This window comes from Elephas maximus, chromosome 1, assembly GCF_024166365.1.
Source record: "Elephas maximus indicus isolate mEleMax1 chromosome 1, mEleMax1 primary haplotype, whole genome shotgun sequence".
Taxonomy (NCBI): domain Eukaryota; kingdom Metazoa; phylum Chordata; class Mammalia; order Proboscidea; family Elephantidae; genus Elephas; species Elephas maximus.
The window spans coordinates 125,884,483-125,956,571 of NC_064819.1; the positions used below are offsets into that span (position 1 = coordinate 125,884,483).

At 38.4% G+C, this 72,089-nt stretch overlaps 1 protein-coding gene across 1 annotated transcript; it reads right to left on the reverse strand.

The window, feature by feature from the left end:
* Nucleotides 1-30,168: 30,168 nt before the first annotated feature.
* LGSN (lengsin, lens protein with glutamine synthetase domain) lies at nt 30,169-49,617 on the reverse strand. Its single transcript, XM_049873704.1, has 5 exons — nt 49,612-49,617; nt 49,016-49,148; nt 47,652-47,849; nt 39,772-39,938; nt 30,169-31,368 (listed from the first exon to the last, which is right to left on the reverse strand). Exons 1-5 carry the CDS (start codon nt 49,615-49,617, stop codon nt 30,169-30,171), a joined length of 1,704 nt encoding a protein of 567 aa, XP_049729661.1.
* Between the last annotated feature and the right edge of the window lie 22,472 nt (nt 49,618-72,089).

Sequence of the window (72,089 nt, forward strand, 5' to 3'; positions counted from 1 at the left end):
AGATGGCAATTAAGCTTTATGACTGTTCCAGGCTTGATAGGCTTCTGCTTAATTATTCTTCTCTCCTTGTCATCTTCTCTGCATGTATTATTGCTCAGAAAAAAAAAAAAATTATGTGTATGTTATAAGAATAACCCGATGGTGTAGTGGTTCAGTGCTACAGCTGCTAACCAAGAGGTCAGCAGTTCAAATCCACCAGGCGCTCCTTGGAAACTCTGTGGGGCAGCTCTACTCTGTCCTGTAGGGTCCCTATGAGTTGGAATCGACTCCACGGCAGTGGGTTTGGTTTTTTTTTTTATAAGAATAATGGCTGCCCTTCCTGAATTTCTGCCACATGGAGACTGTACTAAGCATGACGATCCCACAAGAGAAGTGTTTTCATATCTGTTTCATAGTTGAAAACACTGATCTTTCAAGTTTACACAATGGAAAGTGGCAGCTCGGGGACACAAATCCATTCTTTCCACATCATCAGAAAGTCACTTGACTGCTTTCTACTTAAGTCAGAGGATAAGTTTGTTAATGAATACTATTAAATTTGCACAAAAATTTTCTCCTCCTTTTCTACCTTTCCTCCTATTCTTCATCCCCACTTGGAAGGTGTTTTCCAGCATAACTTTCAGTTCCAGGCACACACCCCCACCCCCAGTAGTAACTGTCAGCAGAAGTTCCTGTGATGCACTAAGGACATAAGCTAGTAGGAGCTACTTAGTAATTGTCAGGCCAGGTAAATAATTCTTTTTCTCCTATAGCTGGCTGCATAAAATATCACTGAAAAAAAAATTTTTTTTTTTCCATAAAATATCACTGAGGAGGTATTTTTTCAATGCAGATTTCTGGAGTCTCATCTTCAAGTAAGTCTGTTTAGTTGAGCTGAGGTGGGACCTAGGAATCTGTATTTTAACAGTCTTGCAACAGGCAGGTTTTAGAAACCACTGGTTGAATCAAAAGCAGAATTGATAGTAATTCCTTAAGGCCAAGATTAAGAAGCACTCAGCTGCACATTAGAATCAGCCTGTTTATAAGCCTTACTCACTATCAGTTTAAAATCCTGCTGCTCAGGCCCCATGCCCAGCCAATTACATCAGGATGTCTGAGGGTGGCACCTGACATCAGTATTTTTTAAGTTCCCTTAGGTAACTACAGGTAACCCTGGTGGCACCGTGGTTAAGAGTTATGGCTGCTAACCCAAAGGTCGGCAGTTTGAATCCATTAGGTGCTCCTTGGAAACTCTATGCAGCAGTTCGACTCTGTCCTGTAGGGTTGCCATGAGTCAGAATCAACTCAATGGCAACGGGTTTGGTTTTTTGAGGTAACTACAATATGCAGTCATGGTGGAGAACTACTGCTTTAAAGGGTGGAAGTAATCAGTCTGCATTGTTTTGTTTTGTTTTTTCCCCTCGTTTTACCTGTCTGGGTTCCTTCATCCACTCTCCGAGCTGCAACTGTGGAGTAGTCACTCTGAGTATGATGATGTGGGAACATCTGTTTGCAACATGAATGCAGCTCCAACAGGGGCCAGTGAACTGGGCCTGCAGCTTCTAGTTGTCCTATTTCTACTGGATCAAAGTATTTAAGTGTCAAAGGCTGAAATTTGAAAGAAACACATATCCTAATTTCATTCATTCACCCAACAGTACATTTCTTAAGCCAAATATAAACATTACCTTTTACTCAGAGAAATATAGATGACTTGCTGACATACATCCACCCATAAATTCTCTCACTTTCAGTTTCTCTGTGTCTCTCTTTTCTCTCTCTCACACACACACATATAATATACATTATAAACTCTTGCTTAAAACTTTGTTCCTTGTATATTTCAGAGCTGTGTTGGGGAGAGCGGAAGGCAGGATGAAGGAGCTCTGGGCTCCTGGTAAATTTGCCTGTAATATCTGTGTAAGACTGGACATGTAGTAGATAAAATTAAAATCTCAATGATTATTGAGTATTAGTGTTAAAGGTGCTAAAATAACAGAACCAATATATTTACATAGTATTTTTCTGCTACTCCATTTCCTAAAGGGCATTGTCAATAAAAGCATTAAGTTGAATGGAGGGATATTTTAGATTCCTGGGAGAAAATAGGAAGCAGGGCAGCAGACACTGACATAGCAGTGTGCATCCAGGGTCAAGCAATCAAAAGCTAATGAGGTGATAAAGGACTAGAGGACAAAGAGTCATTCACACCTGCTGGCATTTTTTCCAGAACAGATTTGAATACACTTTTTGTGTAAAACTCACTCAATTTTTTCCCTAAATTTTTATTCAATTTTAATCTAAAATTCAATTTTTTATACCCTTAGTGCATTTAAATCTGGTCCAAGATGCTCTAAATTCACCTCAGGGGTTGGGATTTATACCTCAGTTTCTGTCAGTAAGAACATAAAACAGGATCACCATAGTCTGACTGGTAGTTGAAAAGTAGAAAGAAATCGAAAAGTATCTACAGTTTATGTCTAAGTCAGTCTAAAGCTGGGGTTGGTCTCAAACTCAAGCAGGACAATCACACAGTTTTATGAGCCACTTAAAATGAGTTTTAAAACAAATTTAGAACCCAAAAGGCAATTTAATTCAAAATTTCTTTAGGCAGAAAACCAATGGGGCTTTAAAACATGGCAAAATGCAAATAAAAGGGCAAATTCAAGGGTAAAACTATTTTACAAGCTCTAGGGACAGCATAAAAAATCCTATTTAAAAATGGGATAACAGTAAGCTGACAGTGTAACATATTAAAAAAAAAAAAGCACTAGACTAGGAATTAGCATATCCTGATATAATTTTCAGCTCTGCCAGTAACTAATAGCCCTGGGGAAGTAATATAAAAATTTCTGGGTCTTGGATTCCTCATGTTTAAAAGAATAGTGAGTGATAATTGGTATCTCTCCATACCCAAAATATTATGGTTCTGTATCTACTTGGAAAACTTATACTTTGGATTATCTGAAAAGTCTACATCATTTGATTATCTCATAAGTAAAATTATTTTAAAATCAAATTTGATATTTGTAATTCCTTCCCCCTTTGATAGACTAACACCCAATCTGAACTCACTGTACTTAAATTTAGTCTATACAAAATTAGTAGTAGTATACTGAAAAGGCAAAAATTTTCCTGAACTGAGAAAACATTTCAAGGTTGATAAAATATTTCCTCTAGACATTGTTTCTCTTTAATGCTAAATCCCAAAAATGTTTCAGTAAAGGAGAACATAGAATCTAGGAACTATTTCTCTCTGCCAAGAAAGAATAAACTTTTTACTAATTAATGGATGGGATTTTACAATCAATGCTTAACCGGTAGACCATCCCATTCCCTCCTACAACTTCCTCATTCTCTCTGAATCCTTTTGCCTACCATGATATTGCCTCCCACCAATAGAAGGACTTCTCCTAGCCTTCAGTTCTGTCATGACTTTAGAGTTCATGAGGTTGTTTTGTCCCTTCCAGTAAGTTTTGCTCCTTTTCTCTATGCGACTGCAATTGTTGATGTCATAGAAACTACTACCTTTATTCTTGAGAAACTCATGAGCTATCTTGAAACAAGTCTTAGTGATAGGACTTCATTCTTATCAGAAATGGCATGTCTGAGGCTTTATTGCCTAACAGGATGGCAACTACCCAGTTTAAAATAAATAAAGACACTTGATTTACCATGCAGTTCGTAGAAGCTAAAAGGTGAATCCTATTGTGAATCTCCATTGATTTAGAGTAAAGCACTGGGAAGCTTACCATGTAATTCTGTTGTAAAATGCTATTGATTTACTGTACAATGTATAGAAGTTCATGGTGTAGCTTTATAGTGAGACTCTCATTCACCATGCAGTAGCATGAAACCAGCTGAATCATTTTATGGTGAAACTTTCTGTTTTAATACAGATCTCAGAGGATTTTATTATGTTACTCTGCAGTAACAAAGCTTGAAAATTTATTAATTCACTTTGAATTTCTCAGTAGAAGCCCTTCTGTAGCCCGAAATGGAACTTTAAAAAAAAAAAAACAAAAAAAAAACCATAGGCCATGGCAAATACATTCTTACTAATAAAAATCACAAAAAAAGCAGCCTTAGGAAAGCATCTTCCAAAATAAGATATGTGTGTTACTGATCTTGTTTATGAATATCTTAATTTGCCCAAATTTTGTTTTCTATTTAGAAAGATCCATTAATCATTATTTGAACTTTATAGTACTAAACCAAGGTCTCTAGGTGGCACAAACAGTTTGTGCTCAACTACTAACCTAAACATTGGCAGTTCAAACCTACCCACTGGTACCAAGGAAGAAAAGGCCTAGTGATCTGCTTCTGTTAAGATTACAGCCAAGTCTGGGGTCTTAAACACTACCAAGCAGCCATCTCAGATGCATCAATTGGTCTCAATCTACCTGGAGCAAAGGAGAATGAAGAACACCAAAGACATATGGTAAAGAGCCCAAAAGACAGAAAGGGCCACATAAACCACAGACTCCATCAGCCTGAGACCAGAAGAACTAGATGATGTCCAGCTACCACCTATCACTACCCTGATAGGGAACACAACAGAGAATCCCTGATGGAGCAGGGGAACAGTGGAATGCAGATCTCAAATTCTCGTAAAAAGACCAGGCTTAATGATCTGACTGAGACTGGAGGGGCCCTGACAGTCATGGTCCCCGGACCCTTTGTTATCTCAAAATTGGAACCGTTCCTGAAGTCAACTCTATAGACAGGGATTGGACTGGACTATAAGATAGACAATGATACTGGTGAGTAGTGAGCTTCTTAGCTTAAGTCGACACTTGAGACTGTGTGGGTAACTCCCGTCTGGTGGTGAGACGAGAAGGAAGAGGGGGACAGGAGCTAGTTGAATGGACACGAGGAATACAGGGTGGAGAGGAGGAATGTGAGGTCTCATCAGGAGGAGAGCAGCTAGGAGTACACAGCAAGGTATGTATAACTTTTTGTATGAGAGACTGACTTGATTTGTAAATTTCACCTAAAGAAGGATAATTAATTAATTTTAAAAAAGATTACAGCCAAAAAACACTGTGAAATATTTTAATCTGTAATACACGGGGTTGCCATGATTCAGAATGAACAGCAACTAACAGCAACCACAGAATTAAACCAGAGAGCACATAATAAAATAATTATCCTGGAAGTGATTTTTTCTAGATTCCTGATTAAAAGGGGGGAAATGCAGAACCAAAATTCAAATTCTCGTGGAATTCAGACTTTCTGGAGCAATGGAGGCTGGATGAACCCCTGAAACTATTGTCCTGAGATAAATCTTTAAACCTTAAACCAAAAATATCATCTGAAGTCTTCTTAAAACCAAACAATAGTTTAGCTTAACTAGTAAAGAATAACTACCTTGAGCATTATGCTCTTTTAACATCTATCTATATGGGATCAAACTGATCATCTAAAGATTAGATAGGAAACTTAGGAGGCAGTGAGTTTATGTTACTGGTGGCGAAACAACCCAGAAAAGGAGGATGAGAATGGTTGCGCAACTCAAAGAATGTAATCAGTGTCACGGAATCATACTTGTAGAAACTTGAATTGGGTTATGTTTTTTCTGTGATGTTCTCAACAACAACAAAAAATAAAATAAATTATAAAACAATACATATGTAATATTTGGCAAGATTTTCAAATTCGAAAATGGTATAGAAGCCATCAAACTTATAAAAAATATTTTTTTATAATTTTTATTGTGCTTTAAGTCAAAGTTTACAATCAAGTCAGTCTCTCACACAAAAAACCTTGCTACACACTCCTAATTACTCCCCCCGCAATGACACAGCCCGCTCTCTCCCTCCACTCTCTCTTTTCGTATCTATTTCACCGGCTTCTAACCCCCTCCACCGTCTCATCTCCCCTACAAGCAGGAGATGCCAACATAGCTAGCCTCAAATGTCCACCTGATCCAAGAAGTTCACTCCTCACCAGCATCCCTCTCCAACCCATTGTCCAGTCCAATCCAAGTCTGAAGAGTTGGCTTTGGGAATGGTTCCTGTCCTGGGCCAACAGAAGGTCTGGGGGCCATGACCACCGGGGTCCCTCTAGTCTTAGTCAGACCATTAAGTCTGGTCTTATGAGAATTTGGGGTCTGCATCCCACTGATCTCCTGCTCCCTCAGGGGTTCTCTGTTGTGCTCCCTGTCAGGACAGTCATCGGTTGTAGCCAGGCACCATCTAGTTCTTCTGGTCTCAGGATGATGTAGTCTCTGGTTCATGTGGCCCTTTCTGTCTCTTGGGCTCATAATTGCTTTGTGTCCTTGATGTTCTTCATTCTTCTTTGATCCAGGTGGGTTGAGACCAATTGATGCATCTTAGATGGCTGCTTGCTGGCGTTTAAGACTCCAGACGCCACTCTTCAAACTGGGATACAGAATGTTTTTAATAGATTTTATTATGCCAATTGGCTTAGATGTCCCCTGAAACCACGATCCCCAGAACCCTGCCCCTGCTATGCCGGCCTTTGAAGCATTCAGTTTATTCAGGAAACTTCTTTGCTTTTGGTTTAGTCCAATTGTGCTGACCTCCCCTGTACTGTGTGCTGTCTTTCCCTTCACCTAAAGTAGTTCTTATCTACTATCTAATTAGTGAATGCCACTCTCCTACCCTCCCTCCCCCCTCACATAGCCACAAAAGAATGTTTTCTTCTCATTTTAAACTATTTCTCAAGTTCTTATAGTAGTGGTCTTATACAATATTTGTCCTTTTGCAACTGACTAATTTCACACATAATGCCTTCCAGGTTCCTCCATGTTATGAAATGTTTTACAGATTCCTCACTGTGTTTATCGATGCGTAGTATTCCATTGTGTGAATATACCATAATTTATTTATCCATTCATCTGTTGATGGGCACCTTGGTTCCTTCCTTCTTTTTGCTATTGTAAACAGTGCTGCAATAAACATGGATGTGCAATATCTGTTCGTGTAAAGGGTCTTATTTCTCTAGGATATATTCCAAGGAGTGGGATTCCTGGATCTCATGGTAGTTCTATTTCTAGCTTTTTAAGGAAGCACCAAATCGATTTCCAAAGTGGTTGTACCGTTTGACATACCCAACAGCAGTGTAGAAGTGTTCTAATCTCTCCACAGCCTCTCCAACATTTATTATTTCGTGTTTTTTGGATTAACACTAGCCTCGTTGGAGTGAGATGAAATATCATTGTAGTTTTGAACTGCATTTCTCTAAAGGCTAATGATTGTGAACATTTCCTCATACCTGAAAGTCTTCTTTAGTGAACTGTCTATTCATATCTTTTGCCCATTTTTTAATTGGGTTATTTGTCTTTTTGCAGTTGAGTTTTTGCAGTATCATATAGATTTTAGAGATCGGGTGCTGATCAGAAATGTCATAGCTAAAAACTTTTTCCCGTCTGTGGGTAATCTTTTTACTCTTTTGGTGAAGTCTTTGGATGAGCATAGGTGTTTGATTTTTAGGAACTCCCAGTTATCTAGTTTTTCTCCTACGTTCTCCATAATGTTTTGTATATTGTTTATGCCATGTATTAGGTCTCCTAACGTTGTCCCTATTTTTTCTTCCATGATCTTTATCATTTTAGTTTTATATTTAGGTCTTTGATCCATTTTGAGTTAGTTTTTGTGCATGGAGTGAGGTATGGTTCTTGTTTCATTTTTTTGCAGTTGGATATCCAGTTATGCCAGCACCATTTGTTAAAAAGACAGTATTTTCCCCCATTTAACTGTTTTGGGGCCTTTGTCAAATATCAACTGCTTATATGTGGATAAATTTATATCTGGATTCTCAATTCTGTTCCATTGGTCTATGTATCTGTTGTACAAGTACCAGGCTATTTTGACTACTGTGGCGGTGTAATAGGTTCGAAAATCAGATAAAGTAAGGCCTCCCACTTTGTTCTTCTTCTTCAGTAATGCCTTATTTTTCCGGGGCCTCTTTCCCTTCCATATGAACTTGGTGATTTGTTTCTCCATCTCATTAAAGAATGTCACTGGAATTTGGATCGGAATTTCATTAAATGTATAGATCGCTTTTGGTAGAATAGACATTTTTATAATGTTAAGTCTTCCTATCCAAGAGCAAGGTATGTTCTTCCACTTATGTAAGTCTCTTTTGGTTTCTTGCAGAAATGCACTATAGTTTTCTTTGTATAAGTTTTTTACACCTCTGGTAAGACTTATTCCTAAATATTTTATCTTCTTGGGGGTTACTGTAAATGGCATTGATTTGGTGATTTCCTCCTGAAGTTCTTTATGTTGGTGTAGAGGAATCCAAATGAATTTTTTTTTTTTTTTACACTAGGAACTTCTCTTTACTAAAAACCAAACAATAAAACACTTTCAAAAAGCGAAAAAGCAAGCCCCAAGTTGTTAGAAAATGTTAATGCTCATATATGACAAAGTATAATGTTATGAATAACTCCTATAGGTCAATTAAAAAGATGACCTAGTTGGAAAATAAAGGCTTTATACACATGTTCATAAAAGTGCATAAACAAATGGCTAATATTGTTAGGTGCATCAAGTAAGTTCCAAAGCATAGTGACCCTACGTACAACAGAATGAAACATTGCTATGTTTCAGCGCATTGTTGCAGCCATTGCGTCAATCCATCTCATTGATGGTCTTTCTCTTTTTCACTGACCCTCTACTTTTGATGTCCTTCTCTAGGGACTGGTTCCTCCTGATAACATGTCCAAAGTGTGTGAGAAGAAGTCTTGCCATCCTTGCTTCTAAGAAGCATTCTGGCTGTACTTCTAGGACAGATTTTTTTCTTTCTTCTGGCAGTCCGTGGTATATTCAAAATTCTTCACCAAAACCACAATTCATATGCATCAGTTCTTCTTCAGTCTCTTTTATTCACTGTCCAGCTTTCGCATGCATATGAGGCAACTGAAAATACCATGGCATGGGTCAGGCGCACTTTAGTCCTTAAAATGACATCTTTGCTTTTAAACACTTTAAAGAGGTCTTTTGCAGCAGATTTGCCAAATGCAATGCGTCCTTTAATTTCCTGATTGCTACTTCCATGGGCAGTGATTGTGGATCCAAGTTAAACAAAACCCCTGACAACTTCAGTGTTTTCTCCATTTATCATGATGTTGTTCATTGGTCCAATTGTAAGGATTCGGGTTTTTTTTTTTTATATTGATTTTTATTGAGCTTCAAGTGAATGTCTACAAATCAAGTCAGACTGTCACACATAAGTTTATATACACCTTGCTCCGTACTCCCACTTGCTCTCCCCCCAATGAGTCATTCCTTCCAGTCTCTCCTTTCATGACAATTTTGCCAGCTTCCAACATTCTCTATCCTCCCAACCCCCCTCCAGACAGGAGATGCCAACACAGTCTCAAGTGACCACTCGATATAATTAGCTCACCCTTCATGAGCATCTCTCACCTACCTACTGTGCAGTCCCTTTCACGTCTGATGAGTTGTCTTCGGCGATGGTTCCTGTCCTGTGCCAGCAGAAGGTTTGGGACCATGACCGCCGGGATTCCTCTAGTCTCAGTCAGACCATTAAGTATGGTCTTTTTATGAGAATTTGGGGTCTGCATCCCACTGATCTCCTGCTCCCTCAGGGGTTCTCTGTTGTGCTCCCTGTCAGGGCAGTCATCGATTGTGGCCGGGCACCAACTAGTTCTTCTGGTCTCAGGATGATGTAAGTCTCTGGTTCATGTGGCCCTTTCTGTCTCTTGGGCTCTTAGTTGTCGTGTGACCTTGGTGTTCTTCATTCTCCTTTGCTCCAGGTGGGTTGAGACCAATTGATGCATCTTAGATGGTTGCTTGTTAGCATTTAAGACCCCAGACGCCACATTTCAAAGTGGGATGCAGAATGTTTTCTTAATAGAATTATTTTGCCAATTAACTTAGAAGTCCCCTTAAACCGCGGTCCCCAAATCCCCGCCCTTGCTCCGCTGACCTTTGAAGCATTCATTTTATCCCAGAAACTTCTTTGCTTTTGGTCCAGTCCAGTTGAGCTGACCTTCCATGTATTGAGTATTGTCCTTCCCTTCACCTAAAGCAGTTCTTATCTACTAATTGATCTGTAAAAAAACCCTCTCCCACACTCCCTCCCCCCTCGTAACCACAAAAGTATGTGTTCTTCTCAGTTTATACTATTTCTCAAGATCTTATAATAGTGGTCTTATACAATATTTGTCCTTTTGCCTCTGACTAATTTCGCTCAGCATAATGCTTTCCAGGTTCCTCCATGTTATGAAATGTTTCACAGATTCGTCACTGTTCTTTATCAATGCGTAGTATTCCATTGTGTGAATATACCACAATTTATTTAGCCATTCATCCGTTGATGGACACCTTGGTTGCTTCCAGCTTTTTGCTATTGTAAACAGAGCTGCAATAAACATGGGTGTGCATATATCTGTTTGTGTGAAGGCTCTTGTTTCTCTAGGGTATATTCCGAGGAGTGGGATTTCTGGGTGGTATGGTAGTTCTATTTCTAACTGTTTAAGATAACGCCAGATAGATTTCCAAAGTGGTTGTACCATTTTACATTCCCACCAGCAGTGTATAAGAGTTCCAATCTCTCCGCAGCCTCTCCAACATTTATTCTTTTGTGTTATTTGGATTAATGCCAGCCTTGTTGGAGTGAGATGGAATCTCATCGTAGTTTTAATTTGCATTTCTCTAATGGCTAATGATCGAGAGCATTTTCTCATGTATCTGTTAGCTGCCTGAATATCCTCTTTAGTGAAGAGTGTGCTCATATCCTTTGCCCACTTCTTGATTGGGTTGTTTGTCTTTTTGTGGTTGAGTTTTGGCAGAATCATATAGATTTTAGAGATCAGGCGTTGGTCGGAGATGTCATAGCTGAAAATTCTTTCCCAGTCTGTAGGTGGTCTTTTTACTCTTTTGGTGAAGTCTTTAGATGAGCATAGGTGTTTGATTTTTAGGAGCTCCCAGTTATCTGGTTTCTCTTTGTCATTTTCGGTAATGTTTTGTATTCTGTTTATGCCTTGTATTAGGGCTCCTAGGGTTGTCCCTATTTTTTCTTCCATGATCTTTATCTTTTCGTCCCTATGTTTAGGTCTTTGATCCACTTGGAGTTAGTTTTTGTGCTTGGTGTGAGGTATGGGTCCTGTTTAATTTTTTTGCAAATGGATATCCAGTTATGCCAGCACCATTTGTTAAAAAGACTATCTTTTCCCCAATTAACTGACTCTGAGCCTTTGTCAAATATCAGCTGCTCATATGTGGATGGATTTATATCTGGGTTCTCAATTCTGTTCCACTGGTCTATGTGCCTGTTCTTGTACCAATGCCAGGCTGTTTTGACTACTGTGGCTGTATAATAGGTTCTAAAATCAGGTAGAGTGAGGCCTCCCACTTTCTTCTTCTTTTTCAGTAATGCTTTGCTTTTCCTAGGCTTCTTTCCCTTCCATATGAAGTTGGTGATTTGTTTTTCCATCACATTAAAAAATATCATTGGAATTTGGATTGGAATTGCATTGTATGTATAGATGGCTTTTGGTAGAATAGACATTTTTACTATGTTAAGTCTTCCTATTCATGAGCAAGGTATGTTTTTCTACTTAATGATGTCCTTTTTAATTTCTTGGAGTAGAGCTTTGTAGTTTTCTTTGTATAGGTCTTTTACACCCTTGGTAAGATTTATTCCTAAGTATTTTATCTTCTTGGGGGCTACTGTGAATGGTATTGATTTGGTTATTTCCTCTTCGATGTTCTTTTTGTTGATGTAGAGGAATCCAAGTGATTTTTGTATGTTTATCTTATAACCGAAGACTCTGCCAAACTCTTCGATTAGTTTCAGTAGTTTTCTGGAGGAGTCCTTAGAGTTTTCTGTGTATAAGATCATGTCATCTGCAAATAGAGATAATTTTACTTCCTCTTTGCCAATCCGGATGCCCTTTATTTCTTTGTCTAGCCTAATTGCTCTGGCTAGGACTTCTAGCACAATGTTGAATAAGAGCGGTGATAAAGGGCATCCTTGTCTGGTTCCCGTTCTCAAGGCAAATGCTTTCAGGTTCTCTCCATTTAGAGTGATGTTGGCTGTTGGCTTTGCATAGATGCCCTTTATTATGTTGAGGAATTTTCCTTCAATTCCTATTTTGGTGAGAGTTTTTATCATAAATGGGTGTTGGACTTTGTCAAATGCCTTTTCTGCATCAATTGATAGGATCATGTGGTTTTTGTCTTTTGTTTTATTTATATGGTGGATTACATTAACGGTTTTTCTAATATTATACCAGCCTTGCATACCTGGTATAAATCCCACTTGGTCGTGGTGAATTATTTTTTTGATATGTTGTTGAATTCTATTGGCTAGAATTTTGTTGAGGATTTTTGCATCTATGTTCATGAGGGATATAGGTCTGTAATTTTCTTTTTTTGTGATGTCTTTACCTGGTTTTGGTATCAGGGAGATGGTGGCTTCATAGAATGAGTTGGGTCGTATTCCGTCATTTTCTATGCTTTGAAGTCCCTTTAGTAGTAGTGGTGTTAACGCTTCTCTGAAAGTTTGGTAGAACTCTGCAGTGAAGCCGTCCGGGCCAGGGCTTTTTTTTGTTGGGAGTTTTTTGATTACCGTTTCAATCTCTTTTTTTGTTATGGGTTTATTTAGTTGTTCTACTTCTGAATGTGTTAGTTTAGGTAGGTAGTGTTTTTCCAGGAATTCATCCATTTCTTCTAGGTTTGCAAATTTGTTAGAGTACAATTTTTTGTAATAATCTGATATGATTCTTTTAATTTCAGTTGGGTCTGTTGTGATGTGGTCCTTCTCGTTTCTTATTCGGGTTATTTGTTTCCTTTCCTGCATTTCTTTAGTCAGTCTAGCCAATGGTTTATCAATTTTGTTAATTTTTTCAAAGAATCAGCTTTTGGCTTTGTTAATTCTTTCAATTGTTTTTCTGTTCTCTAGTTCATTTAGTTCAGCTCTAATTTTTATCATTTGTTTTCTTCTGGTGCCTGATGGAATCTTTTGTTGCTCACTTTCTATTTGTTCAAGTTGTAGGGACAGTTCTCTGATTTTGGCTCTTTCTTCTTTTTGTATGTGTGCATTTATTGATATAAATTGGCCTCTGAGCACTGCTTCAGCTGTGTCCCAGAGGTTTTGATAGGAGGTATTTTCATTCTCGTTGCATTCTATGAATTTCCTTATTCCCTCCTTGATGTCTTCTATAACCCAGTCTTTTTTCAGGAGGGTATTATTCAGTTTCCAAGTATTTGATTTCTTTTCCCTAATTTTTCTGTTATTGATTTCCACTTTTCTGGTCTTGTGGTCCGAGAAGATGCTTTGTAATATTTTGATGTTTTGGATTCTGCAAAGGTTTGTTTTATAACCTAATATGTGGTCTATTCTAGAGAATGTTCCATGTGCGCTAGAAAAAAAAGTATATTTTGCAGCAGTTGGGTGGAGAGTTCTGTATAAGTTAATGAGGTCAAGTTGGTTGATTGTTGTAATTAGGTCTTCCGTGTCTCTATTGAGCTTCTTACTGGATGTCCTGTCCTTCTCCGAAAGTGGTGTGTTGAAGTCTCCTGCTATAATTGTGGAGGTGTCTATCTCACTTTTCAGTTCTGTTAAAATTTGATTTATATATCTTGCAGCCCTGTCGTTGGGTACATAAATATTTAATATGGTTATATCTTCCTGATCAATTGTCCCTTTTATCATTTTGTAGTGTCCTTCTTTACCCTTTGTGGTGGATTTAAGTTTAAAGTCTATTTTGTCAGAAATTAATATTGCTACTCCTCTTCTTTTTTACTTGTTGTTTGCTTGATATATTTTTTTCCATCCTTCGAGTTTTAGTCTGTTTGTGTCTCTTAGTCTAAGGTGTGTCTCTTGTAGGCAGCATATAGACGGATCGTGTTTCTTTATCCAGTCCGAGACTCTCTGTCTCTTAATTGGTGCATTTAGTCCATTTACATTCAGTGTAATTATAGATAAATGTTTAGTGTTGTCATTTTGATGTCTTTTTATGTGTGTTCTTGACAATTTCATTTTTCCACTTACTTTTTTGTGCTGAGACATTTTTCTTTGTAAATTGTGAGATCCTCATTTTCATAGTGTTTGACTTTATGTTTGTTGAGTCATTACGTTTTTCTTGGCTTTTATCTTGAGTTATGGAGTTGTTATACCTCTTTGTGGTTACCTTAATATTTACCCCTATTTTTCCAAGTAAAAACCTAACTTGTATTGTCCTATATCACCTTGTATCACTCTCCATATGACAGTTCTATGCCACCTGTATTTAGTCCCTCTTTTTGATTATTGTGATCTTTTACATATTGACTTCAGTGATTCCCTGTTGTGAGCATTTTTTTTTAATTAATCTTAATTTGTTTTTGTGATTTCCCTATTTGAGTTGATATCAGGATGTTCTGTTTTGTGACCTTGTGTTGTGCTGGTATCTGATATTATTAGTTTTCTGACCAAACAATTTCCTTTAGTATTTCTTCTAGCTTTGGTTTGGTTTTTGCAAATTCTCTAAGCTTGTGTTTATCTGTAAATATCTTAATTTCGCCTTCATATTTCAGGGAGAGTTTTGCTGGATATATGATCCTTGGCTGGCAGTTTTTCTCCTTCAGTGCTCTGTATATGTCATCCCATTGCCTTCTTGCCTGCATGGTTTCTGCTGAGTAGACTGAACTTACTATTGATTCTCCCTTGAAGGAGACCTTTCTTTTATCCTTGGCTGCTTTTAAAATTTTCGCTTTTGGCAAGTTTGATGATAATATGTCTTGGTGTTTTTCTTTTTGGATCAATCTTAAATGGGGTTCGATGAGCATCTTGGATAGATATCCTTTTGTCTTTCATGATGTCAGGGAAGTTTTCTGTCAGCAGATATTCAACGATTTTCTCTGTGTTTTCTGTCCTCCCTCCCTGTTCTGGGACTCCAATCACACGCAAGTTATCCTTCTTGATAGAGTCCCACATGATTCTTAGGGTTTCTTCATTTTTTTTTAATTCTTTTATCTGATTTTTCTTCAAATATATTAGTGCCAAGTGATTTATCTTCAAGTTCAGGAATTCTAGCTTCTACTTGCTCACTTCTGCTCCTCTGACTTTCTTTTGAGTTATCTAATTCTGTAATTTCATTGTTAATCTTCTGAATTTCTGATTGCTGTCTGTCTATGGATTTTTCCAGCTTATTAAACTTTTCATTTTGTTCCTGAATAATCTTTCTGATTTCTTCAGTTGCTTTATCTGTGTGTTCCTTGGCTTGTTCTGTGTATTGCCTCATTTCCTTCCTGATGTCTTGAAAGGTTCTGTATATTAAACTTCTGTATTCTGCATCTGGTAATTCCAGGAATGCACTTTCATGTAGAAGATCCCTGGATTCTTTGTTTTGAGAACCTGTTGAGGTGATCATGGTCTGTTTCTTTATGTGACTTGATATTGACTATTGTCTCCAAGCCATCTATAAGTTATTGTATTAGTTTATGCTTGCTTACTGTGTCGTAGCTGCTTGCTTTGTTTTGTTTTGTTATACCCCTGTGGGTTGCTTCAGTGAGCTAGCTTGATTATTTTTGCCTTTGGAGCTCTGGTGTTCTGTCCCCAGCTGGCTAGAGCTGTTATCAGGTATATATGTCTAGGAATCCATTCAGTTTTCTTGTATGAATTCAGCTCAGGTTTCCAGGTAGCTGATATCAAGTGTGTGGTACAGGCTCTGTCCCAGAGTCTTAGAGGGGCAGGGGTGATTGGCATATATACCGGTATCTGACTGCAGCAGGGGGTCACACTCTGAACAAGGCAGGGGGTTGAGAACCGACCCCCAAGTGCCTCTGAAGAAAACATGTCTCTGTTCCCTAGAGCGTGCTGGTGGGTGGGTTCTGCAGAGGGACCATGGGCACCCAAAGCTTTTGGTTGTAAGGACTGGGAGGTACCAGTTATCTTTTGAATCCTGTCGTGGTGGTTGGGTGACCTGAGTGGAGCTGCCAGTCCTTAGGTCCCTGATGTGGGTAGGTGAGGACCTTGTTTAATAGGCAAAGCAATGGCAAATGTCAAACACCCACCTCTCCACTACACAGCTGAAATGGTTGGAGTTTGCCAGCAAGGGCCTATTCTCCTGAAATAGGCCTACACAGGTCCATGCAGAAAGGAAAGGTGCTCAAGGTCCATGGACAGTTTATGCCTGGACAGGAGCTGCTTCTGTCCTGAGCTCCCCCAGTTAATGGAGCTAGCAAATTTTCTTTTCCCTCCAGTTGCAAATTTTTTCCTTCCCCAAGGCCGGGAGGTTGGCTCTAAGTGCTCGCCAGGGTCTATCTCAGGCCCAGGGATTCAGCCACTGAAGCTGGCTTGGGGGTGGGGTGGGGCATGGTAAAATATAGGCAAGTACTTAGCTTTTGCCGAGAGTGCCATTCTCCTCAGCTTCCGGAAGTGTGAGTAGGCTGTGTGGCTGGCTGCTCCTCCCTGATGAAACTGCAGCCGAATGCTAGTACCAGCCCACCACTGCCGCTGCCCCGGGAATGGTGCCTGAGGGCTCCCCATGATTCAGGTCCAGCAACTCCTGTCCACTTCTGAACAGCCTCTTCCTCCTCTTGCCCCTCAGTTCGTTGTCTAAGCTTGCCTTTGATGCTCAGGGCTCCCAGCTTGTCACAAATATACTCGTTTCACTTGTTTTTTTGGGCCTTTGTTGTAAAGCGGCCTCAACGGAAGCATCTGTCTATTCCGCCATCTTGGCTCCGCCTCCCAAACTTATAAAATTTTATGATACTTTCTGGTCTAAATATTGTTATCAGTTTTTAATACTTTCCTTCTAAATTTAATTATAGACATCCTTCATTGGGAAAGAATTTTTGCTTAAAAGGTTATCACAAATCTGTCATTCTTTAGAATAAGCTTACTGTCCTTTAAATCTAATAAAATAAATTTTTTTCAGAAGAAACTTCAATGTCAAACATCATTTTGTTGCATGTTAGTGTTTTTCCCTTTGCATAAATTATTCAAATCACCCTTCTCTTAACCCTGCATATTTTTTCTCTGACTTAGCATGATAAGTGGACTTTAATAGTAAGAAAATGAGTGCATAGTCTTGCATTTCAGTCCTTTTGATTGTTCAAGAAACTTACTGTGATTTACTATATTAAAAAGATTCCTTTCAACTTCATAAACAAATGAAAACCCATGCTACATAGGATTTCTCCCAGAACGCTCATTTGTGGATGTTTTCTACTTACATGTACATAGAACATAACCAAAAAAACACAAGCCATCAGGTCGAACCTGACTCATAGTGACCATATAGGACAGAGTAGAACTCCCCCATACAGTTTCCAAGGAGTGCCTAGTGGATTTGAACTGCAAACCTTTTGGTTAGCAGCCATAGCTCTTAACCACTATGCCACCAGGGTTTCCATAGAACATAACAGTGAAGAATAATGTTTGGGGGGCTGGTTGAATCTGATGCACCATTACATTTTCTGTCAGTAAAAGAGTATGTGTCTTTGAAGTCAATTACAAGTAATAAAATACATTTTTAAAAATCATGCACACTCAAAAAAAAAAAAAAAGTAGTGCTCCCTTGTCCTGTTCAGAGCAATGAGAGTTATTTGGAGTGAGAAGGAGGAAAACAAACCTGGAGGCCAGAAAACATTGATTGGAGTTGAAAGCACAAAGTTGGTCCCTACACTTGCTTCATCTATGTACCCCCCACCATAGCCCCTGAAGTAACTTCTTTTTCTAGGCTTTATCCTCTAACTAAAGAGATCTCAAACTGTTTGCAAAGGACAAAAAGAAATATATATATCTTACTTGTAAAAATAATAAATAGTTCTCTACCAATAATCGCAAGTATTTTTTGTGTGCTTAACAAATGCCAGGCACTGTTCTAGGGGCTTTACGTGAATTAACTAATGTAACCCTCATGTTGACTTTTACCCTCATGTTGACTTTTCAGGTTTTATTATTATCCTCATTTTACAGACGTAGAAACTTAGACACAAACATTTTAACAAATCTACCCCAAGGACTAAGAGATAGTAAGTGGTAGACCTAGAACTCTAACGCAGGCAGTCGAATTCAAGAGACCGTGCTGTAAGACACTACACTAGACTGTCCCAATGGACAAAATGACTAGATGTTGTCAAATTGTACATCGTTATGTTTCTATGTAAAGGTTTAAATCTATAATAGATACCTTGTTGCCCTCTCTCCCATCATTGTGTGTGTGTGTGTGTGTGTGTGTGTGTGTGTGCATTTGAATCTGATGTGAGTAAAGCATTTCAGAATCCTTTACAGGATATGGACAAAATGCAAGGTGTAAAATTTGTTTCCCTATTGTGAGTATATATCCTGACATAACTGTGTCTGTTCCATGAAAAACTGAGTGACCAGGGGAGTTCTTATTGCTAAAGAGAATTAAGAAGCTTGGCAAAACCCCAGCCAATACTGAAGAAAAACCATGTGACTTCTTGATCATGCAAGAATTTTACCTCCTGGGAATATCAGATAGCTCAATAAGATTAAATGTACTGCCAAAGTTCTGTTCTTAAAAAATATGCTAAATTCAGTAAGTCTGAAGCTATTCAGTCAGACTATGCCTTATAGAGTCTCTTTCCTTCCTGAAAGGAGTAAGTGATAAAGTGCAGTGAGATCATTCACATGTCAAGAAGCTTTTAACTGTCCTTTTTTAGCTGCAAACTTGATTAATAGCTATCATGTAGGACCTAATAGCACAGCAGATAACATGCTTTTTTTTAAGCATGTAAAAGTCTTCCTTGGGTATTAAGTTATCCTAGGTGTGAGAACAGCTGTTTGGCTTCTATATCACTGTACACTAGCCAAAGTTTGCCCCAGGGACACACGAAATAGAAGCATGGAAGTAGCATCTTGAAAGCAGCAGAACTCTTTGTGTATATCTCTCTGTCTCGCTGTCTCTCTGTCTCTCTCTGTCTGTCTGTCTCTCTCTCTGTCTGTCTGTCTCTCTCTCTCTCTCTCGGGTTCGGGCCTTAGGAAAATCCCTGTGAACTATTAAACTGGTCTTGATCTTTCAGGGCAGGACGTCTCAAAAGTTAGCATGCAGAGGAATCACCTAGGGCACCTGTGAAAACACATTCCTGGACCAGAGAATTTGCGTTTCTAAAAAGCTTCAAGATGCTGCTGCTGCCACACTACTAGTAGCGCTAATAATAAATAATAGTAGCACTATTTTAGAACGTGTAAAAAAGAATTACTCCCTCCTTTCCTCCCACCCCTCAAAAATACTGTAAACTCACCATGCAGCATAGAACATCCTTGACTGGTTACAGGAGTATGGTAAGGAGTATCCCCGAAATGGGAGAATGGTTCTATCCCACCCCCACGCTCCAGGAGTCTCAACTGTGGCAGGTGACTTTGCCAACAGAGTCTTTGGGGTGTTGTTTCATAACTTAAGAAGAGACCAAGAGGATCTGAAGTGGGGTCCAAGTCAGATGCTTTCTGAAGAATTCAGTCATTTCCTTATCTCCCACTTGACTTTATGTTTCTATTAATACAGCTCAAAGCAAAAGTTCCAGTAAATGCTGGGTGATTAAATCATACAATTGTTCATTTAGTGTCACATTTTTCAAGGAAGGGCCAAATCAGGAGCCCTGGTGGTGGTACAGTGGTTGAGAACTCGGCTGCTAACCCAAAGGTCAGTAGTTCAAATCCACCACCCTCTCCCTGGAAACCCTATGAGGCAGTTCTACTCTGTCCTATAGGGTAGCTATGGTTTTTGGTTTTTGGTCCAAATCAGATTAAAGCAATGCATTTGAGAGACTTCATCATAACTTGACCTGAATTTGTGTAGTATATTTAAGTAAAAAAAAAGGCAGGGGGGAGGATATTGTAACAGGTTTATTGAGGTGGGAAGGAGGGTATTCTCATTTTATGAAGCAATCGTGGTTCAAAGAATTTAAGGTTATTTGCTATAGATCACTTGCTAAGAATGGAGAGAGGCAGCATGACTGCTCTGGGCCATGGTGTTGTGGGGTGAGGTGAAGTCATAGCCAAAGCAGCACAGATGGAGAACATGGCTGAGACTCAGAAGACTGATAGGTCTAGAAGGTGCAGTGACTCTGAGTTAGCAGAAGAGAAGGAGCTTGGGAATTCCCTGATCATGTGAAGAGAGCAGACCACACATCTCATCCTTCTGGGCAACGGGAGGACCAGTGGCCAGGCATGACAAAGGGCATGCCCTGGAGGAAGGCCAATGAAGACTTAAAACACAGGACCAACTTGTAGATTATTAGGCCAGATAGGTGAGAAAGGGGTCATTAGTTAAGCACTGGAGATGTTGCATTTGAGATCCTTGCAGGAAATTAAGCAGAGATGCATTTTGAGAAATTAACTTGAAATCAACAAATCTTCTTGTAGATGGAAACTGAAGTTTTGAGACTTACAGTGGACAACCACTGGGTTGTCATGCCATCCCACAAGGATTCCCCTTCTCTGCCCCCATTCTCACTGTAATAGAGAGAACAGCCATGCTAATACAATGTGACTTCCCCTTCCAGGTCACAGTTCACTGGATGAGGAGTAGGTACATTACCCAAAATAAACCAGGGAATTTGGAGCTGGTTCTAAGAGTCCAACGTCAGATAGATGCTCATTGAACATAAAAGATGTAAACTTGGGCTATTGTTTCAGTAGTCATTTTCCATCTCTACATAGAGAAGGAAACAGAGAGAGGCAGAGTACAGTAAGAAACATGATGCTGGCATGAAGAAAAATGTAGAGGTGAGAACAGAGACAGAGGAATTTCTGGATTATTGATAGTACTTGGTCCTTGGTTAGATCCATTCTGGAGACCTAGCTGCATGGACCTAAGGTCTATAAGGTAGCCTCATATCTTAACCAAAAAAAAAAACAAAACACAAACAACCCTCCTTTGTGTGTAATCAAGTTCAATTGGATTTCCATTACTTCAAAGTCTTAATCAGTGAAAAATAATATTAATAATAGAGAAAATTTTATGGGGATAATTTTTAGAGCCTTTTTATAATAACCAACATTTAAGCATCAAACAGAAGAGTTCACAGGAGATTGAAAAGTGGCCAGAGAGAGAACACCTGGAGCCCATAGTGTCTTACAGGCCAAGAAAAGATCACGTCAACAAAGAAACAGAGGTCAGCTGTGTCAAATTCTGCCTGCCTGGTAGTCACGAAGCATAAAGAATAAGACACAGCCAGTGGATTTAAAAATAGGGAGGTCACTGTTAACTTTGGTGAGAACAGCTGGAGTGGATTGGTGCGGGTAGAAGTCAAAATATTTGGAGTGATAGTGGGAAGCTGTGAGGAAGAAATAGAAGTAGAAAGAGCAAGGATATGTAACTCAATAGATCATTTTGTTGCTGAAGAAGAGAGAGTAAGAAGGGTACTTGAAATTAATAGCTTTTTTTGGTTTTATCTTGTGTTCTGTGTGTGTGTTTCATATACACATTGGAAACATGTAAATGTGTTTAAGTTCTGATGGGAAAGAAACAGCAGGAAAGGCACATACTAGAGATACAGGAGAAAAAACCTGTTGCTGTCGTGTTGATTCCAATTCATAATGACCCTATAGGACACAGTAGAACTGCCCCATAGGATTTCCAAGGCTATTTATTTATGGAAGCAGACTGTCACATCTTTCTCTTCAGAAGTAGCTGGCGAGTTTGAACTGCTGACCCATAGGTTAGTAGCCAAGCACTTAACCACTGTGCCACCAGGGCTCCTCAGGTACAAGAGGGAAGGGGCTCATTGGTAACTTTACTCATTGTGGTCGAATAGATTGTGACTCATAGTGACCCTATAGGGCAGGGTAGAATTGCCTCATAGGGTTTCCAAGGAGTGGCTGGTGGATTTTAACTGCCGACCTTTTGGGTAGCAGCTGTAACTTGCTGTAGCTCTTGGCCACTGCACCACCAGGGTAACATTAAGGCCCAAGGAGACCAGAGGAGTGAGATCCTGAGAACTCCTGAGGGACATCTCTTGCATTGCAAATGAAGGGAAGGAGGAAACATGATGAGGTTAAGGTAAGATGCTGGCTTATTGGCAGGGAATTAAGGAGCGGAACCACCTGACACAGCCACTGTCAGTGATAATGCTCTTCCCCCTTCCTTGCCACACTCCTTTTCCTTCAAGTCCTGATAACCACTGCCATCCTGGGACAAACGAGGTTGGAATCAAGGAAATGTGTCATACAGCTGAGACCTCAGTATTACTTGATCAATGTTCTTTTCCTCTATGTTGTTTTGTACTCCTGCTCAACATATACATTCTGTCATGTATCCAGAGACATTAGTAATATACCTCGCTTAAATTGAAAATTCTTTGAACAGGAGAAACATGTATTAAGTTCTGTAGCTTCCCTTTAGTAATTTAAACATAATATCACTCTCAAAAATAATGAGATGATAAATAGAAATGCTACTTTGTATCTAACCTCAATAACAATTTATTACCTAAGAATCCTTTTTTTTATTCTAGACACTAAGGTACCATAATTCGCTCACCACATAAAAAGTAAACTAGCATATGTTTTCTAGTTATCTTAGAAAGAAATGTGTAGAGTTTATTTCATTTGTAGATATTTCAGAGGCTTTTTTTTATAATCTGATCCATTTAAATAAACCTCCAATAGCAAATTATAGCTAGGTTTTTTTCACTAGTCTTTAGATAGTATATTAAACATTTAATGTGTCTCCTTTAGTTCTTTTCAGACCTATTTATTCTAAAACCATTGCAGAGTCATCCAGAATTTACAAAGCCTGGATTAATATCAGGCATCACATAATGGAGCTAATGTTTCCATAGTTTCGTTTTTCTAATGGCTCTGTAACATACCCTTCAGTATAGATAATATACCTTCCAGTGCTCTTCTTGCCTCCTGCTGATATCGAGACCATCCTTAATATTTGTTAACCAAACTATATTCAAATACAAGTCACATGGTCTGAAATGCATTTCTGCTTTTAGTATTTCTAATACTTTTTTTCAATTTTCAGTAATTTACAACCTGGTTACTTTCGCATTTAATATTGGGCTTTGCCATGAATTCTGAGCTACCGGCACTGACTGTTCAATGGTACGTTGCTGCCCTCTAGCTTATGTTTGAAAGGCTGTTGACAAAATGTACCAATTGCTTCAATCAATATCCATCAGTTATCAATGATTGTATATCACTAGTTCTATAAAAAACTAAATGCATAGGGTTATTAAACTTATTTCTTTCCTTTCCAGGTAAAACAAATATGATCATCCATTGATAATAATTCTAAAAAGAAAAATCCTAAAAAGAAAACAAACAAACAACAACAAAAAAAAACCTGTTTTTATATCTTTGCAAACCAGGTTCTCAGATGATACTTTTTCCCCTTAATTTACACCTTTCTCCTTCACATAGATTAGCTGTTGTCAAAAACCAGTGCTTTGTTATCCTTTAAGCAGCCAGAGAGAAGTGTCAAAGCTTTTATGCTCTCAGCAAATGCTGAGTTCTTTCCAAAGTATATTTCTGAAGATGAAACAAAATAATTTAAATGGTACCTGTTCAAATTCTCAGTGCCATCAGAAAATTCAACCAGATATCTTTTTTATTTTCAAAAGAATTATAAAACTATTTAAAGATCAAATTACTGTTCTCCTTTGACAAAGGTTGTGAAATAAATGATTGTATGGCCTGATACTCTTGTGACGATTTTCTGGCCTGGATAGAGTTATCAAGCAGGTAGCTTGTTATCTAAAGTCCACATCTGGTTTGAGATCTGTTTGTAGTCTAACATGTTGACTAAAACCTCAGGGAAAGTACATTAAATTGAACTGCATATTAACAAAAAGGAAAAGTCCAATTATTTAACTACCTCCCTTCATCTTAGTGCCTAGAAGCCTTAAAATTAAAACATAATGTGCAACATAAATTTCACTGTTGCCCTTGGCTGGGAACATATAGTGATTGATATTTGCCTATAGCACATAGACCATGAGACTCAGTGGAAACCTGGGATTTCCAATTCTCCCAACATTTAATTTCTCTGACTCTTAGATGTCTTTTAAAATGATAAGCATGTCTTCCCATAAAATTTTAAGAACATCAAATATGGCAATGAGTGAGAAAGCATTTGTACAATGTATACTATATGGAAGAGCTTAAAAAAATATGTGTTTAAATCTCGTATAAACGTTAAATTTTCCCTAGCCTTCTCATTCAGGAGCAGTCTCTCCTGTTCTTTTCTCCTTCCCTTATCAGAGTTATTTTCTTTTTGTGTGTCCTTTTATATGCTGCTTTTAGTCAAGCTTCTTTTTGCAAATTCTACTTAGTTTATGCAGAAATGGGATTTATTAAAAGATACTAAGCAGTTCACAGAATCTGGGTAGGCCAGAAAATCAGGCTTAAAAGCTACACTTGACTGCTCCAGAGACACCCTGAGGCCACTATCACTGGACAACAGCACCACCAGTGCTACCCCGGGATGCTACCACTGGGACTTCTGCCACTGCCGCCTCCCTCAGCTTACCCAGAATGGAGTCCACATGGTTGAGTGGTTGCATCTGAATGCAGAGTCTTTGCACCATGGCTGCAAGAGAAACTGGAAAGGTAAGGTTCTGGCTTCTGAGTTAAAAGTGGAGGAATTCCACAAACGTAAGAAAGCCACTAAAGGATCTACATCGCCAGAAAGCATAACCGACCTGCTCTCTGATTTTCACAAACTTCATCAAGCCAATCATATTTGTGTTTTCTCAGGAATTTCTAGAAACAGAACCTGAAGAAGTTAATCTAATGGCAGAAATTTTAGGACCAATAACAAACTACAAACCATTGATTCTTTCAGCTGGTTCCATCTCTATTTCTCACTCTCTCTGGGTATGTGAAAGTTTTTCTTTTACTGGGTATGTGAAAGTATGTTTATTTCGGTAACAGCATAGTGCTTTATTATGCTTATGCAATATTCATTCATGGATTGATTGATGAACAATTTCTCCATTTATTGAGTTCCAGAACATCTGTAAGGCACAAGAAATAGAATTTCTTGTTCCCTTCATTCCTGGAACTCACATCCTACTTAGGAAAACTATATCATAAAAAAAAAAAATCATAAAAAAAATATATCATATAAACCATTAATTACAGCGACAAGAAAGGAGCTGTAAAACGGAATATGAGAGGAACTGTACACATATGTAATGTTTAGAGGTACAGGTTCTAGCAACTTTAATAGGAAAGCCAAGATTAAAGGTATTCTCCAATAATACCTATATCACAAGTTTATTTGGTTAAACTGGTGACTGGAAATATGTCAGTAGACTGTTCTGTGTGCTAAGAAGTTCAGACTTTACTATGTGCCTTCATGTTAAAGTTTTTAGATCTTTCATTGCATTCAAATCATCATTTCAAGCTTCGTTGTTAGGATATAGTGCTTTCCGACACTGTAAAATAAAATTTTAGTGCCCAGAAGCCTTAAAATGTCCTTGAAAATAGAAACTTCTTACTATGGTAATAATGTTTTAGTTTCTAGTTTTAAAACATTATAATTTTAATTTACATTTCAAATGTATACTCACTTAATAACCAACTTTAAATTCAGTAATCACATTTTCCCTTAAGCTTTGATTAGAACAATTATAGTAAATGAAAATAAGAAAGTAATTTCTGTGAAGAGATTCATAAAACATCCTTTTCAAGCCATAAAGCAGCCTCTTAAATAGTGTTTTTCAGCATTAGACCTACAAAAATTCTTTCTGTTCTGCTTAAAATGCACAGATCAAAATTCTTTCATTGTCTACTTGCCTTCTTTGTTTTGGGCTCCCCTAGTAAAATGGGTCCCAGCAGAAGGCTTACCACCCAAAATATGCCCAATAAATGCTGTTGAGTGAATGTCTGGCCCTCACACCTAGAGCAAGAGGGTAGAAGCACCAGCAGAAAATCCTCTCAAACATAGAAAGCCTGTAAACAGATAAAAAGAGATAGATAGAAACAAATAACTGAATTTCTATGTCTATTCCAATTTTTCTTTAGCCCTAAATTCTCTTGACCAATGCTCACTTTTAGAATGTTTAAAGAACAAGAATATATATCGGCACAAGCCTGATTGAAATCTTCATGGAGATTGCCATACTAATTTATGTTTTAAACTGATCTGTAACATATTGCTGAATATTTTCTGTCATTTCACTACTGTGCAACATTGTAAGTAATACTCGCAATTATATAATTCCCTCCCACAGGTATCTTGCGTATTGTTTTTTTTAAGTTATGTTAATAAAGTGAAAGGACAAAAAGCCACAAATACTCTGATTAAAAAAAAAAAAACTGGTGCCATCTAGACGTTTAGCAGGGTTTTTACAGCCAAAGCACTAAACATGTTTCGTGAAGGTCCATGAATTATGAAGAAGTCCTGGTGGCGCAGTGATTAAATGCTTGGCTGCTAACTGAAAGGTTGATGGTTCAAATCCACCAGCTGCTCTGTGGAAGAAAAATGTTGCAACCTGCTTCTGTAAAGGTTATAGTTTTGGAAGCCTTATGGGGCAGTTCTACTCTGTCCTATAGGGTCACTATGAGTCAGAATTGACTTGACAGTAATGGGTTTGGTTTTGGTATATATCTTCATTAGGATGAGAGACAATGCAATTGTGTGTGTGTTTGGATTACTCTTACTGAGATTCCCCTCTCTAGACATGGACAAATTGAGAGAGTAGTTTCATTTTTTCTTACATCTTTATTCTCTCATTCCCAAACTACTCAAATGCCCTAAACATACACACGTACCCTCATGTTCACACAAATAAACTTGAAAGAAAGTGAGTCTATACCATTAAAGATCAAGTTTTGCTGCACTTAAGGAAAACCTGGTCACTGTGACTTAAAAGGAAACCCTGGTGGCGTAGTGGTTAAGTGCTATGGCTGCTAACCAAAGGGTTGGCAGTTTGAATCCACCAGGCGCTTCTTAGAAACTCTATGGGGCAGTTCTACCCTGTCCTATAGGGTCGCTATGAGTCGGAATCAACTCAATGGCACAGGGTTTGGTTTTTTAGTTTTGGTGACTTAAAAGGAGATAGAAGTTTTCTCTCTCACTCTTGCTTCCTTTCTCTCCCTCTCTCCCTCAGGTGAAAACCTAGATGTAGGCAGTCAAGCTGTGCTCCACAAAACAAAGCTTCCACCTGTTACTCCACGTTGTGTGGCTTCTATTTCCAAGGGCATCTCCATTCCCAAGGGCAGAACACTAGACCCATTATCTGCAGCCTAGCCAGCAGGAAAGCAAAGGAATTAAAAAAGGGAAAGGGCAGGGAGCAGAGCATTAGTGTTAGGGAAATATCCTAGAAGCTTCCACAGAACACTTCTACTAATATCTCCTTGGTCTGAACCTAATAACATGAACTTATTCAGCCACAGTGGAGTTCAGCAATGTCAAGTTTTGTATGGTGTGTTCCCAGGAACACTTTGAGGTTCTGTTAGTGAGGACCAAGGGGAGAATGAATATCGGCAGACAACTAGCAAGCTGCCACAGGGTTCTTCCATAGCCCTCCCATGGTGTAATAATGTATGGGATTTCGTTCTTGGAGCTCTTGCAGATTCCTTTGCCTTTCTCTCTCTCGAGTACTTTCACTCTCTCTCTTAATCCGCCCAAGAACTTATTCTGATGTTTCAAAACACAATTCTCTGAGGACAGAAGAGAGGAGCAACTAGTAAAGGACAGATCTACATTCACTATTAAAGCTACTGAGTACTAAGAATTTTAATAGAAGGATCTGAGCCAAATTCCAACCCTCTGCTTGTGTGTTCCCTATCTAATTGAGACCACAGTCAGTTTTAATTGAACATAAAATCTCCTGTTTGATCCTAAGTAGAATAGTGTTTTAATTTGCTGGTAAGTAGATTTTGGGCTTCTTCCCAAAGGAAGCTACTCTTTAGTGATAGTTGCAGTATTATCTCATTCAAACAAAAAAAAAAAAAAACCTGTAACCTTTAATATTCTTTGGGGAGATACCAGCCTCTGTGGACCAGAAAATCTGTAATTTAAATACAAATTTAAGCTGTAAACATAGCCCTGGTTAGCTAGGCAGTTGTTGTCACACTCCGTAGAGCAATGGAAGTTTCAAAGTGATGTCTTAGGCAACAAGTGATAGAGCGAAGCAAGCAAATTCCATCCCCCACCACACACATACCCCATGCTGTCTATATTTTATACACTGGGCTTCTGTATGAGGCATTGTTTAAAGAAAGACTTTGGCTATGTTTATGGATTGAATTGTGACCGCCCCCGTCCCCCATATGTGTTTAAATTCTAACACCAATACCTTTGGATGTAATCCTGTTTGGGAATAGGGTTTTCTTTGCTATATTAATGAGGCCATATCAGTGTTTTTTTATCAGTGCAGCACGTGTCCGGTTATGGATTGAATTTTGTCTCCCAAAAATATGCACCAACTTGGCTAGGCGCTGATTCCCAGTAGTGCGTGATTGCCCTCCATTTTGTGACCTGTTGTGATTATCCTATGCGTTGTAAATTGTAACCTCTATGATGTTAATGAGGCAGGATTAGAGGCAGTTATTTTAATGAGCTAGGACACAATCTACAGGATTAGGTTGTTTCTTGAGCGACTCTCTTTTAAGATATAAAAGAGAGAAGCAATCAGGGGGGCAGGGAGACTTACTACTAACAAGAAAAAAGAGCCAGGAGCAGAGCGCATCATTTAGACCCACGGTCCCTCTGCTAAGAAGCTCCTAGACTATGGGGAAGATTTGTGCCAAGACACATGGAGATCTCCAAGGGATGCTGGTCCCACAGATGTTGAAAAGAGACAAGAACCTTCCCCCAGACCCAAAAGAGAGAGAAAGACTTCCTCTAGAGCTGGCACCCTGAATTCGGACTTGCTAGACTCCTAAACTGTGAGAAAATAAATTTCTGTTTATTAAAGCCACTCATGTGTAGTATTTCCATTATAGCAAGCACTGGATAACTAAAATGGTCCTAAACTTAATCACTTTTGATTTATGCAAAGAGCAGGTTAGACAGAATTGAGCACATACTGAGGAAGATAGATGCTGTGTGAAGATCGCCAAGAAACCAAGGAGTGCTGGGGCTACAGAAGGTGAAAGGGTCAAGGATCTTCCCCCAGAGCCAACAAGCCTTCCCCTATATTCGGCACCCCAAATTCAGACTTCTAGCCTTCTAAACTGTGAGAAAATAAATTTCTGTTTTTTAAAGTTACCCACTTGTGATATTTCTGCAACAGCAACACTGGCTACAACAGCTACTTTCAAATATCTGACCTCATTGTTCCCAGCCCTAATTCTATTCCTTGTGGGTTTGTTTCATGGAGATATTATAGCTTTGAAGCTCCTAGGTGGCGTAGTGGTTAAGAGATACAGCTGTTAACCAAAAGGTTGGCAATTCGAATCCACCAATTCTACTCTGTCTTATAGGGTTGCTGAGTCAGGATCGACTCGATGGCAATGGGTTTGGTTTTGGTTTTTAGTGGAGAAGGGTGAAAAAAAAGAGAAGGGACATGTGTGAAAACTTCTGCTGACTCATATCATGACATTTATGCAAATTATTTAACTTTGGAAATAATTGGAAAGATCACAATGATGCTTTCAAACTGAATCCTCAATATGTTGATTCCAAAAAAAAAAAAAAGAATCCAAACCCATGGCCATCAAGTCCTTTCCGACTCATAGTGACCCTATAGGACAGAGTAGAAATGCCCCATGTGGTTTCCAAAGCTATAAAGCTTTATGGAAACAGACTGCCACCTCTTTGTCCCAGAGTAGCTGGTGAGTTTGAACTGCCAACCTTTTAGTTACCAGCCAAGTATTTAATCACTGTGCCACCAGGCCTCCTTATGTCTTGGTTGGTGAGATTATATTAGTAAGTATTTTTGTCTCAACCTATGTATAAAATTGAAATTATTTCTTCTTATTTTTTAGTCATTTAAATTTTTCTTTCTAATGTTTAAGTCTTTTTTTTTTTTTTTTTTTTTTAATGTGTGAATGTAATTACTGCCTGAGAACACTGAATATTCCTGTCTTGGTCAACATACAAAAAACACAGGAAATGATGACAGCCTGACAAGATCTGGTAAGTTTGCATACTACAGCTTCATCACAACTTTATTGTTTGTTTCTATCAAATATTCCATGGGGATTTAAAAAAGTGACAATATTTGTAGGGGTTTTTTTTTCTTTCTTTTTTTTAGTTCAATCTTTTCTTTCTGGAAGATCAGCTACTCGAGTAATAATCACACCTCTGAAGGAACAGTTAAGAGATTTATTCTAAATAAAGTACTCTAAGAATTTATTTCTCTCAGCGTAAGTTTCTTCGTTTTCCAACTCATATTTCTTCATAGCAACAAAATATCGAATAAAAGTTTCTCCTAGAGCCTGTCTCAGACATTGATCTTCCTCTAGCGCCACAAGGGCATCTGCCAGTTTCAAAGGAATCTCAGAAGGTTTAAACTGGTAGAAGTCCGTGCTGTCATCGGGCTCAGCCAAGACACCATCGCTGCTTTGAAGTCCGTCCAAGCCTGCAGCAATAGTAGCAGCCAGCACCAGGTAAGGGTTTGCTGTCGCTGAGCCTAGTTTATTTTCAATCCGGGTGCCTTTCTCACCGTGACACTTGATATTGAAAGCACAGCTGTTATCATTGTATCCCCATGTTGTAGGCACACTCTCCCTCAGGTCTCTTCTGTCCTTGGAATAACGCTTTCGGCAGCTAACTGCAGGTGCCATCAGGCAGCTGAGAGCCGCAGAGTGCTTCAAGAGTCCGGCCAACCATTTTTTCCCAGTCATTGTAAGCTCTTCAACTCCAGAACTGCTGCAGAATACATTTTGCTTTTCACTGACATCCCAAAGACTATGAGACAAAATTCCCGAATTGCAGAATCCAGTCTCAATGAAAAAACTGGTGATGTAATTATATTTCCTTCCCAATTCTTTGACACCTGTTCTTAGGGTAAATGCATTATCAGCTGCACTGATGCCAAATTCTGGCAGAAAACAGATTTCCATGTGACCAGGCCTGGAGTAGGAGGAAAAGCTCTCAACATTGGCTCCAATTTGATACAAGCCATCAATGAGTTCGTGCATAAAGGGTTGCTCATGATTATTGAGTAACGGCGAAACAGGAAAAGATATGGTCTTCGAGTTGATAATTTCTGGCACACCAAAAATGCAGAAATCATAGATGAAGGCAGAGCACAGGGAAAAACCAGAGCCCTGCAAGTGGCTCAGCTGCCTCTTTGCAATGTACCTTGGAGAAGTCAACAGAGGATCTCCGGTCACAGTGAATGTATCACATATCACTCTTGCAGTTCTCTCGGCCCATGGCAAAACTCTAAAGGTTGATAACTCTGGCATCAGGACTATGTCGCTATTAAAACATGTTGCTCTTATGTGATTCACTTCATTGTCTTTAAGGTTTGGCATCAATTCAAGATAACCTCTGGGCATATAAACTCCATGGATCACTTTTTCCTAAACAAGAAAAGGATACAGTAATTTGGTTTTGAAACGTGAAAACAAACAAAAGCATTGAAAAGAGTTTTTCTAATAGGTGGATGTAGGGAATGAGTGTTTAACATCTGTTGGTTAACACTACTTGTTATCAGATAAATTTTTTAATATTTTTAAATCAAACTCCCCAAAGGTATTTTTATAAACAACTCTTAACATTTCTAATCTTAAAGGTTTTACATGCTCTGAGAGCCAAAAATATTCATAAAAAAGGTGTGATAATAAAGAAAATCTCTTTATATCAAAAGACAAAAATAAAGCCTTGTCAAATTATTTCAAACTATCATAACCAAATATACTCTTTAGAACACTTTTTGATGGCATAGATGCTGACATTTCAAGTAAGGCATTATTTTGGGTTATCCCATTGTAATCCCAGTAGTTAACAGACTCTCAAAAGTCTTCAGTAAAGAACTCTCAATCTTCTCAGAGAGCCAACTGTGGTCAGTCCTATGGTACCCAGGACAGTTGTCCTAACACCAGAAGAATCACAGCAGCTGACAGTGACAGTCTTCTCTTCATTCGCTTTTACAGGCCGCTTAAGAATTAACTACCTCACTGTCTCAGAGACCCAGAAATCCTGCCTGCAAACGTGGACCTATATCTCCAAAATTATAGCTTTACCCATGAACTGGGTGAAAGCAAACCTGACTTCTAGTCCTGGCTCTTTCATTACTTAATTGTGTGGAGTTGGGCAAGTTGCTAGCAGTCTATTTGCCTCGGCTTCCATTTCTGTAAAACAAAACTGTTAGAACAAGATGATTGCTAAAGCACTTTCTAGCCATATACCTCTAGGGTTCAGTGAATTTGTTCATTTATTTAACTTTTGCTATGTGCCGGAAGCATAAAAGTGATGAGGCTATAAAGTTGAACAGACCTATAAAACAAATTCTAGACATTGTGTAATAGTACTATCAACAAGGCTTCATGTGTTGAAGGTGGTTGATGGGTGGGGAAAAAGCCTTGACTATAAAGTTTGTTTCCCATGATGTCAGCGAGCATCATGAAGTTAATAAAACATCCAAACGTTCTACAAGCCTGAGTTTTTATTGTTCTTATTGTTAGGTGCCACCTAGTCAATTTCAACTCATAGCAACCCTGTGTACAACAGAAGGAAACACTGCCCATTGTTGCGCCATTCTCACAATTGTTATTCTTGAGCCCATCATTGCACCACTGTGACAATCCATCTCGCTGAGGGCCTTCCCTTTTTTTGCTAACCCTCTACTTTGCCAAGTATGATGTCCTTCTCCAGGGACTGGTACCTCCTGATAACGTGTCCAAAGTATATGAGATGAAGTCTCACCATCACTGCTTCTTAGGAGCATTCTGGCTGTAGTTCTTCCAAGACCAATTTGTTCATTCTTCTGGCAGTCCATGGTATAGTCAATATTCTTCACCAACACCACAATTCAAAGGCATCAATTCTTCTTTGGTCTTCCTTATTTATTGTCCAGATTTTGCACACATATGAGGCCATCGAAAATACGGCTTGAGTCAGGCAAGCACACTTTGGTCCTCAAAATGACATCTTTGCTTTTTAACATTTTAAAGAGGTCTTTTGCAGCAGATTTGCTTAATGCAAATTGATTTCTTGACTGATGCTTCCATGGACATTGATTGTAGATACAAGTAAAATGAAATTCTTAACAACTTCAATCTTTTCTCCGTTTATCATGATGTTGCTTATTGGTCCAGTTGTGGGGATTTTTGTTTTCTTTATGTTGAGGTGTAATCCATACTGAAGAATGTAGTCTTTGATCTTCATCAGTAAGTGCTTCAAATCTTCTTCACTTGTAGCAAGCATCTGTGTATCCCAGGAAGATGTCGATGAGTCTTCCTCTAATCCTGATGTTCTGTTTTTCTTCATACAGTCCCACTTCTCAGATTATTTGCTGAGCATACAGATTTGAATAAGTATGATGAAAGGATACAACCCTGACGTACACCCTTCCTGTTTTTAAACCATGCTTTATCTTCTTGTCCTGTTCAAATGACTGTCTCTTCGTCTAAGAACAGGTTCCTTATGATCACAATTATGTGTTCTGGATTTCCCATCCTTCACGATGTTATCCATAATTTTTTATGATCCACACAGTTGAATACCTTTGCCTAGTCAAAAAAACACAGGTAAACATCTTTCTGATATCCTCTGCTTTTAGCCAAGATCCACCTGACATCAGCAGTGATATCCCTCGTTCCATGTCCTCTTCTGAATCTGGCTTGAATTTCTGCAAGTTCCCTGCAGTGTACTACTGCAACCACTTTTGAATGATCTTCAGCAAAATTTTACTTGTACGTGATATTAATGATATTGTTCGATAATCTCCACATTCTCTTGGATCACCTTTCTTTGGAATGGGCACAAATATGGATCTCTTCCAGTCAGTTGGCCAGGTGGCTGTCTTCCAAATTTCTCGGCATAGACAAGTGAGCACTTTCAGAGTTGCATCTATTTGTTGAAACATCTCAACTGGTATTCTGTCAATTCCTGGCAACTTGTTTTTCACCAATGCCTTCAGAGTAGCTTGAACTTCTTCCTTCAGTACCATCGGTTCTTGATCACACGCTACTTCCTGAAATGGTTGAACATCCACCAATTCTTTTTGGTACAGTGACTCTGTGCATTCCTTCCATCTTTTTTTGATGCTTCCTGTGTCATTCATTGTTTTGCCCATAGAATCCCTTAATATTGCAACTCAAGTCTTGGATTTTTTATCTGTTTTTTCAGCTTTAGAAATGCCGAGCATGTTCTTCCCTTTTGGTTTTCTAATTCCAGGTCTTTGCACATTTCATTATAATACTTTACTTTGTCTTCTTGAGCTGCCCTATGAAATCTTCTGTTCAACTCTTACTTCATTTCTTCCATTTCCTTTAACTACTTTACACTCAAGTTTCAGAGTCTCTTCTGATGTTCCTTTTGATCTTTTCTTTTTTTCTGTATTTTTAATGACCTTTCGCTTTTTTCATGTATGATGTCCTTGATGTCATCCCACAACTTGTCTGGTCTTTGGTCATTAGTGTTCAATGCATCAAATCTACTCTTGAGATGGTCTCTAAATTCAAGTGGGACATACTTAAGGTCATACTTTGGCTCTCATGGATTTGTTTTAATTTTCTTCAGCTTCATATTGAACTTGCATCTGAGCAACTGATGGTCTGTTCTGCAGTTGGCCCCTGGCCTTGTTCTGATTGGTGATATTGAGCTTCTCCATCATCTCTTTCTATCATATGTACTCCGTTCGATTCCTGTTATTCCATCCAGCGAGGTCCATGTGTATATTTGCCTTTTATGTTGTTAAAAAAAGATATTTCCAAACAATAGGTCATTGATCTTACAAAATTCTTTCATGAGATCTCTGGTATCATTTCTATCACCAAGGCCCTATTTTCCAGCTACTGACCCTTCTTTGTTTCCAATTTTTGCATTCCAATCATTAGTAATTATCAATGTATCTTGATTGTATGTTTGATAAATTTTAGAGTGTTACCTCAAAATCCCGAAGAGAACATAGCTACCAAAGTGGGGCCATTCTATAAGAGGTAATCTACCGGTCCACTCTCTTGACTTTGCTCATGAGCCACCATCTCTTTCACTCTCCACAATCTCAACTTTCATTTTCAATTGCCAGTTTGACTTAGCTGATTCAAGCCTACGATTACCAGTAATACAAGTGAGCAAGTCAAGCACTATTCAGTGTCTACATTTTTCAACTCACTCAAGGATCTGTATATATAAACTTCAACTGTGAGATCTTACTTTATTATAAAAATCTTTTAATTTAAATTTTCACTGTAAGAAATAGTTATTTTCCTACCTGTCATTTTTTTAGTTTGAAATTATGTATGTTAGTACCATATGTATCTAAAATGAGGGACATTGTGTTTTATTCATAAGACTTGTAAGAGTTCCTGTAATTTAAATCTGTGTATTCATTTGGTTGTGAATAGCAGGGAACAGCTGGGTTCCATTTCACTCTAATAGTCCTTCATGAATTTGAATATAGTGTAAAGTCACACTTTACACTTCAAGCTAGTTAATCCACATTTCTCTGGGTACTCTTTTTTTTTTTTAACACTGTAATATTCTTTAATCTTGGTTTTTTTTTTTTTTTTCACAGTCTGAATTCAATCTACTTGTTAGTTTTGACAAATATATAAAATCTTATTTATGATAATGAATTGTTACCTAAAGTTGTGTTTATAGACCTAAAGCACTCGAATAACTTTACCCTCCAATATAAATTGCTGTGGACTCAATAAAAATTCTGGCTGAATAGCTCAAATCTCTATGACAACAGAAGTCTGGACCACAGTAAAGATTGTGTTTTGCAACAACTCAAGAATTAGTTTTGAGTTCTATAGTAGTATATCTTGTTTTGAATAGATCCAAGATGGAACGAACCCACTTAATCTACATATAATTTAAATAAAAGTCAGTCTTTTGATAGAACAGGTACAGTATAAGCTGATCATAAGGTCTGAATATGCACACGTTTGTAAGGTATTTAGCACAGTGCCAGGCACATAGTAAGTTCTATAAAAAGATGAAGCACCATCCTCATTATCATGGGTTTTTATTTGGTCTTTTCCAATTATATGACACTCTTTTCCTCTGTTCCTAGTAGATGATCTGTTTTTTAAAAATCAGTATTTTTTTTTTAATTTATTTTAGCAAGAAAGAACACCTAATTAAAAGTTGAATCGGTAAAAGTTGTGATAGATGTATTTTAAATAGAAACAAAAGAACACCTAGATCAACTGAAGAAATAAAGAGAAATATTAAAGCTGAGCTGGAGACAGTAGACGCAGTAAAAACAGCCCTGAACTGAAAGGGAGGAGTAAGGGATTGATGTCCAGCTTTGACACTAACTGCCTGCAAAACTCTGAGGAAGCTTGTCTTAAGTTTTCTGGGCCTCAGTTTCCTCATCTATAAATTAAGAAAGTAGATTACATTATCTCTTATAACCCTCCATGGTCTGACTTATTAGTTTTCAAATTGATATTTTATTGTCCACAAGTAGAAAAAAATTTTGTTTCATAAAGTGAAGTTTCCATCTGGAAACCCTGGTGGTGTAGTGGTTAAGTGCTACAGCTGCTAACTGAAAGGTCGGCAGTTAAAATCCACCAGGCGCTCCTTGGAAACTTATGGGGCAGTTCTACTCTGTCCTATAGGGTCGCTATGAGTCAGAATTGGCTCGACGGCACTGGGTTTGGTTTTGTTTTTTAAGCCATAGGCAAACTCAAATTATTGACTCTATTCTTTGTTTAATGAATTTTTCATACAGAATTGCGTGTATGTGTCCATGTGTGTATATATACTCACATTGTTTAGATTGGTTTGCACAGATGAACCTATTTTTAATGTCTATTCACAATAAATTTTCTAAAATAAATTATGTAATCTTAAATTGCCAATATTCATGATATAGATACACATTTCTATGTATACCTTCATGACTTCCAAAGTGAATTTTAAATGTTTTATTAAATTACATATAGATACTCTGTGATCGTTAAATAGGAGTAAAATAACAGCAGGGAATAAAATAACAATGAGGAAACAATGAGAAAGTGAGTTCTACTACAAAACTGAGGCTAAGAATCAATAGAGCAATTGAGAGGAAGCATGATGGGTTACATTAAAATTCTTATTATGAAAAACTTTTTCCCAAATGCATTAAACTAAAAAAAAAAAAGGTATTTATAGGTGATTCTTTGAACAAGATAGTGGGAAATATTTTCAACAGCAATCTGATGCAACAAAGAAAAAAAAAAGCAAGCAGAAATTGACTCCTTCTGTCAACTTATATTGATCCTTAGTAAATGTAGGGAGCATATTAAAGTACGTTTTTGTAAAGGAGTTTAACTGGAGAACTGGATCAATGTTTTAAATATGTAGCTTTTTGATGTTATTAACCTACTGCCATCGAGTTGATTCTGACTCATAGTGACCCTATAGGACATTGTGGAACTGCCCCATAGGGTTTCCAAGACTGTAAACTTTTTCTTTCTATTTTTTTTTTTTGAGGTATTTTATTTTTAAATTTTATTTGTTGTTGTTGTTGAGAATATACACATCAAAATATACACTAATTCAACAGTTTCCACATGTACAATTTAGTGACATTGATTACATTCCCAAGCTGTGTAAAAACCATTCTCATCCTCCTTTTCTGAGTTATTCCTCTCGCATTGACATAAGCTCACTGCCCCCTAAGGTTCCTATCTAATCTTTCGAGTTGCTGTTGTCAATTTGATCCCATATAGACAGTTCTTAAAAGAGCATAATGCTCAAGGCAGACATTTTTTACTAGTTAAGCTAAACTAACTATTGTTCAGTTTTAAGAAGACTTCAAGGAATATTTTTCATATAAGGTTGAAAGATCATCTCAGGGCAGTAGTTTCAAAGGTTTGTCCAAACTTCATGGAGTCCATGAGAAGCTTAAATTCTATTCTATGTTTTCTCCCTTTTGATCATGATTCTTCTATGGAATCTTTGATCAAAATCTTCAGTAATTGTAGTTGGGCACCATCCAGTTCTTTTGGCCTCATGGCAATGAAGGCAGTTGTTCATGGAGGCAATCAGCCACACATTCCATACCCTCTTTCTTTTCTTGACTCTCCTTCTCCCTCTGTTGTTTCAGGTGAATACAGACCAATTGCTGTGCTTGCATGGCCACTTGCAAGCTCTTAAGACCCCGGGCACTACATATTGAAATGGGAGGTAGAACAGAAGCAGTAAACATGTTAATCAGCCAATTAACTGATATGGCCCATGAAACCATGACCCTAAACCTCCAAATCAAGAAACCAAATCCCATGAGATTTTTGGTTGTACATAAGCAAGGGCTGTAAATCTTTACTGAAGCAGGCTGCCACATATTTCTCTCGCAGAGCAGCTTGGTGGGTTCAAACTGCCAATCTTTCAGTTAGCTGAGTACTTTAACCACTGTACCACCAGAGCTCCTTTTGATGCTATTGTTGTTAGGTCTTTTGCAGCAGATTTTCCTGATGCGATGCATCATTTGATTTCTTGACTGCTGCTTCCATGGGCCTTGATTGTTGATTCAAGTCAAATGAAATCCTTGACAACTTCAGTCTTTCCTCCATTTATCAGGATGTTGCTTATTGGTCCAGCTGTGAGGACTGTTTTTTTTTTTTTTTTTTTATGTTGAGGTGTAATTCATACTGAAGATTGTGGTCTTTGATCTTCATCAATAAGTGTTTCAAGTCATCTTCTGTTTCAGCAAGCAAGGTTATATCATCTGCGTATCACAGGTTGTTAATGATGCTATTAATAGAATAAATTATTAGCACTTGACAAAAACTAAGCAAAAAGTTTTATATTGAGATCTCTGGCAAACGCCTAAAATACTCATTATATTTTCTTACTGATTGGAAGAGATTTGAGTGAATTATATTTTGATATGTTCACAGCAAAATTTCGCATTTCATTATAAAAATAAGCCAATTCCTTTCTTGCCTAGATAGAGAGGAAACAATATCTGTAAGCAGGTCCAAAGAATTTCTTAAACCAAATTTGAACCTGTTGATATTCTTTAAAAAGTGTTTTGAAGATGCACAGATTTTACCAACATAAAGCAAATGAAAAAAATTGCAAATTTATATTAAAGTGCTAAAGCAGAACACACTAAAAAAAAAGTTAAATTAGAAGATGCTTAATTTTCTTATATAATGCTGACTGATGTGACTTCCTAGATAGTTTGATAGAATTTAAGAAATAACACAACAAATCAGTCATTAAAATAAACACCATATAAACAAACAAAAAAACACCTCAGAAACACCTAAACATATCCAGAAATACAATATTTCTCAAAATCACTATTTTCAAAAGCTTAATATTGTTCATTAAGTCATCCAACAACAATAGAGTCTTGTCTTTTCAGAGTTAGCTGAAAAAGAAATATGCTTTTTATCTAGCAAATTCTTTCTATTTAACCTTTTTTTTTTTTTTCCTTTTATATTTGCTCTTGGGTCTTCTCTTGTAATTTTCTCATGTCAAATAAAATATAATCTTCATAATGGCAGTAAGGGAGAAAAGATAATTTTGTGGAGGGAAATTATTCAAGGCAGAAGGACTAAAATTACCAGTCTTAATTAGTTTTGTATTTCTGTCGGGTAAAGGAATTGCTGTTTGGGAGCTGAGAGTATGTGTTTGGCTCCTCGGGGAGCAATAACGTATTTGGCATGGGACAAGGAAAGAAACAAAAAAAATTATTGGTTTTCAGCTTGAATTGCTGTGTAGATTACAAGAAAATAAGAAAGAATGATAAGGACCATTTGCTTGGTAATGGTCATGAAATTACATTCTATCATAATTCAGCTTGTAAAACTCACTTGAAAAAAATGAGCCGGGATGCTCTTAGACCTGGACACACCATGCAGGTCTGTTGCTTCAAAACGTACAAACTGGAGGTGATCTGTGGTCATCTCTTGTTTAATGTGCTTCATCCTAGAGGAGAGTTGAGATAGGGTGGGGAATTGAGTGCTGTCCCTGGTGTGATCTGTAAAATAAAGAATGGTTCTAAGTCACTGGATCATGATGAATTGAGAAGCAAGAAGAGGTTAAGGAAAAAAAAAAAAACAAAACAGTTGTTGTCAAGTCAGTTCTGACTCATGGTGACCCCATATGTGTCAGTATAGAACCGGGTTCTGTAGGGTTTTTAAGGACTGATTTTTCAGAAGTAGATCACCAGGGCTCTCTTTCGAGACACCTCTGAGTGGACTTGAACTGCCAACATCCAGGTTACCAGCCAGGTGCCTTAAACATTTGTGCCACCCAGGGACTCCCAAGAGGAAGTTAAAAGTAGTCAATTAGCCTCTATTCATTGCCTCTAATTATGCTTACTGATAGAAGTATCATATATTCACCACGTCATTGCCTTAGAGTTGGAGATCTTACCCTTTCTTACATAGCCTTTACCATCTCCCCAAGAACATTGTCTCTAAATAACCTAAGGAGATTATCACTTACGTTTAGCTGGAAGTTAACATTATTTGTGTAAGTTTCTAACAATATCATACATAGATACTGAAAACACTTTTCTTATAGAAATTAGAATTTATTGATATAACTGAATAGCATTGGCACCATAATAACCCAAAAATTGGCACCATAGAAGTCTCCGTATGGATGACTATCATTGAAAAAATTTTGGATTTATTAAACTAACTGGTAATGCCCAGATTATGAGCCGGAATCGACTCCACAGCACTGGGTTTGGTTTTTTTCTTTTTTATATATAACTGAAGGCAAAATTAGTTGTCCATTTTTGTTTATTTTCTGTCCTTTTTTTTTTTTTTTTTTGGCCAAAAGGGCTTTATTTCTTTATAAGGAGATCTGAACCTAAGAAATCTACATCTGTCTGTGAATTTTAAAATAGATTTAAATAAGCAAACAAAAGTGTTTTTCAAGAATGGGAGTGAGAGGAAAAATTGAGACTACATACTAAAATTTAAAATTGGAAACATGAAGGAAATATCTTTTCAAGACTTTTAAGAAACAACCTAAAAATTATAAAATTTTCGAGCTAGAAGAGACCTTGGAGATAAATCATCTAATCCAACCAACTCATTAGCTTGAGTCTCGTAGAGGCACAATGAAGTACCCCAAGTCATGCTGTCAATTCACTGCCAAAATTGAAACTAGAATCCAGACAGCTGGACTCCTGGCAGGTGGTTCATTACCACAAAGTGAATTCATATTTCTAAAGCATAGAGAGGAGTTTGGCACACAGTACACACTACACAGGTGTTTGCTACTGTCAGAACTTTCAGGAGAGGCACAGAATATAGTGGTTCAGCACAAACATTGGGGCCCATCTGTCTCACTTCCAATCCTGCCTTTGCCTTGGCAAGTTTGTTATACTGTCTGTGCCTCGGCTTTCTCATCAATAAAATATTACCTACTTTACAGGATTGTTATGAGGCTTGAACACATTATTTAATAGTTTCTGGCAGACAGTCAGCACCATATAAGTGCTACTTAAATTCATAAAGTGAGCACAATTAGTCTAACCCTGGTAAGTGGTAACATGAAAAAGTCTGCATCTGAGTACCCATCAACCTGTCACATCGCTCTGACATTGAGCAGCTATAATTTTTAAATGATACCTGAGAATCTGTTTTCAAGATATAATTAAGCTTTCAAAATAAGCATAAAGATTGACAGTTAAAAACATAGATTAAGTAGGCTTTAAGTACTGGAAACATGAGGAAAACAAATGATTAGTTCCACCTATGCAAATACATTAGAGATATTGCCCTGTCATTTGGCTACTCTGAGACCCCTAATTCTTTATAACCACCTCCCATTTAACACAATTAAGCTGCAGCAATTACAATGTTTCATGCTAAATTAGCAGTTGCTGCGTTCCCAACTCATTCTAAAATACTGGGTGTTGTGCTCAAGGTGAATAATGCTCCTTAAATAAAATAAAATTTATAGGCATTTTAAAATACTGAAATTTTCAGATAATCAGTACTCTAAACACACTAGGCAATTATATACCTGAAAAAACTCATTGCTGTCGAATTGATTCCAACTCATAGGGACCCTCTAGGACAGAGTAGAGCTGCCCCATAGGGTTTCCAAGGATCACAGGTGGATTCGAACTGCCTACCTTTTGGTTAGGAGCCGAATGGTTTACCACTGTGCCACCAGGGCTCCAGGCAATTATATACAAGCCATAAATATATAAATGATACTAAAAAAAAAAAGATCAAAAGGCATCTCCTGTGAAATAAGGTAATTTTGTTGGTTCGCCAGTAATAGGATCATAGGTATCTTATTAGTTCTTTTGCTTATCCACATCTTCTAAACTTCCTATAGCAAATACATATTTATTTTAAAATAAGAAAAATATCCATCCATTCAAGACATTTTTTTCATCACCACACACTATTCACACTGGGCATATATTTAGGAAGCTGTCAGAGAAGCGCCTATCTACCTGGAGATTATGTTCTATTGAGTGGAGGAACTATAGATAAGCATGGAACCAAATACTAAGATGTGCTTATTTCACATGGTGGAAAGTGATGAAAAAAATAAACCTAATCACCTGGACTATGAATTGTACAAAATCTGGTCACAATGTGGAGTTGCAACCCCTGATTCACCTTAAGATCACCATGTTGCACTATGATCGAATAGTGTGTATTATCATCCTGGTTCCATTTTCTTCAGAGCCCTTTTCACCACCTTCCATGCTGTCTAATTGTGTGTTTATTGACTCCTGCCTGCCACTAGGATGTCAACTCCATAAGAGCAGGGGCTTGGCTTTACTTGTGACTGTATCCTCAGTACCTGTAGCAGTGCAGGCATACCATAGGCACTCAATAAATGTGCTTTTGAATTAGTGAGTGTGTGAATGAGTGAATGAATACATCCTGTATGATTTGACCTTGTATGACTAACAAGTAAAAAATTGGCATCACATATTTTGGCATATATCCTTTTAAGTATCAATTTTTCATTTAAAAATACAATTATTTCACCAACTATGAGAACCCTAGCCAATCTAATTTCATTTTTTGAGACATCAACTAGTCTTGCCTCATTCTTGTCCGAATTCCTTTTCTTCAAATAAATCATACTTGTTAGTTACAATTAAACCTTGTGGTCAGCCCTTCCCAGTTGCACGTGATGAATAGCAGGCAGATAATTGCCAGTTCAGGGGCTCATTTGTTTTTCTTACAATGCAGTTTATGGGAGGTGTCCTTCTTTCCCATCCCTTCAGAGGGCTAATAAATTAAATCAATGTGGTTTTATAGAGTGTCTTAGTTATCTCATGCTGCTGTAACAGAAATACCACAAGTGGGTGGCTTTAACAAACAGAAATTTATTTTAGGAGTCTTGTTATTGTTAGGTGCTGTTGAGTTGATTCTGACTCACAGTGACCCTATGTACAACAGAATGTAACACTGTCTGGTCCTGTGCCATTCTCACAATCGTTATGATTGAGCCCATTGTTGCAGCCACTGTGTCAATCCATCTCCTTGAGGGTCTTCCTTTCTTTTGCTGACCTTCTACTTTGCCAAGCATGATGTCCTTCTCCAGGGACTGATCCCTTCTGATAACATATCCAAAGTACTTGAAACAAAGTCTCGCCATCCTTGTTTCCAAGAGGCATTCTGGCTGTACTTCTTCCAAGACCAATTTGTTCGTTCTGGCATCCCATGGTATATTCAATATTTTCACCAATGCCATAATTCAAAGGTGTCAAATCTTCAGTTTTCCTTCTTCACTGTCCAGTTTTCACCTGCATATGAGGTGATTGAAAATGCCATGGCTCAAGTCAGGTGCACCTTATTCCTCCAACTGACATGTTTGCTCTTTGATGCTTTAGAGAGGTCTTTTGCAGCAGATTTGGCCAATGCAGTAAGAGGCTAGAAGTCCAAATCCAGGGAGCCAACTCTAGGGGAAGTCTTTCTTTCTCTGTCAGCTCTTGGGGACGGTCCTTGTCTCTTCAGCTTGTTTCCTGGTTCCTTGGAGATCTCCATATGACTTGGCATCAATCTTCCCCCATCTGAGCTTGCTAGCTTTCTTGTTTAATCTCTTTTATATCTCAAAAGGAATTGACTCAAGATACACCCTACATTAATCCCATATAAATAACATAACAAAGATAACCCATTCCCAAATGGGATTATAACCACAGGCATAGAGGTGAGGATTTACAACACATATTTTGGGGGACACAATTCAATCTATAACACAGAGGAAGTTTTACTGCTGTGAGTGCTTAGGAAAAAAAATAAGAAAACGTAAAAAAAAAAAAAAAACAAAACTCCCAAAGCTCTATAGCAGCTGGAAGATCTTGGGGAAGTGTCCATGTTCCGTGACAATGAGGAAATATTTCAGTTATAGAGAACAAACTGTGGTCACTTACAAAAGGTAGATTGAAGTAGGCAGTTGGGCTTTCAGAAATACCAGTTAAAAAAGGGAAAAGTGCATTTGAGAGTATACTGTATAATACTTTCAGCTTATCACACACCTGGGAGGACCCGCTATTCTCCTTTCCAAGGGCCTGCCCTCCTGCATCCACATGGCTACTATGAGAGCTGCCCTGTTGGTGCAGACATGACCCCACCCTCTGACCACATCATGTTAGCCCAGGCAGTGTTGGAAATCCCTGGTGGCAGAATAACTGTATGGAAAGCAGGGACAAAATCAAAAACAATACAAAGTTATAAAAGGAGCTTTTCTTTGGAAACAAAAAATATTTTTGAAAGCCTCAAAGTGGTTATCACCGAGGAGAAAATAACTACCTTGAAAATTTTTTTACAACTATTTTGGTAGGTGATTTTTATATTTATTTTTAAATTACATATTGGTGTTTTGTTTGGGGTTGTAAACTTTTTGGTGCTTGTTGCTGTTAGCTGCCGTGGAATCAGCTCCAACTCATGGAAACCTTATGTACAACAGAGCAAAGCACTGCTCAGTCCTGCATCATCCTTACAGTGCCAGTATGTTTGAGTCCATCATTGTGGCTATTGTGCCAATCCATTTCACCAAGGGTCTCTCTCACCCTCACTGGCCCTCTGCTTCACCAAACATGATGTCCTTCTCCAGCAATTGATCCCTCTTGATGATGCTCCCAAAGCAAGCAAGTCGGACAATGTTCTGTTGTGGTCCATAAGCTTTTCATTGGCTGATTTTGAGAAATAGACTGTCAGGCCTTTCTTCCTAGTCTGTCTTAGTCTGAAAGCTCCACTGAAACCTATCCACCATAGGTGACCTTGCTGGTATTTGAAATACCAGTGTCATAGCTTCCAGCATCATAGCCATATGCAAGCCACCACACTGTGACAAACTCACAGACTGGTAGTGGTGGTTTATGTACTTAGGGCCTGTAAATTGAACCCTGGGCAAAACAGAAAGCTGCTCAACTAACCAGGATGATTCGATAATGGTTCCACATGCCTAGTTGTAGTTGATCTGTTCAACTTTGGGTTGATATTTCTCCATAGTAACCATTGCCTGGAGTAACATTGGATGGGGCATGTATCCTCTAGTTCATGAGTTTACAATTTTTTTTTTCTATTAACAGTCAGATAGTAACTATTTACTACTTTGTGGGCCATGTGGTCTCTGTCACATCTTCTCAACTCTGCCATTGTAGCATGAAAGCAGACAATACAGAAAACTTTATCTGCAAATCCAGTCCAGCAGACCCAGATTTGGTCCATGGACTATAGATTGTCAACCCCTGCTCTTGTTTCTCACAACAGCACTAACACCACTCCTTATTTTCTTCCACTCAGCCCACCTCACTCATTTGTATTATCTGCTTGGCCCTGAGGGCATTTGTATAGATAGCCCCAGGTGCTTAGTGTTGTCAGTGCTCATGTTCTTCACCTCATGGAGAAATCCAGGAATCCAAAGCAGAGAAAGAGAAATGCAGAGATGAGAAGTGGTACAGTAGGACAAATGGGCCCCCAAAGATGCCCACATCCTAATCCCAAAACCAAACCAACCCCATTGTCAGTTCCAATTCATAGTGACCCTGTAGGACAAAGCAGAACTGCTCCATAGAGTTTCCAAGGCTGTAAATCTTTAGGAAGCAGACTGCCCCATCTTCCTCCTGAGGAGCAGATGTTGTGTTCGAACCTGGCAGTGTTGGACACATCCGAGCGCTTAACCACTGCACTACCAGGGCCCCTCCCCTAATCCTTGGAGCCTGTTAATATGTTAAATTATATGTCAAAAGGGGCTTTGCAAATGCAATTAAGGTTGTTGCTGTGTGCCCTGGAGTCTACTCTGATTCATAGCAACTCTGTAGGACAGAGTAGAACTGCCCCACAGGATTTCCCAGGAGCAGCTGGTGGATTTGAGCTGCAGACCTTTTGGTTAGCATCCTGAGCTCTTAACCACTGTGACACCAGGGCTTCTGTAATAGACCTTAAAATAAAGAGATTATCCTGGATTATCCAGGTGAGCACTTAAAAGCTGAGAATTTACTCTGCCTGAAGGCAAAATGGAAACCCTGGTGGTGTAGTGGTTAAGAGCTATGGCTGCTAACCAAAAGGTTGGCAGTTCGAATCCATTAGGTGGTCTTTGGAAACTATGGGGCAGTTCTACTCTGTCCTTCCGGGTCGCTATGAGTCGGAATCGACTCCATGGCAATGGGTTTTTTTGTTTTTGTTTTTTTACAGAGACAAAAGAGATGTAGCAGAAGGGGAATTCAGAGAGATTGCAAATATGAGAAGGATTGGAGCCCTTGCTAGCTCTAAGATAAGGGGCTAAAGACAGTCCTCTAGGAGCTAAGGGCAGCCCCTGCTAACAAGCAATAAGGAAGTGGAAACCTTACTCCTACAACCAAAGGGAATGGATTCTGCCATCAGCATGAATCAACTTGGAAGCTAATTCTTACCTAGAGTATCCAGATAAGAGCTCAGCCTGCCAATATCTTGATTTCAGCCTTGTAAAGCCTAGAGCAGAGAAACCAGCCAAGCCAATCCGGATTTCTGACATGCAGAACTATTAAATGATAAATTTGTGTTGATTTAAGCACTAAATATGTGGTAATTTGTTAAGAAAACTGTAGAAAACTAATACAAATGGAATCTTGACAGTATTCACTTCCCAGTCTCCAATTGTTCTTTGTTGCGAGTGGATTCTGACTCATGGTAACCTTATAGGACAGAATAGAACTGCCCCATAGGGTTTGCTAGGCTATAAAGATTTATGGGAGCAAATCAGAGGTCTTTTCTGGGGGTGGGGAGGGCGAACGGCCAACCTTCTGGTTAGCAGCTTACCCATTGCAACACCACGGTTCCTTAGGCCTTGCTGCATTTCTATCTTTCCAAAACTGGTTTGTTCAACTCTTTCATCATGGATTCTATGAGCCAATAAATACCTCTTTTTAACTAGTTTCTATCACTTGCATCAAAGAAAATGTTAACCAATACACTCGTGTACCAAAATAGTTATATCACTACCAATAAGCCAAGAACTTAGAATAACACTAATTTCACCACCAAAAAGACTTGAGGGGTTATCCACTGCAACACCTCTGTTTTCCTGATGAGCAGCCCAGTGGGTAAAGAAACTGAAAAGCACTTTATAAATGATAGGTGTATAAATTGTTGTAAATGTTGTAACTCCTAGTCTAGCATTCTTCAACAAACAGGGCATTATCTCATGATAACAAATTTGGGGTTAGTGGCCAGAACCAAATGCCAGTTGGTTTCAGAGTCCTTACGGTCCTTACCAGTATGGCTAGAGTTCAGGTGAAATTCGCTGCCAGAAGTACTGACTGATACTTTAGGGAGAGATGGCTTTATCACCATCACCTGCTCCTTGGAATTCCTGTCATCAGGAGGCTGATCAGACTCAGCAGAGCCGGGTCCCACAACTGGTTGGCTTGCATCTCCCAATTTGTTACACAGCATTTGCTTTCCGATCCTCTCTGTAATAAGGAAGAGGAAAAAAAATAAATAAATAAAAATAAAAATGTTAACACCTGTTGCCATTGTTTCAACTGTCTTTTAACACGATATGGGTAGGAATACTTAAGAGTGTGTTTCTAGGCAGTAAAATACCAAGTAAGGGGCAGTGGGAGTGAGCCACACTGGTTGCAGCCCATAAAGGGATTCATTGTAGAGAATTTGAAAACAATGATAAAAGCTATAAAACTCGGCTTTTTGTTATTACCACACAGTGACTATTTCTGCTGCCTGCATCTTGGTATACCAGTGTTTTTAGGCGTAAATCCATTGTCCAGATTAACACCTAGCTTCAGCACTGTTTCAGGTCTATGACAGTCTAGTTGAAATTCTAACAAGTGGTATGGAAACTTATCCCACACCTTTACCATGATCTCCCAAATCCTCAGTAATGATCTTTGTACTCATTTTAGTTCTCAGAGCAGAAACGTGCTCCTCTTCCTATTCATGCCTTCTTTCTGCTTTGTTCTCTCTTTTTACTACTATCATCCAAGTTCTGCCCCTTTAAATTTTGAATATTTTTGATGAGTTATTGAGTTATTTTTACACATACTTACACTGTATTCTTGGAAACCCTGGTGGTGTAGTGGTTAAGTGCTACAGCCGCTAACCAAAAGGTCAGCACTTCGAATCTACCAGGTGCTCCTTGGAAACTCTATGGGGCAGTTCTACTCTCTCCTATGGGGTCGCTACGCATCTGAATCGACTCGATGGCACTGGGTTTGGTTTGGTTTTTGACATTGTATTCTTATGGTATCTGTGGGTGGTGTAAACAGTTAAGTGCTTGGCTACTAACTGATAGGTTGACAGCTCAACCCCACCCAGAGACACCTCGGAAGAGAGACCTGGTGATCTGCTTCTAAAAGTTCACACCCATGAAAACTCTGTGGAGCAATTCTACTCTACAACACATGGGTTGCCATGAGTCGGAATTGACTCAATGGCAACTGGCACTGCTAATCTTATATTTGCCATCTGTTAGGTTGCCTGTGTAGAAAAAAAAAAAAAATCTATTCTTTTGCTTTTTCGTTTTTCTGAAAGAAGAAAAGAAAATGTTGTACGAAAAGGATGACCAAATATAGTTCGTTTTAAACCCCAGACTTTCGAGGGATCATAGTAGCTAAGACACCTTCTGAGATGGATAGGTCCATTTCTTCTATTTCAGTTGAAGAAACGTGTGGTTTAGTGACTTTCTTTCGTGTCCGTCTTAATTTATTAATCCTGCAGTCTTCAGTCTCATTACCTTCATCTCTTGTTGTGTCCTGTAATCATTAACAAACAAAAAGCCAAGCAACCAGTTAATTATGCATGCAACTAAATCTGAATGTCAAAAAAAGGTATGTAGATTGGATAGCCAAATTTTAAAAAGAGCACAGGAGGCTTCTGTAATGAGATAAACTTTCTCACTTCCACATCCACTTGAATAACTCAGAATTAAGAAGCTCAACATTCTGTTGACAGGTCGAATTTTCATTATCTCCTTTGAAATGTACACAGAAAATATCATTAAATAAATTAAGATTGTACCCAACTAGTCAAGATTTTTATCTTCATTTTCTACTTTAGGATATTTTATATTATTTATTCCTAAGTAATTTTACAAACTCTATTTTAGCTCAGAAGTTCTCTTTTTATGATTTTATCTTTTTTTTAGAGTCTCTAGTTTTTGATCAGAGGCATAAGTAACCCGAGAATTGGATTCTCTTCTTCTCCCTTTTTACTTACCCTCATCCTTACTACATCAATATTTACTTTGCTTTCTATTTATAAAATGTTATTTTGTGACTGTGCTTTGTATGTGTGAAACAAATGTCATTTCCAAACTGTTTTATAGCTTGGGAAAATCTGGACATGCATTTTAAAACAAAATAACTTCTACAGTCTAGTTATAATCCTTGACAGGGATACAGCCCTGTGAAAGAATACTCCCAGCAGGGGATTGGGCAGTGAGGCAGGGGCTCAGTGCGGTCATGTGTCTCAGCACTAACAGCTGCAGAATTTCCTCTGCAGTCCTGGGACACAAAGGCTGATACTGGCTCCTTAAGGTTTTTTGCAAACCTCACATGGTGGTTTGATGGAAGGGGGAAGTGACAGGGTTAGGGGCAAAATCTATATTTTAAAATGTTTTTGAATTTGTCAGTTCAGAAATAGTGCTATTGTCGTCTTCAGTTTCTGAGAGGCTCCGTATCTGGGGACAGGTTACATAAATGTATGTCCAAAAGGGTTGCTGGAGAACAGCTGTATGAACTACCTCCAAAGACTAAAAGAGGAAAAGAGGAGTTTTTACTTTTTATGTATTCATATATAATTATGATCTATCATTATTATTATTACTGTGTTCAAAGATGTATTTCATAGAATAAAGTCTTTTGTGACTATAAATTTTCACTTATTTGAAAATTGTGCTCTGTTTCATTTCAGCTAATCTTATATTTGGATCATATGGTACTTATTATGTGATATAATAGTCTGGCTTTTTCTAATATCAATAGTTTTATTCAAATATTTGCATAAGTTTTCACAATATACTTCTGACAGGATTCTGACAGTAATATATTAGCCCTACTTATTCACCATTTCTAAAATAGCATTTTGCCAGAAATATACATTGTATAATTTTGTTTTGGGGAAATGTTTCTATACATACATGTCTCTCATGTCTCTGGTCTCTTAAAGAAGTCTGGTTTAGGAAATGAAATAGCAGGCCAGGTATATAAATGTCAAAGAAATCCAGCTAGACTAACATTTGTTTTAGTTTGACCCATTCTGTATTTTTTTTTTTCTTTTTTAAGGAACTGGACGACATAAACACTAAGGTCTCTTCCAGTGTCAAAATCTAATCCAAAAGAAAGCAGCAGTTGGATAGGCAATTGAATAACAATGTGTTAAAACTGAGCACTTTTTTGTGTTAGGCGCATTTCCTCAAGGTAATAGAGAATATACGTTTACGAATGAGAAAAGTGAAATCCAGGCTAACTTGCTCAAGGCCACAAAATAGTGATCAGAAGATGCAGTTGACAAACTTAGGTCTTCTGATGTCCAAAAAGGAGCCTTGGTGGCATAGTGGTTAAAGTTCTCAGCTGTTAACTGAAAGACTGGCAGTTTGAATCCACCAGCCACTCTGTGGGAGAAAGTTGCAGCAGTCTGCTTCAGCAAAGATTTTTAGCCTTGGAAACCCTATGGGACAGTTCTGCTCTGTCCTACAGGGTCGCTATGAGTCGGAATTAACTCAACGGCAATGGGTACGTGATCTCTAAAACATCATTCTGCTTCCTAAATGCCAGAGGCCCAAGCCCATAGAGAAGTTCATTTTAGTATCATTCTCCTGCCCTCACATAAATCACACCAGAAGGGGAAGTTTCCTAGAAATAAAACAATAGCAATTCACCTAAATGTTTACTAGAATTTCACCAATAAAATCTCAAGAACTAAGTTAATATGTTCCTCCGACTCCATAATAGATGCTCATTTTTTTTTTCCAAATGAAGAATGGACTTAGTTCAGTTTTTATTTTCCTTTATATACTAGGGTATATATTAGTATGGCGTAGTGGTTAAGTGCTACGGCTGCTAGCGAGAGGATCAGCAGTTCAAATCTGCCAGGCGCTCCTTGGAAACTCTATGAGGCAGTTCAGTTCTACTCTGTCTTATAGGGTCGCTATGAGTTGGAATGGACTTGACAGCACTGGGTGGGTTATATTAGTATTATAGTATAGACAGCTATAATAGCTAAAACAAACTTATTAGATTCCTGGTTTACATGCCCCCAGTAGACTATTTTTATTCTCCTTAATCTTTCATGTTCGTTTAGTCACAATTCAAATGATGTTTCAGTAAAAAGCCTGGCAGCCAAGATTCATGAAGTTTTGATTCTAGTCTTGGCTTTTCTACCAAAGTAGCAAGTGCTTCTGGAGCCTTGCGATTCTCATCTGAAACACTAATATAACTATAATCATACCTGGAAAGTATTTTTAAAGTGTTTTCATAACCAGGTAATATTTCATATCTCATTTAATCCTCATAGCATCTACCCAGGAAACATTTATTATTACCTCCATAGTTGCCAAAGTGGAAATAGACCCAAGGAGGTTAATTGATTTGCTCAAGGTCACAAGGCTGGCAAGGAAAAATGGGAGCTCAAACCTGCATCTTTTAGTTGGGTTGCTTCACATCTCTCCATAGCCAGACAATTGGCCTAGATAGAATTCTGCTTCTATTATTTAATGTTATCTTGTGACTCATAAAACTTTTTTATTCAAAATCCTTATTTATGTATTTTTTCATTGTATGTTTTTCTATAACTCTTTCTTGTATAATCTGAACTCATGTCACCACCACCTTAAACTCCGTCAGTCCAAAGAGTGAGGATTTAACCAACCAAACCATGGGTAAGGCAAGGCCAAAGAAAACATGGTCCTTCTCTTAAGAATCTTACAATCTAGTACAGGCAATAAAATGTTGCTATGGAAGTTATGGGCTTTTGTGTTGTAATGAAAGAGACATTAGGCTACCCTAGTTCATGGATAAACCTATTGCCATCAATTCAATTCCAACTCTTGGCAGTCTCATGTATTACAGAGTACAGCTGAGCTCCATAGGATTTTCTTGGCTGTAAACTTTATGGAAGCAGATAACCAGGTCTTTCTTCTGTGGCACCACTGGGTATATTTGAACTGTCAGCCTTTCAGTTAATAGCCAAGAGCAAACCATTTGCACCACCCAAGGACCTAGTTCAAGGATAGCAAACTCAAATACCAGGTAGATAGCAAAGAGATGCCTTGGGCCAAGAGTGAACACAGCCCATACCTCTTCCCAGGAAGGAGCCAACATGTGCTCTAGCCAACCATTGCCACATCAAAACGTGGCCCTAGTGTCAGTTTTCCAAATTTCCAAGAGATGCCAGAAATCTGGATTTTTATGCGAAAGTCCATGATTTTTAAATGTTGGCAATTAATCCAAAGTAGACAGTAAAGAAAACACTGAAGTTTTTCAACCACCACACAACCAGGTTTCAAAGGCTGGAAAGCTGTTCAGAGCATGCAGAAGCTGTAGGAGGCCCTGAGCACAAGCAATAGCACCAGTGGCCACTTCTCTTCTCCGCAGCATTGGTATCTAGTATGGCACTGAGGAATGATGGTCACAATATTCATTAGTACAGCTAATAAGAATCACAAACACTTTTATTGTACCTACAATGTCCTAGGCTTTTTCCAAATGCTTTACATATATTCATTTTGTTTCAAAATAACGCCTTCATTACATCATCATCTCCATTTAGAAAAATGGAAACTTCGACTCAAAGAAAGCCTAATTAACTAGACTAAGGTGACACATTTCATAAGTGGTGGAGCTGGGAGCACAAGCACTCAGGTCATCCTCACTGAACACAGTCAGTCAAAAATGCCCCCTCATCACTGCTAGGGTGCTGGGAGGGTGGGGAAGCTTCCTGGCAAGCTCCTGCAGGGCCAAGTGTTAACTCTTTACTTGATGGATCGTGGAGAGGTCCAATGGTCCCAGGTGAACAGTGAGACAGAGAAGTCAGGGGTAGACGCTTAAAGGGCCCTTGTCAGCAGCTATTTACCAACCAGTTCAGACGTATTTCACTATTTATCAAGCAGATGGCAATACTGGTGGATTCTAGCTGACGAATCTCCTTGGTTATACCGTTAAGTTGAACACAGGTCCTCAACTCTGCTCCTGCTGCTTTGGAATGAGTAAAACTGCCTATGTTTCTCTCAACCTTGTGGCTTCTGTTCCTCATGCTTCTTTGTGTTGTTGCCTTCATTCTTATCTTTCTGCTCCTGCGCTCCTCTGCTGTATCCCACCACCTGTGTCTTAAATGAACCACCCAGAAGAAAATGTGGATTGGGTCATCCAGCCATATGAGGTAGAATTGTATGGTGATTAATAGTGTGGTCTTTGAAATCAGACTGCCTCAGTTCAAATCCTGGCTCTACCATTTGTTAGCTGCGTGACCTTAAGCAAGTTAAGTTCCCTGTTTGTCAGCCTTCTCAGCTCTAAAATACTTCATAGATTGTTTGGGTTATTAGACGAGCTAATACATATTAAACCTTTAGAGCAGTGCCTGGCACATAAAAAAAAGAAAGTTTTAAATAAATGTTAACCACGATTATTATTACCCAGTCAGTAGGTATAACTGGGGAAACTCTATTGGGGAGATACTTCATTTTAGATCACTTCACAAGCCCCTGACCAACCTAGAGATAACTCTCACCGAGGCAGGCACTAATCCCTGAGCAACTCTAGATTCTGAACGCAATGAACTAGGGAGAACGCCTCAGAGATATGGGAGGCAGACAAGCAGTTCTAAGGTTTCATGCTCTTACTTGGGATCTACAGTACTGCTATTACTAAACAGGCAGAATATTTTATAGAGCCTTCAGATATCCAGGTCAAGCTTACACAGTGGAGGAGGCATCTGAGCTGAAAGTAGGATGAGGAAACCAGGTTGGAAGAACCTGAGCATAAGCATAGATATGCAATTTCAGTTTGATCACATGGTATAAATATAAAATTCTAATTCATGCTTACTTTAAATTCAGCTACAATAGGATGATTCTGAATTCTTTTGACATTTCCACCAAAGAAGATTTTTCCACTCCTCAGACATGTTTCTGCCATTGTTCCATCAGATGGGCCTTATACAGGTAATCTCAAACTTATGACAGGATTCCGTGCCCTATGACTTCATCATAGATCAGTTCTAACCAGGCCTTTGAGCTGGTTAATTCCAGTTTGACCCACTGCCAAAAATGTAGACCAGTGTGTATACATAAGAATCACCTGGAGACCTTGTTGAACTTCTTATGCATACATAAGAATCACCTGGAGAGCTTGTTAATATTAGATTCTGATTCAGTAAATCTGGGGTGGAAATGCAAATTCTCAGCAGGGGGTCAAACCAGAACTAACCAGTTCAAAGCCCTGGTTCTGACATAGCTGAATCTCTTTTTTTTTGTCCTTATTATTGGCTTTTATTACCAGTGTCTTTACAAATACAATCTTTTTTTTGTCTTTAGGGGTTGGAAAGATTACATATAAACTTACAGATATATTTTAATACATACACATATATATACATAAAAAAATAAACAAATCATAAAAATTTACTCTGACCATGAAGAAGAGTTGGATGATGGGGGCATTTTGTCAGTTGTGGTAATAACTCCACTTGTGGAAGGTTCTGGATCATCTGGATTATCCCTAGGAATGTGGATGGCGTGTCTAGCCATAAAATCAGTAAAAGTTGTTTATATTATCCTTTTCTTTTTTTTGTTCATATATTTCACAGTAACATCTCGCTGCTTCCCAAATCTGCATATCAACTTTAGTGGGTCAGTCAACATTTGGGTCCATGTTTTAAAGTAACTGAACCCCTGCTTTAGTTTAGAAAAAACTTTGGCTAATCCTTTCACTGTAAAAATTTTTGACAATTTCTCTCCTTCCTCTTCCTCAATATTTCTTTCCTCTTCAGCATTTTTCTCTTCAAAATCCATTAAGACCTAATCTGCCAATTCCCTTTCTTTTTGACCTATGAGCTGCTCCACATCAGTGATATCAAGTTCTAAATTTAATGTTCTTGCCATATTGACAATTTTTCCACCAATCTTTTCCATCATATTATCTTGATCAAATGCTTGAAGTGTGTTCATGTAACTCAGCAATTTTTTCCATATCTCCTGCATGCATTTTCCTGTAACTTCCTCCCAGGAAGATGTAATATTCCAGATACACTGAAGAATATTATAATCTTTCCAGAAATCACATAATGTTACTGTACCTCCATCTGTTGCAAATATTGCCTGAGCAAATGTAGTCCGTAGGTCGTATGCCTTGAAGGTGGCATTTGCACCTCAACCCATAGACTGAATCACCGCTGTCATATTGGGAGGTAGATACCCCACTTTCACATCTTGATTTAGATCTACATGAGTAGGATTTCCTGGGTCATTATCAAGTAGTATCAGCATTGGGAAACCCTGGTAGCACAGTGGTTAAGACTTATGGCTGCTACCCAAAAGGTCAGTAGTTCGAACCCACCAGGTGCTCCTTGCAAACTTTATGGGGCAGTTCTACTCTGTCCCGTAGGGTCGCTATGAGTCGGAATAGACTCAATGGCAATGGGTTTGGTTTTTGGGTTTTATCAGCGTCTTGAAAGGAATGCTCTTTCCAAGGCGGTAGGTGAGTGCTTCTGGGATGAAACAGTTTAAACCCAGTCTTCGAGTAACGAAATCGTCATCAAGGCCTTGGAGTTACTCCTGTAGTAGACTGGCAGCTTATTTTTGCCAATGTTTTTGAATGCTCAGGGGTTTTCAGAACAGTAAGCAAGGAAAGGTTTTAATTTAAATCCAGTAGTGTTTCCTCCAAACAAAAGCATAAGTTTGTCTTTTTTCTCTTTTTTAATTTTTATCGTGCTTTAAGTGAAAGTTTACAAATCAAGTCAGTCGCTCATATAAGAATTTATATACACCTTGTTATGTACTCCTAATTGCTCTCCCCCTAATGAGACAGCCTATTCCTTTTTCCCTCCACTCTCACTTTCTGTGTCCATTTCACCAACTTCTAACCCCCTTTGCCCTCTCATCTCCACTCCAGATAGGTGATGCCAACATAGTCTCAAGTGTCCACTTGATCCAAGAAGCTCATTCTTCACCGGCAACTTTTGCTATCCCATTATCCAGTCCAATCCCTGTCTGAAGAGCTGGCTTTGGGAAAGGTTCCTGTCCTGGGCTAACACAAGCTCTGGGGGCCATGACCACTGGGGTCCTTCTAGTCTCAGTCAGATCATTAAGCCTGCTCTTGTTATGAGGATTTGGGGTCTGAATCCCACTGCTCTCCTGCTCCCTCAAGGGTAGTCTGCTGTGTTCCCTGCCAGGGCACTCATCGGTTGTAGCCGGGCACCATCTAATTCTGGTCTCAGGCTGATGTAGTCTCTGGTTTATGTGGCCCTTTCTGTCTCTTGGGTTCGTATTTACCTTGTGTCCTTGATGTTCTTCATTCTCCTTTCTCTAGGTGGGTTGAGACCAATTGATGCATATTAGATGGCTGCTTGCTAGCGTTTAAGACCCCAGACACTGCTCTCCAAAGTGGGATGCAGAATGTTTTCTTAATAGATTTTACTATGCCAATTGACTTAGATGTCCCCTGAAACCACAGTCCCCAAAATCCCACCCCTGCTATGCTGGCTTTCGAAGCATTCAGCTTATTCAGGAAACTTCTTTGCTTTTAGTTTAGTACAGTTGTGCTGACCTCTCCTGTATTTTGTGTTCTTTCCCTTTACCTAAAGTAGTTCTTATCTACTATCTAATTAGTGAATACCCCTCTCTTTCACTCCCCTCCCCCCTCTTGTAACCATCAAAGAATATTTTCTTCTCTGTTTAAACTATTTCTTGAGTTCTTATAATAGTGATCTTATACAATATTTGTCCTTTTGCAACTGACTAATTTCACTCAGCATAACGCCTTCCAGATTCCTCCATGTTTTGAAATCTTTCACAGATTCATCACTGTTCTTTATAGATGCCTAGTATTCCATTGTGTGAATATACCATAATTTATTTATCCATTCATCCGTTGATGGGCACTTTGGTTGCTTCCATCTTTTTGCTATTGTAAACACTGCTGCAATGAACATGGCTGTGCATATATCTGTTTGTGTGAAGGCTCTTATTTCTCTAGGATATATTCCAAGGAGTGGGATTGCTGGATCTTATGGTAGCTCTATTTCTAGATGTTTAAGGAAGTGCCAAATTGATTTCCACAGTGGTTGTACCATTTGACATTCCCAACAGCAGTGTATAAGTATTCCAGTCTCTCCACAACCTCTCCAACATTGATTACTTTGTGTTTTTTGGATTAATGCCAGCTCTTTTTGTTGTTGGGGTGAGATGGAATGTCATTGTAGTTTTGATTTGCATTTCTCTAAAGGCTAATGATCGTGAGCATTTCCTCATATATCTGTTAGCTACCCATATGTCTTCTTTAGTGAAGTGTCTGTTCATGTCTTTTGTGCATTTTTTAATTGCGTTATTTGTCTTTTGTAGTTGAGCTTTTGCAGTATCATGTAGATTTTAGAGATCACACGCTAATCGGAAATGTCATAGCTAAAAACTTTTTCCCAGTCTGTAGGTAATCTTTTTACTCTTTTGGTAAAGTCTTTGGATGAGCATAGGCGTTTGATTTTTAGGAGCTCCCAGTTATCTAGTTTTTCTTCGGCATTGTTAGTAACATTTTGTATACTGTTTATGCCATTTATTAGGGCTCCTAGCATTGTCCCTATTTTTTCTTCCATGATTTTTATAATTTTAGATTTTATATTTTGGTCTTTGATCCATTTGGAGTCCATTTTTGTGCATGGTGTGAGTTATGGGTCTTTTTTTTTTTTTACAGATGGATATCCAGTTTTGCCAGCACTATTTGTTAAAAAAAGACTGTCTTTTCCCCATTTAACTGTTTTGGGGCCTTTGTCAAATATCAACTGCTCATATGTGGATGGATTTATGTCTGGATTCTCAATTCTGTTCCATTGGTCTATGTATCTGTTGTTGTACCAGTACCAGGCTGTTTTGACTACTGTGGTGGTATAATAGGTTCTGAAATCAGGTAGCGTGAGGCCTCCCACTTTGTTCTCCTTTTTCAGTAATGCTTTACTTATCCAGGGCCTCTTGCCCTTCCATATGAAGTTGGTGATTTGTTTCTCCATCTCATTAAAAAATGTCATTGGAATTTGGATCAGAATTGCATTATATCTATAGATCACTTTTGGTAGAGTAGATGTTTTTACAATGTTAAGTCTTCTTATCCATGAGAAGGGTATGTTTTTCCACTTAGGTAGGTCTCTTTTGGTTTCTTGCAGACGTGTTTTCTGGTTTTCCTTGTATAAATCTTTTACATCTCTGGTAAGATTTATTCCTAAGTATTTTATCTTCTTGGGGGCTGCTGCAAATGGTATTGATTTGGTGATTTCCTCTTTGAAATGTTCTTTTTGTTGGTGTAGAGGAACACAACTGATTTTTGTATGTTTATCTTGTATCCCAATACTCTGCTGAACTATTAGTTTCAGTAGTTTTCTGAAGGATTCCTTAGGGTTTTCTGTGTATAAGATCATGTCATCTGCAAATAGAGATACTTTTACTTCTTCCTTGTCAATCTGGATGACTTTATTTCTTTATCTAGCCTAACTGCTCTGGTTAGGACCTCCAGCACAATGTTGAATAAGAGTGGTGATAAAGGATTTCCTTGTCTGGTTTCTGATTTCAGGGGAATGCTTTCAGGCTCTCTCCATTTAGGATGATGTTGACTATTGGCTTTGTATAAATGCCCTTTATTATGTTGAGAAATTTTCCTTCTATTCCTATTTTGCTGAGAGTTTTGATCATGGATGCATGTTGAAGTTTGTCAAATGCCTTTTCTGCATCTATTGATAAAATCATGTTATTCCTGTCTTTTGTTATATTTATATGATGGATTACATTGATTGTTTTTCTAATGTTGAACCATCCCTGCATACCTGGTATGAATCCCACTTGGTCAAGGTGAATTATTTTTTTGATATATTGTTGAATTCTATTGGCTAGAATTTTGTTGAGGTTTTTGCGTCTGCATTCATGAGGGATATAGGTCTATAATTTTCTATTTTTGTAGTGTCTTCAGCTGGTTTTGGTATCAGGGATATGCTGGCTTCATAGAATGAGTTTGGAAGTATTCCATCCTTTTCTATGCTATGATGTACCTTTACTAGTAGTGGTGGTGTTAACTCTTCCCTGAAAGTTTGGTAGAACTCTGCAGTGAAGCTGTCCAGGCCAGGGCTTTTTTGTTGTTGCTGTTAGGAGTTTTTAGATTACCTTTTCAATCTCTTCTTTTGTTATGTCTATTTAGTTGTTCTACCTCTGTTTGTGTTAGTTTAGGTAGGTAATGTGTTTCTAGGAATTCATCCATTTCTTCTAGGTTTTGAAATTTGTTAGAGTATAATTTTTCATAGTAGTCTGATATGATACTTTTAATTTCATCTGGGTCTGTTGTAATATCACCCATCTCATTTCTTATTTGGGTTATTTGCTTCCACTCCTGTTTTTCTTTTGTCAGTTTGGCCAATGGTTTATAAATTTTGTTGATTTTTTCAAAGAGCCAGCTTTGAGTCTTGTTAATGCTTCAATTGTTTTTTTGTTTTCTATTTCATTTAGTTCAGCTCTAATTTTTATTACTTGTTTTCTTCTGGAGACTGTGGGTTTCTTTTGCTGTTCTCTTTCTATTCGTTCAAGTTGTAGGGATAATTCTTTGATTTTGGCCCTTTCTTCTTTTGGGATATGTGCATTTATTGATATAAATTGACCTCTGAGCACTGCTTTCGCTGTGTCCCAAAGGTACTGATAGGAAGTGTTTTCATTCTCATTGGATTCTATGAATTCCTTTATTCCATCCTTAATGTCTTCTATGACTCAGTCGTTTCTGAGCAGGGTATTGTTCAGTTTCCAAGTGTTTGATTTCTTTTCCCTGCTTTTTCTGTTATTGATTTCTACTTTTATGGCCTTATGGTTAGAGAAGATGCTTTGTAATATTTCAGTGTTTTGGATTCTGCTAAGGCTTGCTTTATGACCTAATATGTGGTCTATTCTAGAGAATGTTCCATATGCACTAGAAAAGAAAGTATACTTAGCTGCCGTTGGGTGGAGTGTTCTGTATGTGCCTATGAGGTCAAGTTGGTTGTTTGTGGCATTTAGATCTTTCGTGTCTTTATTGAACTTCTTTCTGGATGTCCTGTCTTTCACCGAAAATGGTGTATTGAAGTCTCCTAGTATTATTGTGGAGCTGTCTATCTCAGTTTGTTTTATGTAACTTGCAGCCCTGCCATTGGGTGCATAAATATTTGATATGGCTATATCTTCTTGATATATTGTCCCTTTAATCATTATATAGAGTCCTTTCTTATCCTTTCTGATGGATTTAACTTTAAAGTCTATTTTTTCAGAAATTAATATTGCCACTCCTGCTCTTTTTTGATTGTTTGCTTGATATATTTTTGATCGTCCTTTGAGTTTTAATTTGTTTGCGTCCCTAAGTCTAAGGTGTGTCTCTTGTAGGCAGCATATAGATGGATTGTGTTTTTTAATCCATTCTGCCACTCTGCCTCTTTATTGGTGCATTTAGCCCATTTGCGTCCAGTGTAATTATGGATAGGTATGAATTTAGTGCTATCATTTTGACATCTTTTTTTGTGTGTTGTTGACAGTTTCTTTTTACCACTTAATTTTTTGTACTGAGTAGTTTATCTTTATATATTGTCTTTTCCTCATATTCGTTGTTGATTTTGTTTCTGCTGAGTCCCTATTATTTTCTTGTATTTTATTTTGATGTGTAGGATCGTTTGTCTCCTTTGTGGTTACCTTATTATTTACTTCTATCATTCCAATTTAAAACTGACTTTTATTTCTTTGTATTGCCTTGTCTTCCTCTCCATATGAAACATCTCTTACCACATATCTTAGTCCATCTTACTGTCTTAAACTGTCTTCTTTTACATAATAACATCGCTGTTTCCCTGTTTTGAGGATTTGTTTATCTTGATTTATTTTTGTGATTTCTCTCTCTGGGTTGACATCTGATTGCTCTGCCCATTGTTCTATTCTTGGGTTGATATCTGATATTATTGATTTTCTAACCAAAGAACTCCTTTTAGTATTTCTTATAGTTTTGGTTTGGTTTTTATGAATTCCCTAAACTACTGTTTATCTTGAAATGTCCTAATTTCACCTTCATATTTGAGAGACAGTTTTGCTGGATATATGATTCTTGGCTGGCAATGTTTTTCCTTCTGTTTTTTATATAAGTCATCCCATTGCCTTCTTACTTGCATGGTTCTGCCAAGTAGTCCAAGCTTATTCTTATTCACTCTCCTTTGTAGATAACTTTTCTTTTATCCCTAGCTGCTCTTAAAATTCTCTCTTTATCTTTGGTTTTGGCAAGTTTGATTATAATATGTCTTGGTGACTTTCTTTTAAAATCTACCTTATGTGGAGTTAAATGAGCAACTTGGAGAGCTATCTTCTCATCTTTCATGATATCAGGGAAGTTTTCTGCCCACAAATCTTCAACAATTCTCTCTGTATTTTCTGTTATCCCTCCCTGTTCCGGAACTCCAGTCACTTGTAGGTTACTTCTCTTGATAGAGTCTCAGATGGTTCTTAAGTTTTCTTCATTTTTTTAAAATTCTTTTACCTGATTTTTCTTCAAATATATTGGTGCCAAGTGCTTTATCTTCAAGTTCACAAATTCTACCTTCCACTTGCTCAGTTCTGCTTTTCTGACTTTCTATTGAGTTTTCTAATTCTGGAATTTTACTGTTAATCTTCTGAATTCCTAATTGCTGTCTGTCTATGGATTTTTCCAGCTTATTAAATTTTTCATTATGTTCCTGAATAACCTTTTTAATTTCTTCAACTGTTTTATCTGTGTGTTCCTTGGCTTATTCTGCGTATTGCCTGATTTCCTTCCTGATATTTTGGAGGGTTCTGTATATTTTGTATTCTGTCTCCGGTAATTCCAGAAAGGCACTTTCATCTAGAAGATCCCTTGATTCTTTGTTTTGAGAGCTTGTTGAGGCGATCATAGTCTGTTTCTTTATGTGACTTGATATTGACCGTTGTCTCCGAGCCATCTCTAAGTTATTGTATTAGTTTATTTTATGTTTTCTTACTGTGTCATAGTTCCTTGCTTTGTTTTGTTTTGATATGCCCATATGGGTTGCTTGAGTGAGCTAGCTTGATTATTTTCACCTTTGGAGCTTTGGTGTCCTGTTCCCAGATGGCTAGAGCTGTTATCATGTATATCAGTCTAGGAGTCCATTCAGTTTTCTTGTATGAATTCAGCTCAGGTGTCCAGGTAGCTGATCATCAAGTGTGTGGTACAGGCTCTGTCCTACAGTCTTAGAGAGGCAGGGGTGATTCGTGTAGGTACCGGTATCTGGTTGCAGCAGGGTGTCACACTCTGGACAAGGCAGGAAGCTGAGAATCATCCCCCAAGTGTCTCTGAGGAAAGTGTGTCCCTGTTCCCTAGAGCATATAGGTGGGTGGGTTCTGCAGACAGACCATGAGCACGCAAAGTTTTTGGTTGTAAGGACTGGGAGGTACCAGTTATCCTTGGACCCCTGTTATGGGTGTCTGGGTGACCTGAGTGCAGCCACCAGTCCTTAGGCCCCTGACGTGGGTAGATGAGGACCCTGTTTAATAGAGAAAGAGGTGTTAAACATCAAACACCCACCTTTCCACTGCACAGCTGAAACAGTTGTAGTCTGCTAGCAAGGGCCTATTCTCCTCAAATAGGCCCACACAGGTCCATGAAGAGGGGAATGTTACTCAAAGTCCACGGACCATTTATGCCTGGACAGGAGCCGCTTCTTGCCAGAGTTCCACCGGTTAGTGGAGCTGGTAAATTATCTTTTGCCCCAAATGTGAATTTATTTCTTCTCCAGGGCCTGGAGGATGGCTCTAGGGGCTCAACAGGGCCTCTCTCAGCCCCAGGGAAATCAACAGACACTGAAGCCAGCTTGGGGGGCAGGGAGCACAGTAAAATATACGCAAGTACTTAGCTTTTGACAAGAGCGCCATTCTTCTCTGGTTCCAGAGTTGTGAGTAGGCTATGTGGCTGGCTGCTTCTCCCTGAGGAAACTGCAGCTGAATGCTAGTTTCAGCCCGCTGCAGCCACTCCTGGGAATGGTGCCAGAGGGTTCCTGGTGATTCGTGTCCTGTAACTCCTCTCTGCTTCTGAACCATCTCTTCCTCCCCCAGCCCCTCAGTTCATTTTCTAACCTTACCTTTGATGTTCAGAGCTCCTAGCTTGTCATAAATATACTTGTTTCACTTGTTTTTTCAGATCTTTGTTGTAAGAGGGCTCACCAGAAGCATCTGTCTATTCCACCATCTTGGCCCTGCCTCTTCCATAAGTCTGTCTTTAAATGCCTTGAAATCAGGCATTGACTCCATCTCTTTGTGAATATTGGCCTCTTCCGGCATCCTTTTCCAAAACAAGCCTATTTTGTCCATGTTGAAAATTTGATCTGGTAGATATTCTTCATCTAGCATTAACTTGTCCAGCTCATCATTGAATTTTTCAGCAGCTTCAACATCGGCACTTCCTAATTCTCCAGTTAAAAGCGTGTTATGTAAGCTGAATCTGCATTTGAAGCAATGAAACTAATCCTTGCTGGCATTAAAGTACTGTCAGTAATCTTCTTCTTGCTGTTCCTTCAGGTTTTCAAAAAGGCTGCATGTTTTTATTTTGAGTACTTAGTAAACTCATAGGAATTGTCTTCTGGATTTGATCTTCTATCCAAGTCATCAACAACTGCTCCATCTCATGGATTGGCCCTTGCCTCTTCTTTGTTAAAGTTGTCAATTTTATGCTAATCACTCCTTTAATTGCTTCCAATATCTTATTCTTGTCCTTAAATGATTGCCGAAATGGACAAATGAGACAATTCTTCCTCATGTGCTGTTTTCCCAACTTTGTTTCCATTATCATAGGCCTTAGTGATCTTCATCTTTATATTAATTTCTAGAGCCATCCTGGCCTTTCTTTTTTTTGGATTAGAACTTTCAGTGATATAACTTCTTTTGCAAGACATATTGTTGGGGGTATAAGCAGTGCAGTTGTTACAGTTAGAGAAATTGAACAACTCTGCTTCAAATTAACAATTGATGCTTCTTATGATAGGAAACACTGATTAAGATCATACTATATGCCTGGTCATGGAGCCCTGGTGGCACAGTGGTTAAAAGCTTGGCTGCTAACCAAAAGATCAGCAGTTTGGATCCACCAGCTACTCCTTGGAAACCCTATGGGGCAGTTCTACTCTGTTCAATACTGTCACTATGAGTTGGAATCAACATGACGGCAGTGGGTTTGGTTTGGTTTGGTTTTGGTCTACAACAAAGTTGGTGTCAGTGTCACAACAATGAAGTCAGAGCCCTAGTGGCTATTGAGCAGGTGTGCAGTTCAACTATTTTGTGTCATTAGAGTTGAACATTGCCCAATTTTCTGTCTGCAAGGACTCCCGACACTGACTTCACTGTAGGCCAGGCCATAGCCTGCTATATGGCAGTGTTTTGAATAGTAAATCATAAAATTGAACATCTGTGAATAAATATCTGAGAATGATAACACCAGAAAATACATACTGCAACATTATATGTAGTATATTTTGCTAATGATAAGATGTACCAAAAAAAAAAGAGCAGATGTTTGTAGTTCAGTTCATCATAACTCAAATGCATTCTAAGTCTGGGACTACTGTATACTGAAGTGGCCTTAAAAGAATGTTTTAAATCATAGGGCATCTTCATAATTCATTTTTTTCTCATTACACTGTTTCTCTTGAAAATTGTTTACTTAGCTTAGTACAAGTTTGTCCTTTTGCATTTTAACTCAGTGGCTTGATCAATTTAACTAAAAGAGGCTTAACCTAAAGGAATTCTGTCAAGCATTAAATTTAGACTCTAATTTGACCTAATAAGTTTCCTCCCAATACAGTAACCAGTGTTATTTAGATTCTAAATATCACTGATTTCATTCATTTACTTTTAATTTCCTCTAACAGTTACCATTGGAATGTCAATACTTTAAAACTCTTTGCTTTGACCCCTGTGTAATGGCTATAGTCTGAGGTATAATCATTAATGCATTTACAAACACTCAGATTTTGTTAATGATGGGGTGCATGAAAAAGAAAGCAAGCAAAAAAAATCTCATTACGTTTTAACCTCTGTTAGAAATAATGGAAAAAGAATCAATAATTATCCAATTTAAAAGAATATCTCAAAAAAAAAGGGGGGGGGAATGTGCCTTCAATTTCCTTAAAGTGTGTTCTTCAAAGAAAAAAGGAGGAAATTTACTTAAAATATTTATAGAAGAGATATTTCAAAGAACACATCTCAAATTTGCATTAACTAATCTAAAAATATTCACACTTATTAACCCAGTATTCCTACTTCTTGAGGGGAGGGAGGCATTCGACTATGTGGATCATAACAAATTATGGATAATGATGTGAAGAATGGGAATTCCAGAAAACTTAATTGTGCTCATTAGGAACCTTTACATAGATCTAGAGGCCGTTGTTCAGACAGAACAAGGGGATACTGTGTGGTTTAAAGTCAGGAAAGGTGTGTGCCAGGGTTGTATTCTTTCACCATACCTATTCAATCTGTATACTGAGCAAATAATCCAAGAAGCTGGACTATATGAAGAAGAACGGGGCATCAGGATTGGAGGAAGACTCATTAACAACCTGTGTTATGCCGATGATACAATCTTGCTTGCTGAAAGTGAAGAGGACTTGAAGCACTTACTAATGAAGATCAAAGACCACAGTCTTCAGTATTGATTACACCTCAACATAAAAAAAGAAAAAAATTTAACATAAAGAAAACAAAAATCCTCACAACTGGACCAATGAGCAACATCATGATAAATGGAGAAAAGATTGAAGTTGTCAAGGATTTCATTTTATTTGGGTCCACAATCAACACCCATGGAAGCAGCAGTCAAGAAATCAGAAGACCCATTGCATTGGGTAAATCTGCTGCAAAGGGCCTCTTTAAAGTGTTGAAGAGCAAAGATGTCACCTTGAAGACTAAGGTACGCCTGACCCAAGCCGTAGTATTTTCAACCACATTATATGTATGCGAAAGCTGAACAATGAATAAGGATGACCAAAGAAGAATTGATACTTTTGAATTGTGGTGTTGGCAAAGAATATTGAATATACCATGGACTGCCAGAAGAACAGACAAATCTGTCTTGGAAGAAGTACAACCAGAATGCTCCTTAGAAGCAAGGATGGTGAGACTGCATCTTACATACTTTGGACATGTTGTCAGGAGGGATCAGTCTCTGGAGAAGGGCATCATGCTTGGCAAAGTACAGAGTCAGCGGAAAAGAGGAAGACTCTCAATGAGGTGGATTGACACAGTGGCTGCAACAATGAGCTCAAGCATAACAACGATTGTAAGAACGGGGCAGGACTGGGCAGTGTCTCGCTCTGTTGTACATAGAGTCACTATGAGTCAGAACCAATTTGAAGGCACCTAACAACAACAACCAACTTCTGGCAACTTAGTTTAAGAAAATAATCCAAAACATATACAGTTATATGCATATCTAGTGCTACCGTCTGTCTGTATAATAGTGAAAACTTGAAAGCAACAAGAATAAATTAGGAAGAGTTAAATATATCGTGATAATTTAACCAATGGATTCACCATTTAAAAATGAGTGGTACCTTGAATACAAGATGTTAATATTAGGAGAAACGGTGTGCAAAGGGGAGAGGCAGTACATGGGAACTCTCTGTACTTTGTGCACAATTGTTCTGTAAACTTAAAACTACTCTAAAAAATAAAGTCTATTTTTGAAAAATGAGTGGCTCTATTGCTCATCTTTTGTCACTAGTTTACTACAATTGTGGCCTAACTGTTCCCCTACATCCATAGCTACCCTTTTGCTATCCATTCTCCAGAGGACTGCCATGTCACTTCCCTAAATCACAGTTTTGGTCTTATAATTCTTCTGCTGAGGACACTTCCACAATTTCCCATTACCTTCAGGAAAAGTTCAAATTAGTACTCTTGGAGATCTTGCATGATCCAGAACCACCAATCATCCAGGCTCCATTTTCATACACAGACCCTACTTTCATCCACACAAAACTAGTTTCATAATTCCTCTGGTCCTCTTGTCTAGTTTCCTGTTGATTATCTAGCTCCCAAATGGCCCAAGCCTAACCTATCCAAGCAAGATAATTATCTACTCTTCCCATCAAAGCTGATAATTAACTCACTGGGTGGTTTGCTATAGTCAGTCTATTCAAAGACAGTTAATGTTTTTAAATCTCCAGTGAAAGTAGATCTTTGATTAAACTTTGTAGCCTGTTCAAATGACTCATAATTACTGTTCTCTTCATTACAATTGGTAAACTGTACAGTCTCCTCTTAGAGATCTCACCTAGTACTTTGCAAAATAACTCCCAACATCATTTTAAGTAGCTTTCTTTCACCTACATACTTATTTCTCCAAGCGAAAAGGCAGTGATTAGTTTAGCTCAGGCATTGTGATTCTTTAAGTGCTAAGTATATTTAGGTGTCAGCTGTAGAATTAAGAAACACCACTATAGCTAGGTCAGGATACTACAAACTAAGAATCTACTGAAGTCCTCAAATCCCACTTGGGCAATCTATAGTAGAGAATATATTGATCTAAAGTAGGATAACGGCTCTGGGAATGAAGAAAAGCAAACATACTGCAGAGACATTTGGGCAATAGTCTTGGCATTAGACTGGATATATGAGATGAAGGAGAGAGAGGAGTGAATGATACTCGTCAAGTTTTCTGACTAGGAAACCCAGGAAGAAGAGGACATCTAAGAGAGGAGATACATATAGAATACAAGGTGACTGTGTCATATGAAGGTGTCTTCCAAGCTTTGGCCATGTGATTCAGAATTTGAACAAAAGATAAAAAAGAGGGAAAAATATACCCCTGAGAAGCCACTAAAGGAAAATGAGAACATAAGAGGAGTATGGCAGAACTGAGAAACAACAATATTTAATGGGAAGGCATAGGAATAGAATTTCACAAAGTAGTCAGAGAAGACATGGCCAAAAGGTGAGAGAAAAAACTGGGACAGAGTGGTTTCGTTGACATTAAGAACAAAAGAAGGGAGGACCAAAGGGCTGTGCTGCTAAGATGATAAATTGTATTGAGACTTACCCATTGTATTTGGGAACCCAGGTCAATAGAGGACTTGGTAAGACCAGATACATTGGATGTGGACAGCAGCCATACTACAGAAAGTTGAGCAGGAATGAGAAACACATAGAACAGGGTCTACATACAATAAGCACACCAGGAATGTCCACTAATATCAAGTGGAGACAGCCAAAGTCTTTTTTTTTACCCCTCCAAACTTCACATTTCAGCTGAGAACTCAATAGCATCTCTGTCCTTTGAGTTAAAACTAATCACAGAAGAAAAATCCAGATAAATTCCTAGGACATTATGGAGAATCAGAATTTTAGTTAATATTAGAAAGGACTAATTATGAGCTCAAATTGGGATGAATTATTTGGAAAAACATTGAGTTTCTCATACCCAAGCACATTCGTGGAGGGATTCAATAGCCAAATGCCAGAGATGACCTGGATAATTTTCAGTTCTACCACTGTAAATCTTTAGTACTTTTGTAATAAAATATCCTAGATCTAAGTTGAAAGATTAAGTGGACCTACATGTATTCATTTCCGAGGGCTGCCATGATCAAATGCTGGCTTATAAAGACAGAAATTTATTGTTCCATGCCTTTCTCTCAACTTCTGATAGCTCCAAGCATTCCTTGGTTTGCAGCTGCAGCATCACATGCCATTGTTCCCCTGCCTCTCTGTATCTGTTCTCCTCTTTTATAAGGACGGCACTCAAATGGGATTAGGACCCACTCTAATCCAGCTGGACTATATAAAGAAAAACGGGGCATCAGGATTGGAGGAAGACTCATTAACAACCTGCGTTATGCAAATAACACAACCTTGCTTGCTGAAAGTGAAGAGGACTTGAAGCACTTACTAATGAAGATCAAAGACCACAGCCTTCAGTGGGGATTACACCTCAACATAAAGAAAACAAAAATCCTCCCAACTGGACCAATAAGCAATATCATGATAAACAGAGAAAAGATGGAAATTGTCAAGGATTTCATTTTGCTTGTATCCACAATCAACACCCATGGAAGCAGCAGTCGAGAAATCAAAAGACGCATTGCATTGGGGAAATCTGCTGCAAAGGACCTCTTTAAAGTGTTGAAAAGCAAAGATGTCACCTTGAAGACTAAGGTGCACCTGACCCAAGCCATGGTATTTTCAATCACACCATATGCATGTGAAAGCTGGACAATGAATAAGGAAGACCAAAGAAGAATTGACCCCTTTGAATGGTGGTGTTAGTGAGTCATATTGAATATACCATGGACTACCAAAAGAAGGAAAAAATCTGTCTTGGAAGAAGTACAACCAGAATGCTACTTAGAGGCAAGGATGGCAAGACTGTGTCTTATATACTTTGGACATGTTGTCAGGAGGGATCAGTCCCTGGAAAAGGACATCATGTCTGGTAAAGTGCAGGGTAAGCAGAAGAGAGGAAGGCTCTCAATGAGATAGATTGACACAGTGGCTGCAACACTGGGCTCAAGCATAACAACAATTGTGAGCATGGTGAAGGACTGGGCAGTGTTTCATTCTGTTGTACATAGGGTCGCTATGAGTTGGAACTGACTCAACAGCACCTAACAACAACTACTCCAGTATGACCTCATGTTAACTGATCTTAACATCTTCAAAGACCCTATTTCTAAACAAGATCATGTTCACAGGTATAGGGGTTAGGACTTCAACATATCTTTTTGAGGGGAATATATTTCAATCCATAACACTACACTACCACCAATTAGCTGGGATCCACCCAAGACTTTTAGATCAATTAGACTCATAAAGACCCTCTGTACGTGACTATTCCCCATGGGAAGAGCTATGAATTTCACTTCCACGCAAGAAGTTGATGAAATAGACAATAATAGCACCAAGTCTATAAACAAAATCACCTATGGGGGCAATGCAATGCAAAATCTTCAAGAGAAAATTCCATGTGTGAAAACTGGGACTAACTAATAGTTTCAGAGAAGGAAACATTTTTTTGTAAAACTGTAACATGGAATTTTCGAAACATGAATCAAACATACATGAAGGAAGCAACAAGTTTAGTCAACTCTCTGGGCTCAACACTGGTCCTATTTAGCATTTCCAAAAATAAACTGAAAAAGAAATCTTCATATTTTCCAAACAAATCAACATTTTATAACTAAGAACATACTTATCTCTATAATATCTCTATAGATAGGTCCCAAGTAGTTTCCGAAGGCTTTGTGGGTGGCAGAAAAGCAATACATGTGATTCAGAGGTAAGGAAAAAGTGAAGAAAAAATTTAAATATATATATAATAAATGTATTTATGATAACAGACTGCAATACAATATGAAAAAGATCTAAGTATATTATAGTACTTTCAGTGAAAACATCAACTAGTGGGCTGATAAATCAAAAAGCCAAACCAACCCTATTGCCGTCAAGTCAGTTCCAACTCAAGCAACCCTATGGGACAAAATAGAACTGCCCTATAGGGTTTCCAAGGAGCTGCTGGTAGATTCAAACTGCCGACCTTTTGGTTAATAGACAAGCTCTTAACCACTACGCCACCTGAGTGCCTACAGATAAAAATACTGGGCCTTAGTCTGAGGCCAGACTTCATCTTAACTTCTGCATACTTACCTATCAACCATTAACCTATGACATACATTTAAGCCTGTAGTTAAAAAAATGTTTTTCTCTGTGGTTAAGCTAAGGATGTAGAAAAAAATGTTCCCAGATGGGGTCTTAACAGAAATGGCTTATCAGAAATCTGTGCAGGTGGGGCCAGGGTGGTGACAGATGCTTCCTGTGGCCCCTCTTACAAAAAAGACTTGAAAAAGCAAGTGAATCAATTATATATGACAACCTAAAAGCCCTGAACATCAAAGACAAAGTTGAGGAGTTGGATTGAGTGGCAGGGGGAGGAAAAGACAGTTGAGAAGTAGTAAGGATTTGCCAGACCTGACCTGGCTGGCACCCTGCATGCTGCATCAGTCAGCACACATGGGCTGAGGCAAGCAGTAGCACTAGGAACAAGTTTTCTACACTGGGAGAAATCAAGTGGGGGAGAATCTGCACAGGCCTGCAGAACCAGTGAAAAGCAGTGCTGGATCTGCAAAACTTAAGTATAAGCATTTAACCTACTGTGAGAGGTCAAAAAAAAAACCTTTCCCCTCTGGGAAGTACCTCTCTCCCATTTGCGCACCCCCTCCCCACTCTCCTCCAGTTCCAGTCCAGTTTCAGCAATTGCTGCACGCACTGGGCTGGAAGTGGGACCTGTCATAAGCTCCAAGCCATTCTCCCAGCTTTGGAGAGGGAACAAATTAACACACAAATAACAAACAGGAAAAAATAATTTGCCAGAACCTCAGAGCAGGCACAGCCCCTTTGTCTAGGCACAGATATAAGGAGTCCATGGACTCTGAATGTCTTTCACCCCTGCCTAGACCTGTGTGGGCCC

Excerpts from the sequence above, each read along its gene's own strand:
- LGSN (XM_049873704.1), bottom strand. Across the intron at positions 47,850-49,015 it reads GGACCTATCCATCTCAGAAG|AGAGGATCGGAAAGCAAATG; the intron begins GTGTCTTAGCTA and ends TCCTTATTACAG. Across the intron at positions 31,369-39,771 it reads TCCCGGCTCATTTTTTTCAA|GAAAAAGTGATCCATGGAGT; the intron begins GTGAGTTTTACA and ends TTTCTTGTTTAG.